Source organism: Pinus tabuliformis, chromosome 4_2 (genome assembly GCF_031772625.1).
Source record: "Pinus tabuliformis cultivar Carrire ecotype Pingquan chromosome 4_2, CPIR1, whole genome shotgun sequence".
NCBI classification, from domain to species: Eukaryota; Viridiplantae; Streptophyta; class Pinopsida; order Pinales; family Pinaceae; genus Pinus; species Pinus tabuliformis.
Window position 1 is genome coordinate 622,228,929 of NC_142304.1, and position 72,089 is coordinate 622,301,017.

Below are 72,089 nucleotides of genomic sequence, written 5' to 3' on the forward strand. Positions count from 1 at the left end.
CATAAAATAAAGTAAGATGAAATTAAAGAAAAGAATTTCACACACACACACACACACACACACACATATATATATATATATAATGTGTAAAAATACCATTAAAAGTTTAATAAGGTTTGAAGTCAATACAATAATACTAATAAGCACAAAACCATTACATCAATGTCTTATAACTCATCATGTCACTAGTGGAGATTTGAACCTAGATGATTTGTTTAGAGCCTTATATATATTTTACAAGTACCTTTTTTTCTAGATTAATTTGCTACATTTCATTGATTCATAGTTTAGTCATATGTAGACGAAAGTCTTAATGGTGTACCATGCTTAAAGGGAAATTAGACCAAAGATTATTATAAGTAATATTTTTTTTAATATTAAAATCAAATACGAAATTACTAAATATAATAATTATGAACATGAATCATTATTTTAATTATATGGTAAATTGATTTTTTTGGGGGGTTAACTATGGAGGAATTTAAACTAACCACTTTTTTTAGTGGTAAATTTATTCACTATCAATTCAAAACCCAACAAATATGATAAAATAAATTTTAACTTTTAACTATTATCTATGTTTTATATATATTTCACATCTTTCTATATAAAAATATTAAATTTCTAACTATGTGTTTTATTAATTAAATTTATTAAAAATTTATATATTCTTTGAAATATCATTGTTATTGTTATGAATACAAATAATTATTATTTTAATTTATTTTCATGTCATAAATATTATAAAGCTTTTTCAAAAAAATATTTATAATTTTATTTATAAAAACAAACTTAAAAATATAAAATTCATTTATTATTTTTAATTGAATTAAAATTATAATTCTTTTTAAATATTTAATTAAAAATTAAATTAAATCTAGTGATTTAATATGAATGAACAAGTTAACAACCTAAGTTTGAGAGACATCTTGCAAGAGTGAATACATGCGGGTTTACTAACCAGTGATTCTAGGTGACTTGGTTTTCCTTGAATATTGGCAAATAGCAACCAATAATAATTATCCCACTATTAATTTAACAACTAAATTATAATATATCTCCCCCAAAAAATATTTACTATTAATTACCTTTTATCTATGTACATAAATATTCTTTATTCAAAATAAATTTCTAAATAAAAAATTTAATAACTAAATTATAATATATTTTCCTAAAATTTTTTTATTCAAAATAACCTTAAATGACACAGTTAATACATAAAATATTCTTTATTCAAAATAACTAGATGGCAAAGTTTTAGATAATATGACTAGAATTTGAATAATCTACGTGACAGGCATACCATAATACCATGCCCAAGCTTTTACGAGAGTCCACTACGAAGATTTTAAAAGCTTATTAATTTATTAAACTTCTGAAAATTTTACAACCAATCTTTAAAATATTTTATTTTAATACTTTTCTTTACCAAATTCAAGTACGCGTGATTGCACTCACTAATAGTAATCGAAATTGTTTAAAAGAAACGAACCAACCATACAAAGACAGATGTTAACAACTCATTCATTTCCAAAAATGTGATTGGCATTCTCAGCCTGGTCTAGTGAAACTTATGCTTTGTATTTTGAAACTGCACACAATCCAAAGCTAAATCCCAACAAACCACCCTATGGTTGTGTTGTTTCTCAGTTGCTTTATTCCGCTGAAGTTTTGTTGGAAAACCAGAGTTGGTGCCACGGCCAGCAACAGAACACGAAGAAATCAAATCGTAATCCATTTTGAACTGATTACAGCCAAGTGTTGATCAATTCCGCCCCCCTTTTGTCCAAAACCAAGGGCAAAGAAACGCAGAACTGCACCGTCAGTGGGTTGGAAATGTCTGTCCTGTAGCCATGCCACCGAGATGAATGAACCAGGCTATTGGGGCAAGCAAATGATAGACTCCACGCTCGGCAACCTCATTAACGAACCAGGGTATGTGGGCATTTGAAAATTTAAAACAGTAACCTATTAAATTTTTGAACCAGATTCTGTCTACATTCCATTACATTACCGAACCGTATACATTACACAAAGACCAACAACAATATAAAGAAAAGAACAATTGAGTTTTTTTGGAATGTGAAAAAGTTTAAAAATGGATTTTTTTTAAGTCTATGTTCATGCCTAGTATCTACACAGTTTTCAAATCTCCTGGTGTCACATGCTTGAATTGATCCAATATTTCTATCCAGTATTTCTATAGTATATGAATTAAACATTAGTGAATGATATTCAATCTTAAATGCACACATTTGTAGGTTAAGATAAGCTACATAATGTATATGAGTATTTACAACAATAGAGAATCTTTGTTCTTTGGGTTTATAATCCCTTGTGTTTTTAGTATTAATCCTTTGAGTTTATTATTCTCTTGAGTTTATAATATTTATCTTAGGGTTTATATACCTTTGGTTTATAATATTAATCCATTGGGTTTAATATTATTCCCTTGAGTTTATAATACGCTTGGGTTTTAGAATTAATCCCTCGGGTTTATAATATGACTCATATTTTAGCATTTATAATATTTATCATAAGCTTTATATCCATTGGTGTATAATATTTATCTTAGGCTTTGTTATAGGATTTTCACAATATGGAAATCAATCATGGTCAACCATGGTAACACGTCGCGTTGTGACAAAGATTGTCTCATGGTCCAATGTCACATTGTGACAATTATGGTCATCCATGGTGAACCATGGTCTAACAGCCCATTGTGAGAAAGATTGTCTCAACATAAAAATCAACCATGGTAAATCATGGTCAACAATTGTAGAAGATTGTATTGTGAGAAAATTTGTCTCAATATGAAAATCAATCATGGTCAACCATAATCCAACTTGGCATTGTGACAAAGATTTTGTCAATATGAAAATCAACCATGGTCAACCATGATCAACCATTGTTATTTTAGGGTTTATAATATTTATCTTGGAGTTTATATACCTTAGATTTGCAATATTAATTTTTTAGGTTTTTTTATTAATTTATTATTATTATTCATTAACTAATAAAGTGATTAATTAAATAATTATTTTTTATTTCATTCATTATTAATCGAATAATTAAATAAGAAAAGCTTGAGGCAGGCTTGATGAGAACTTAAGTAATTTTCCAATAACCTTGTAGTGATGTCGTTTGGAGCAAGTCATCACTGTTTTCTATTGGCATCAAGAAACCCATCTCAGAGATGCATCAAGGAAAAATGTTTCATGCAATTTTATACGCTATATAATAGACCTTTGTGATGATGTTTATGTGTGCGTTGAAGATCATAATCTTCTTGCAGCAACTCCGGCTGATTCTGTGGTCAGCGGCACCACTTCTTTGAGGACACGTCCAAGACGAACGGAGAAACTTAAGATAGGCCGTGTTAGAAATTCCGAAAATGATGTCACGGTTTCGTCTGGTTTCCACCTAAACATAGGAAGGCATATCAGTACTAGGCCAACTGTTATGCCTAAACAGACAATGTTCTTTGCTGAAGGATATCACCGCTGTGCTTTTCTCACTCCCAATTATAGAGGGTCAAGAAAGTATGCAAAACCTCAAAAGAAAAATGGTCAGGTTGCTGCACTTGCGTCTGAGTTACAGACACTGTCCAAAGACTATGATCTTGATTACACTAGGCTCAGCAATGTGGACTTCGTTTCTCTTTTAAAGTATGCTACATTGCCAGAGTCACAGAGCTATACAAAATTGAAAGATTCCTTTCGGGTTCGTCGTGCAGAAGATCAAAAGTTCGATATTCAGTCGGAGTTGAACGAATTAGTGGTGCAAATATTGCAAATGTTTCTCCACGTTGTACCCGAGTAAGAGAGGGGGCGTGTTGCAGCTCAGAAAATTGATCATATTCCAAAAAATCCGTTCCAGCAGCTGGAAAATCAGTTGGCTACCATTTGGAATGGCAAATATCGTGGGAAGAAACTGCTTTTTGTGGGCTCAGATATTAAGTTTCGTCCGACGGATCGTTAAAAGATCTGAAAACTATGCTCACCCGGTTATGTTGGAAGAAGAGGTTATGTTGAGGTGCACAGATAAAATTGGCAAGACAGAAAAGGCAAGGTTTACCAAATCTGGAGTCAATGAGAAACGCCCTGTGGTGTCAGGTGAGCAGCTTATTCTGAAATTTCAAGATGAAAGAACGTTAATAGGGACTCTAGAAGTCTCAAAAGATGCACCCCGTGAAGGGGGAAGTCTCTAGTTTGTCGCGAGGCCGACAGAATTTCTTGTCAGAAATATTTAGTGTTGTTTTCTTTATAATTAAAATGGAGTGGAAATATTTTTTCACTTTATCAATTTATATGATAATTCTATATGTTTTTTCTATTGTGTTTCAATGTTCATTTTCTTTATTATCTCACTTTTACTTTTTAATTTCTGTGATGTTGTGAAACTTTCAATTTTTTTAGTTAATTTCTCTATTCTTTTTATTAACTCTAGTTCAATAAACTCTTTTTATAGTTGAGAAAACCTAACAACAATTGTTGCATCTTTAGCATTCAAATTTATGTTTTCTAGAGGAAAGGTATATGTTGCTATCATAATTAGGAACTGTGTTGTTATAATTTATGTTGCAAATGAAAAACTTCTATTTTGAAGATATTTATCTTCATATGATACCTCAATTATCATGTTTTTTGGTTCCCCAATAGTTTCTACTTCAACTTTCAAACCTTAATGTGTTCATCTACTATTTTCTCCCATAATGGTAAAATTCATGGTACTAGGAAAATGAAAACATTAGCTGCGATAATCATTGTTGTAGTAGTATTTTGCAATGATTTCTCTTAAGAATATAGATCCTTAAAGTTATCATGTCATTTTTTAGGATTTTTTCTTTTTCTTTCTCTTCCTTCAGTTGTTGTATTAAAAATATAGTATTATTAGCCCTATATTTAACCACATTATATTGCATGGAAATGTTGTCACTACTATAATATGTTATTTATCTGCCTTTTTTTACATCCTTAGAGTGCTAAAATTGGGAAAAGTCATAGATAGAGTTATTTTCTATGTCTTAGTTGGGAACTCTTTTTTCCATCCTATTATATGTTCTTATATCAATTTTAAAATACTAATTATAGTCCATTTGCATCTTATTAGCATTGTATTTGTGTCGTGACATTGTCTCGTTAACATCTAATCAACATAATCCCTTTCAATCTCGCACTGCCATTTATCTCACGTCATGTTACTATCGAACTAACATCTCATTATGTTGTTATAGACCCATTAGTGTCAAACTAACGTGTCATATCTTCTCGCTAGCTTCCACTTATAGTGGACCCAAGTAAGTTAGGTCAACATGGTTATGTGGGTTGAACGTATCAGGTAGGTTAGTGGGTTAGATAGGTTATATGGGCTAGATAGTTAGTAGATCATATGGGTCAATGGATTAGAAGATCAGGAAGATTAATGAGGTTCATCAGAAGTTAGGTGGTTTAGGTGGGTTAGTGCATTATATGAGTTTGAATGGTTATTTATGTTTTTGGAGTAGATTAGGTAGGTATGATAGGTCACTAGGGTAGGTCATCTATGCTTTCGGGGTAGGTTATCGATAATTATTATCTCTATATATTCTTTGTATTAGGAGAGTATCATTATTGGTTTGGAGTGATGAATAGACTTTGGTTTCCTATTCTTGTCACTAGTTGAGATCATATCTTTAACTGCATTTATTATTTCATTTAGTCGATATTCCTTAAGCTCTTGTACACTAGTATTGTGAGGTTGTTTTCTTTATCTAAATCTATTTAAACTTTCATTTGGCTTAATGAAACACTAACCTAAGTTTTCAATTAATAATTTTTATAAAAACTCAACTCGTGGGTGGAATTTCCCATTCATTGATGAAAAACATGTGCCTCTATAGTTGGTGGATCTATCTCAACTACAACGATCTCAGCTACAACAATCTCTTTCAACTTGACTCGGAGCTAATGATATTCTCATCCTCGACAAAAATTGTTCATGCAATGTATAAGTAATTAATGGAGCAAATAATTGGTCTTCATCTTAGGATTTATATTCTTTCCACGTAGTATTCGATTTATTTCAAGCTACATAAGTGCAATTCAGTCAATGGTTCAAGCTATGAAATCTCTTTTCATATCGATTTTGAAAGGTTTACCCTCTTCTTTGGCTTGTCTTCAAACCCCTCAACATGGGTATAACATGCTCATCTCAATTATTTGTACCCTCAAATTCTTCATTCAGTTTGGCCCTCTTCTTCATATAATTCATTATTTCCAAAGTAGAGTGTGTATACTTATGGAACTTTGAGTAGTACCTTATCAAACCATACAGTTCATTTTTATGTGGATTCCTCATTATTATGTTTCCTCTATTGTTTGCAACAATACAATGGCTTGATACTTCACATATGTCTTGGAAGGCTCCTACAACTTGCACCACCTTTAGAGACCATGTCAATGGAGCATGCAATGTACTTTCATCTTTTTGGAAGGGTTGTGCTTGTTTTACTATTTTTTTTTTCAAGTCTTTACTTGGACAATTTCATTCTCACAAGTTATTTTTTGATTCTTTGAATAATTCTATTATCAACTTTATTTGAATCAATGCGGAAGTAAAATCAATGCATATTTGGAAGATTACATTTGATATTTAGTTCTCATTGGAATAGAGATGATTTGCATTTAACCCCAATTCATTTTTAACCGTTCAAGACGTCCATATTTGAAATCATTCACCAACATTTTGGGCTTTATAACACTACATTACCTTGAGTAGTTAATTTTCCCAATTCTTATGTATTTTCCTTAAAACCTCGCTTTGGTAGCTGTGACTCCAAGAGTTTATGTGTCTTCTTTTGGTAGTTTCACAACTACTGAAAATCTCCCCACGAGATTTTTCTTGGAGTATATCGCACCAGAGACTTCATATCAAAATCTCGTGGAGTATATCGCACCAGAGACTTCATATTCGAAAATATTGTAGCATTATTTCACTCTGGTTTCAAAAAATCCTATGCAAATAAACAAAAAAATGTGATCACCAAGTAGAACGAATCCAATCTAAATCAAAACAGCAGAACCTCCATCCATTAAATGGTCGTTTCCAACTCTTCTTGGAAGGTCGTCTATGTAGCATGTTCCAGAGGACATTATGGTAGGGAGATTTTGAGTTGAAACCAAAGTATTATATGAATACAGGGTTGCAAGCTAAACTATTAACCGCGTGAAATGGTCAGTTTACCGCGTGATCAACAATTCCCAAAAGAAAATCAATTTATTGTAAGCGAATTCATAAAAAATATTTTTTGTTTGCAGTCCACTGGCATTGCATGTTTCTACTGATTTATGTTTGCAGTCGACTGACATCGCATATGTCCACCAATCGACAAAGTGAAGTTGGTTACTTTCATGGGCTCAATTTCAATATTCATTTCATACGGTGTCCCCACGTTCCCTATATTTAAACCATGTTTAAGTGAATATATATTCTAACTGTAGTTTGTAAATTGAAATATCATATATATTTTTTATATGTTTTGAAATGTGCTTGCTATGTAACCATGTTAGTAATTCTTCTAAACTATGCTTCGGCAGGAGCAAAGATTGCCGGAGGGGAGAAGGAAGCACGGGTAGTAGCAGTTCGAAATCGAGACCCAGTAGTTGTGATTGAAGAAAGACCAGCTTATTGCCCATCAATTCTACCTGTTTCGTTGTAATATACAAGATAAAATACCATAGTCTATGCTTTCTTTGGTGCTATGCTTGCAGAGGCTGAATCTAATGATGGCAACTTAAACCGTATCAACTGCAATAATAGATAAGCATAAAAATGGTGCAGAGGTCGTGTTACTGTATCGCGATACTATATTGAAAGTTGTGAATCTATCTATAAATAATCCAAATTAAGTATCACATGTTTAAATATTTAAGTGTAAAATTAGATATTAATTTACAATTTTTAAAAGTGCGTATAAAAAAGTCAGTTCAAAACCCAGATTAGAGAATAAAGCAGCATGTAAAGCTCCGCTTAGTTATATACCATTGCAAGCAAAAAAAAATGCATATGGGAAAGAAAAAATAGAACAGGCTACGGAGAGAATCACTGAAGTAATATATATATTAATAAGAAAATGTAAAATTAAATGATATGAAAATTCAAATAATTATAAATAATAATAAAAATTAATACTATTTTTTAATTAAAGTATAATTAACAAATACTGTAAAATTAATGCTATATAAATCCATAATATTATATAATTATGGTAAAATAATTATTCATTAAATTAAATAAATATATATTTAGTTATATTATTGGAAAAAAGAATATATGAAATGAAAATGTATGAAGTTTATGTAATTAAAAATATCATGTTTCAAAATATATCATCTTTAAAGTAGTTGTGAATGTGTTGCTTGTTGTAAATTAAAACAGTTGTGTAAAATTTTAAAGTCTATAAAATATATTCATAAAAAAAATTCCAATATTACCAACATAATTACAAAAAATGACAATACAAAATAGTGGAATCATAAATAGTTTTTACTTACTCCTAGCTTAATTTTGAATCCTCACAATTACTATGAACTAAGAACATACTATGTTAGCTATAATTATTTCGCATAAGCTTAGTTTAATCCCTAATATATTTACAATAATATATATATATATATATATATATATATATATATATATATATATATATACCACTCCCTCACTCTCTCCACACTTCCAAGTAACCCCATTGTCACTAATTGTCATCAACTTGTGATTAGGTCTAAGAATGAGCCAAGCACTAGGATTAGAAAGGCTTACTCAATAATTGGGTGAATCCCTGGATGCTATTGTAATAGGAGAGCTAGAAAGAATGTGAAATATTATGAGCCATCATTTATTCTCCCTTATATATTGTTTTGAATTCTAAAAATTTCTAAATAAGCACAACTAATTTTTCTTCTCGCTATTACCATGTTGCATTCAAGTGTATAAAATATTAACAAAAATGATATATTGTATTTTCAATATATTAAAATCATTTTACATCAAAACTAATATAGAAAATTGGCAAACTCTCTCACCCCATATCTATAATATTTATAACGATGTTCAAAACCACCATATATTACTTTCACGATACCATAAACATAACTTAGTGATTCACAAAATAAGACTACCAAGACTACCTTTTAAGGGCCATAGGATTACAAAATGAGATTCAAAATATTATAATATTTCCATCTATTTAAGAAATAATAATTCGTTTTGACCAAGGGGTGAAATGAAATAGACCTATCATGACTTACTAATTAAAGGTGATTCAAAATATTGTCCTAACATTTTATACACAGACCTATTGATCTTACAGGTTCACACTCATTACAATTTCACTGTTTCTTTGCATATAAATATGCATTTTTATGTGAAAAATGTCTATGTTTATCATAGTGCATGAAAAAAGACCAAAATCATTGGCTAAAAACCATGATCTTCAGATTTTATCATAATTGAAAATTAGTTATTTGATATTTTCCCAGAATCTTCAAATCTTGAGAAGTTTATCCAATTTCCACATAAAATTGAAACAAATGCCTAATGTATGTGTATGTGTTGACATTCAAATTCACCTTTTCACCATATGATATATATTTTCCAATTGGAAAAAAGTTATCTTCCCATTGGAACTCTAAATTTCTTCAATCTTCACTAAATCCGCACAACATATTGACCTTACATGTGGAAATTCTTATTATCTCCCTTCATTGTTCACTGAGTGGGATTAAGAAAAAGTATATTCAATGGGGATTAATATAATTCCCCTTTCTTAGTCCTAATTTAATCTTGTGGGAGGATGCAAATGTATAATATTGGATTTGCTCTTTATTAACATTAATGATAATTGTTAATCTTGAGGGAGGATGCAAATGTATAGTATTGAATTTGGTCTTTATTAACAATAATGATAATTATAATGTATACATGAGATGTGACAAAAAATATGTACAATATTATTGTATTTCCATATATATTGGAGATAACTTAGTGGAAAATCTTTCCTAAGTAGAATGTCTAAAAAATTTGACATTTTGAACTTTGAAAGAAAAAGTCATCATCAAGAGTGACAAATTACTTCAAACAATAAATATCTTTCTCTTTGCGAAAAGCATGTATAAGAAACATTTGCTATGATTCTTCTTCAATTTTCATTAAAGGGACAAAGTATAAAGAGAGGTGGCAACATTAAAATTAATTTTAACTTAGATGATTGGTTTTGTGGTGTCCATGAATTTTAACACACACTATATTTAAAGTTATATTTGTGTTATTCATTTTCCATCGTCACTCTTATGTGTACCTTATTATTGTTACGAATAGAAGCAATTATTTTCAATTTCTGAAAATAAATATGTCGTTTTGAGATGTTTGAATTCTCAACTAAATTAGGGTTGTTTATATGATTCTACATAATCATTGTTTTTTGTTTTCATTTATCCTAATACTGGCTAACCTACTTGTCTCCTCAATATTTCTCTTTCTTAAGAACAAGAGATTACATACACATATTATATCGATATATAAACAAGTATATTTACCAACATATTACATACACACACACACACATGGGTGAATGTATGAAAATGGGTTACACTTTTGGGCCAAATGTAGGGATGACATTTCAAAATTTTACTCCTCTATGGAATTGAAGCCCTAAAAATTCATATAAGTATTGTGAAATTTGATTCTAAGTAAAAAGATAATTTGTAGAGAATTATGTTGTTATCCTAATGATATTTTGGGATAAATTTAAAATTAACCAAAAGGTAATTTTGGTGCTGGGAGAAATCGTCCACCTCTACCAACTCCTTCACCTCCATACTCACCTCCTTCTTTAGTTCCTTTAACACCTAGAAATACTCCTCCTAGATCTCTAAAATGACATGCTCATTCTCATTTGCTTAAGATTAATGTCAAGTTTGAATTGCCTATGTACAATGGGGACGTAAATGCTGAATAGTTGGATAACTGGGTTCGTCAAAGTGAAGTTTGTTGCAGGATTAAAAATATTAAGGATGATGTTACAAAGATCCAACTTCCTTCTCTTTGTTTGTAAAGTGCAACCCTTATGTTGTTCTCTCATGATTGAGTAGATGGTTCAGCATTCCATTTGCATCAATTTGTGAGATTGAAATATCCTTTGTAGTACCTTACGCATGCGTTCATTAATTTTGGTTTTCGCAATGGAAGGATCCCATTATATTATGTTTTTCATCAATGGGATAATGGATTTTGTAGGTGTTAGAATTGGGCAATAGTTGATCTAGGGGATAAAAAATATGCTCAAAATCACTCGAAATTGGCACAAAAACATAGATCTCATCATTATAATTCCAACGTCACTCACCTCAATCTGACACGTATGTGAAAGTTATCACTTTCTGATGTTTTTGGGATGCAACTAAAAATTCAACTTGTAGGGTTGTCTAGGGTACTGACTAGGTAGGACGTAAAGTCATGTGTCGCTGACATCAACAAGTTAACTCAACAGGTATGGTGGTTAGACAATTCAATCCCATGCTGACATGTGGCAGGTGTACAGGTTGAATTGACGGATTTTGATTAGTTATTGTGTTTTGGCTTGACCAATTAGGAGGTGCCACATGGCCCAATGGGAAGATTCGACGTTGCCCTCAAGATTTTTGCAAAATATTGTTTGCTCGACCAACCAACCCGACAAGAATCGACTCCACGACCTCACTATTACAAACTAATCGTCATACCATTGGACCACATGTTGTGTTTTGTTATACAACGTGGCAGGCTTTTATTTAAATTTCAAATGTTGGCACATTGATGGGAAGGGGTGGGCCACATGGCCCCAACCCCAAGTCACATGGCCCCAACCCCAAGTCACATGGTGGTGGTGTAACTATAGGAGCGATGGAGGGGATGGGACAAGAATACATGGCCCTAGTCATGTTCAAAATCGTGGAACCATCAACGAAGGGTCCAGAGCAGAGGGTTGACGCGTGGCCCAACCAATGACCACATGGCATACAACATGACTAAGGGTAGAGTTCCAGTGGACCCGTTGCCTCTAGCCGATGCCCATGAAAACATTTTATGCCATATAACCGAAGAAAATGTTGAAAGTTGGGTTGCGAGTGCCCAATGAAGACTCAACAAAATGCACCAATTTAGGTGGAATCTCCACTGTCCCCATGCCAGATTATCGCCTAACAATTTTGCAAAATGATAAATGGAGAAGGAGGCCTAACTTGGCCATTTTCAGCCTTTTTAAGCTGAAGAAGAGCTTACACAGGGGTTTTTGGGTGTTATGGATACAATGGCAGCATTATTTTTATGATTTGAGCATTGTATGTTGATGTAATTGACATTTTGAGAATATAATATAAAGGACCAACATTGAAAGTTGGACCCAGTTACGTAACCTAAAAGGGGTGAACTTCGTCATCAAATTGTTGTTTTGTGATACTGCATGTTGTTTATTTTTATTTGGTTATATCTATGAAACTTAACTAAAATTATTAAGTTTATTTTGTTTTGCAATTTTGACCCATTTCCCGCAAGACATAAACTAGCTTGCCAAACGTTTTCAAGAAACCTTCAAATTTTTAAATTTTAGACCAGTTTGGTATTAGAGCATTGTTATTTTGAAGGTTTGACTATTTTTTCAGTGTTTTTGAATTATTTCAAGGTCTAAGTTGAAGAGAGGCTACGGAGTACCTGAAGAACCAAACCCTTAAATTTGTTTAAGGAGGTCAAAAACTCCAAAAACTCTACCTGTCATGACATATGAAGAAGGATAGGAGCTGATGTATGAGGATGAGATAGATTTTAGAAAGGTTTCTTATGATATGTCTGATATGGTGAAATTCTTGTATAATGAGAGGATAGAAAGGTTGCAAGGAGAAATTTAAAATCAATCAAAAGGTAATGGTGGTAATGGGAGCGAGCCTCCACCTCCACCACCTCCTTCACGTCCATACTTACCTCCTTCTTCAAATCCTTTAATACCTAGAAATACTCCTTCTAGATCCCAAAAAGGACATCCTAAATCTCCTTTGCTTAAGCTTGATGTCAAGTTTGAAATTCCTATGTATAATGGGGAAGTAAATGCTAAAAATTTGCATAATTGGGTTTGTCAAATTGAAATTTGTTGCAGGATTCAAAAGATTAAGGATGATGTTAGAAAGATCCAAGTTCCTTCTCTCCGTTTGGAAAGTGAAACCCTTATCTGGTGGGAGGCCAGAACCTAAGAAGACTTGAAGAAAAGTGGTAAAATTATCTCTTCTTAGAATGATTTTATAGCTTCATTAAGAAGGCCATTTTATCCATTAGCTTATATGTGAAAAACAATTATGAATTGGAAAATTTTAGACAAGCTAAAGGTCTGAGTGTCCAAAGTTACACACAATAATTTAAAAGAAGATCTTTAATCTTGGATGTTGATTTGTCTTCAGAAGATACTCTCCTTAAATGCATAGGTGGATTACATATTTATTTGAGACATACTATACTTATGTTTAATCCCACCAATCTAGATGAATTAAGTGTTTAGGAAACTCATTTAGAATCAAGAGGAAAGATTGTTCCTCAAAGTACTAACAAGAAACCATCCAAGTCTGGAGACAAATGAAAGGAGAAGTTTAAAGGCAAAGGAAAAAAGAATGCTACAGTCAAGAAACAGGGAGAGAAACTTACCTGTAAACATTGTTCAAAAGAAGGCCATGACGGAAACCAACTTTTGGAAATTACATCTAGAAATGAGACCAAAGAAGTTCAATAACAAGGGGAAACAAAATATTGTTGCTACAACTCAACAAGATCTAAGATCTGATTCAGGTGATGAAACAAGAATTAGAGCCATGGGAATTAAAGGTAAATCTTCAATGCAATTACTAGTTCTTCTAGTAAGCCTATTGAGTCTCAAAATGATAAAGAAATAATTAAGCTTTTTCATATCAAGGTCATTACAAAACATGTAAAAGTTGATGGGTTCACTTTGGGTTACACACTTGTATTATTTTTTATCAAGATTCTCGATTTATTGGGATGTTTTGGTAAAGTTTATGTGAACTCATGGACACGAAGTTGAAGAAGAGCACAATATTTCATCAACAAAATGACTCCCAAAAAGAAGTGGTAAAGATAACAATATTGCATCTTCTCTATCGATATTGTGGCAAGCATCCTAAACTTTGGGATCAGCATTTTCCTTACATCCAACATGCCTACAATTGTGTCAAGCATTCATCTACACAAGTATCTCCATTTGAAGCTTGTTTGGGTTATTTGCTAAAGTATCCTTTGGATTTCATCTGGGGTAAAGATATTGTAATAGATGGACATCTTGATGTGGACAAGGCCAAGCACTTCATTGAACAAATTCAACTAGTGCATCCAAGAGTACAAGAATATCTTGAGAAAATCAAAGCAAAGTACAAAGCAAGGCATGAAAATCATCGAGTTGATCATGATTTCCATGTAGGACATCAAGTTTGGTTGTATATCAACAAGGAAATACTTCAAGGTGAAGGTAAAAATATCAAGCCAATAAGCTATGGTCCTTTCAAAATCTTGGAAAATATTGGTAACAATGCTTTCCGACTAGATTTGCTACATTACATGCAAATTTATTCTATTGCGAATGTGGAAAACTTCAGATTGTATGGGCCTCCAACGATTGATGGTCAGGAAGAGAATGTTCAAATTCCATCTATAGAATAGTTTTCTCCTAAATATTTAGATGAGTTGCAGGAAGACTCAATTTCTGATAGGAGAATAAGGACGTCACACAGAGGCAATATGGAGATGTTCCAGTGGGGCTCAAAGGTATGAATCCAGGTAAATAAAGGTGAATTAGGCCTAGGAAAGTGAGGGAGTTGTACCCACCATTAATTGTTGAGTAAAATTAAGATTTCGGTGGTCCAAAAGTTTCTAGTGGGGAGGAATGATCCGGGGGATCAAAAATATTCGCAAAAATCAAAGTTCTCAAATCCTCTAAAAAAATAGTGCCAAATCGTAGATTTCGTCGTTCTAATTGAAACAACGCTTGAATCACATCAATTCGACAACATATGTGAAAGTTATCACGTTTTGAAGTTTTTGGAAAACATCTAAAAAATCAAGTTGTAGGGTTGACTAGGCTACTGACTGGGAAGGCCATATAATGACATGGCACTAACATCAGTTGGCTAACTGGGAAGGTATGATGGTCAGACGACCAATCCTGAGTTGACACATGGTAGGTCGTATAGGTTAAATTAGCAGATTTTGGTTGTTTATTGTGTTTTGGATTGACCAATTAGGAGGCGCCATGTGGCCCTTGAAATTTGTGCAAAATATTGTTGGGACGACCGACTGACCTAGTAGGATTCGACCCCACGACCTCACCAACTAACTGTCATACCATTGGATCATGCGTTGTGTTTTTTTATACAACATGGTGACTTTTTATTTAAATTTCAAAATGCTGGTGCGTTGGCGAGAGGGGGCAAGGCACATGGCCCCAACCCCAAGTCACATGGTGGTGGTGTAACCATAGGCGTGATGAAAGGGGTGGGGCAAGAAGCCCTGGCCTCAATCACGTTCAAAATCTCGGAATCATCGGTAGAGGGCTTGTACCAGGGTGTTGGCATGTGGATCAGTGTACGACCACATGGCATACAACATGGACAAGGGCAGAGTGTTAGTGTGTGTGTGGCTTCTGGCCTACGCCCCTGGCCACATTATCTACCATATGAGTGAAGAAAAGGGTGGAAGTTGGGCTGTGGGTTCTTGACCAAGTACTCGAAAAAATGGACCAATTCTAGCAGAATTTCCATCATCCCCCTGCTAGATTGTTGCCTGATAGTTTTGCTAAAGGAGGAAAAGGTTTTTAGTTTTTCCAGTTTTGTGAATTTGCACGACAAATAGCAGAGAAATGGAGAAGGAGGACTAACTTGGCCATTTTTTAGCCTTTTTGAGTCAAAGAAGAGCGTACGCAGGGGTTTTTGGGTGTTTTGAACACAGTGGAAACATTATTTTTTTGATTTGAGCATTGTACGTTCATGTAATTGGTATTTTGAGCATATAATATAAAAGGACAACATTGGAAGCTGGATCCGAGGACATAGCTTAGGAGGGGTGCACTCCATCATCAAATTGTTGTTTTGTGATGTATCATGTCGTCTATTTTTCCTTGGTTATGTATGCAAAAATTAACTAAAATTATTAAGTTTATGTGCTTTTGAAATTTCGATCCATTGCCCACAAGACATAAACTAGGTTGTAGACTTTTTTAAGAAACCTTCAATTTTTTAAATTTCAGATCAATAGTAAATCGTAGTTACAGTGGGGATAATAACCTTGGTACATGCTTATTAATTTTCTTGTACTTCCCATCAACTTTGTATATGCAAGCTTAGGTCTCAACTACATCTGTAAATATTTGGTTTAAGGACTCAATGATTCTTCACTCTCGATTCCCTCTCATAAACAAATATTTTTTCCTTTTTGGGGTAGACACATCACTTGATTGGTTTGATAAAATTTATGTGAAGGAGTTTATCTGTATTAGACTAGCTTGTTCCGTTCTCTCAGTCACTTATTTCCATTTGTCGGATCTATTGAATTTTCAAACCTCATGGTCTTTTCATCGTTCATTTGTATCTTCTTAAATGTAGAATCATTAGGCAACAATTATGGATGCCCTCGTAGTTTGAGGTTAGCCCAGAGGGGGCAGCCCGCGGAAAGCACACGGAGAATTTAGTTCCTCGTGACTCTGCTGATTGCAAACACTGGTGTATGTATAGAGAGGGAATGGTATTTCATTTCTCCGTACTAAATCGCCTTTCCATTCGGTCAGCTCTGTCCACAGCCTCCATTTTTTGTAATAACATTGCAATATACCGATGCGTTGTCGAATTACTATTTTCATCCCAGCTATCATAGAGTTTCTGAGTTCCCAAATATGGAGATACCTCCCTCGCAGGAACAAAACCACGGCCATGCTCAACCTAACGAAGATAGCGGACAAACATCCCGGAAATTTAAGGGAATCCGACTGCGAGAATGGGGGAAGTGGGTATCAGAAATTCGGATACCAAGATCCAGGGAGAAGATATATCTTGGCTCCTACAAAACCGCCGAGCAGGCCGCCCGAGCCTTCGACGCTGCAATGTATTGCCTGAGAGGGCCCAACGCTAAGTTCAACTTTCCCGATTCTGTGCCCTCCATTCCGTCCGCCTTTTCTCTTTCCCCTCCGCAAATCCAGGTTGCCGCTTCCAAGTATGCCTTGAACGAAATCCCTGGGACTTCGCCTTCTGTGCACAATAATACTAAAGACGACCCCTCACTTCCCTCGCAGCCGTCTTCGGTATCTGACATGGAATTGTCTAATGACGCCCAGCATAAATCGGAGGACTTGGAGTTTTGGGAATCTCTGTTTGCAGAACCAGATGGTCCTCACTATTTGAATTTGGAAAAAATCCCATCCATTGACAAAGAATTGGCGTTGGTGCTCATTCCGACTTCAGAGGAGGAGGAGGTTGACATAGGGCTGTGGAACTTTGAAGACAGCTGAGTTCCTGGGACGTGAAAGAATATAAAAATGGACTTAGTTTTTTTGCAGTCTATGCGCACTGCCTAGTATCCACGTCGTTTTCAAACCTATCAGTGTCACGGCATGCATGAATTGGCGCACTATTACCATTAATCGTTAGTGGACGATATTCGATCGGAATACCTTATCAAAATTGCTTGTCTTCTTCTGCAAACATGTCGCCAGTATAACTTTTACAAGTGCCTAGTGGATACTGTGATTGCATACTAAATCAGAGTGTCTATTGGATGCTAGGATTGCATACTAAATCAGAGTGTCTATTGGATGCTGGGATTGCATACTAAATCAGAATTTGGAATAATTTGGAAATTATATAAATAGGAGTGAAGACAAATATTATTTTATTTTTGAAATATTTTGCAGTTATATCGAAATAGGTGTAAAAGAAGTGTCTATTACCATAAAAGTAGTGTTTCGAGAAAACAAAATTGTCCACATTTACTTGAAAGAAATAGTGTTTAATTATTTTAGTAGTTTTTTTATTTAGAAATATTTTGCAGTTGATATCAAAATACGTGTAAAAGTGTCTATTACTATTAAGAAAAGTGGTGTTTTGAGAAAACAAAATTGTCCACCTTTATTGGAAAGGAATAGTGTTTAATTATTATAGTATTTTTTTTATTTAGAGATAGTGATAGGTAGATACAGTGGAGTTATTTCAGCAAATAGCTATAACAAAGTAAGCTAAATATGAAAAGTAAATTACAAAATTGAAAATGTAATTATTTAATTTTAATGTGAAACAAAGATATATTAAAAATAAGATTTTGACATAATATTTTTAATTAAAATGATTTTTATATTTTTTAATTATTTTTGGAAAGTACTTATTATAATACTATAATGAGATTGAATATATATATATAGATATAGATATAATTTTAAATTTTAAATTTAGCAAATGAGTAAAGTGAAACATTGTTTATGTTTATCTAGTTTTGGAAATATAAAAAACTGTAAAGTGTCTATCACCATTAAAGTGTTAAAAAAAAAAAAATTGTCCATATTTATTTGAAAAGAATAATATTTAAATCATAAGAAATATTTTATTATATTATGAAAGTGATAGATAAATTTTTTACTTTATGAAATAGCTATAATGTAAATTAGTTGAAGTGAATAAAATCTATACTAAAATGTTACAAATGTTACTATGTAGTAATAATATTGAATAATGATAAACAAAAATAAATTAAAAATATAGTTTTTTTTTTTTTATTATTATTATTATCATAATAGAACAATAATATAAAAAGGAAGAACAGTTGAGTTTTTCGGAACATTTTTTTAATTCTATACTTAGTAACCTACCATTGTCACGAGATGCATGAATTGACTCAATATTTCTATAGTATATGGTGTAAACATTAGTGGATGACATTCGATCCTAAATGCACACATTTGTGTGTTAAGATAAGATACATAGTGCATACGAGTATTGACAACAATAGAGAATCCTTATTCTCTTTGGTTTATAATCCCTTGGGTTTAATATTATTACCTCGGCTTTATAATACCTTGGGGTTTTATAGTTAATCCCTCAGGTTTATAATATGAATCATATTTTAGTGTTTATAATATTGATCATAAGGTTAATATCCGTTGGTGTATAATATTTATCTTATGCTTTATCATAGGATTTTCACAATGTGGAAATCAATCATGGTCAACCATGGTCCAATGTCGCATTATGACAAAGATTGTCTCAATATGAAAATCAACCATGGTACAATGTCGCATTGTGACAAAAATTTTCTCCTAGACCAATGTCACATTGTGACAACTATGGTCATCCATGGTGAACCATGGTGTAACATGTCATTGTGACAAAGATTGACTCAATATGGAAATCAATGATGGTCAATCATGGTCAACAATTGTCTAAGTTTGTATTGTGAGAAAGTTTGTCTCAATATGAAAATCAATCATGGTCAAACATAGTCCAACGTCGCATTGTAACAATTATTTTGTCAATATGAAAATCAACCATGGTCAACCATGGTTAAGCATGTTTAATTTATGGTTTATAATATTTATCTTAGGGTTTATATACTTTAGGTTTGTAATATTAATCTCTTCAGTTTATTATTTGTTTATTATTATTATTATTCATTAAAAATTAAAGTGATTAATTAAATAATTAATTTTTTATTTCATTCATTATTAATTCATTCATTCACAACTAATTAAATATAAATTAATAATAACAATCATAATAATCATAATTATACGCTTTCCGCACATATCAACCACATTTACTAATGTGGTTGTGCATGTTATTTGTATATGCCTATGGCGTATATCAACCATATTTACTAATTTGTTTGTGCTAGTATATGATGCAAACATTAGTGAATGATATTTGATCCTAAATGCATGCATTTGTGTGTTAAGAATCCTCCTCCTCTTTTGCAAACATTCATCTTGTACAACGTCTAGATATGTCCATTGGATACTGTGATTACATAGTCCACTAAATCAAGGTTTTCCATTGGATATTGCGATTAAATAGTCTGTTGAATCAGATTTTGTAATGTTTTGGAAATTTGATAAATATGAATGAATTTGTTTATTAAAATTTTGAATTAACTTGTATTCGACATAAAAATTATTGTAAAAGTACTTTGAATAAACAAAATTGTCCACAAGGAACACTGCTTTAATTATAACATAATGTCTTTACCTTTATGTCAAGAGAGTGATAAGTAAATATAGTGGAGGAGCTTTTTCAGGAAACAGTTACAATGACGTAGGCTAGTTGAAATGAATGAAAAGTAGATTACAAAATTGCAGATTTGAAGAAACAAAATTGTCCACAAGAAACACTGCGTTAATTATCACATAATGTCTTTAACTTTATGTCAAGAGAGTGATAAGTACATATAGTGGAGCTATTTCAGCAAACATTTACAACAAGGTAGGCTAGTTGAAATGAATGAAAAGTAAATTACAAAATTGCATATGTCACTATATAATTTTAATATTAAATAAAGATATCTTTAAAATGAGATTTTGATGATAAGAGATATTATATGAAGTTGAAGTTAAACCACTATTAATCAAATATATATATTTCTTCTTTTACTTTTTATTTATCAATATTATAAAGTACTGTCATAATGATCATAAATGAAAATAAAAGTTATAATATTATAATGAATTTTAAATTTAAAAAATTATTATTTATTAGAGAAAGTGTCCAATTTTAAATGCGTCAAGTGAAGTGAAAAATTATTTATATCTATTAATTTTTTGAAATTATTTTCTTTAGACATAGAATTAATTGTAAAAATGTTGATCAACTTAAAGAAACAAATTTGTCCAAAATTTACTAGACAAAAATAATGTTTAAATTATAATAAAGTCTTTCTTATATTATGAGAGTGATAAAAAATATGTTGGAGTTATTTTAATAAAAAATTGTAAAATAAGTTAATGGAGCTAAATGGGAACTAGAGTACAAGATTACAGATGTCATTATTTAGTATTAATATTGGATAAAAGGAAATTGATTACAAAATAAGTTATTATATATATATATATATATATTACCATAAAGTCTAAATAATTGACTATGAACCAAAAAAAAAAAGTTATATATATATATATATATTATTTTTTAGAATTGTTTATTGGCTACAATATGTCTAAATGTCTAATTTATTTTAATTTAGTTTTATATTTTGTATATAATTAGGCTGATAGGCCTTCCTATGCATCAAAAATCATCAACACTTTTACCCTGCTTTGTTTGATCAGGTGAGACACTTTCAACTGTTGATTTGAAGTGTGACTATTTTTTCCAAATATCGGTTGAGTTGCCTTCTTTTCACAAGATATTTTTACTGCTTTTTCCCATTCTTTTATGTCACTATTGGCCTCAGAGTTAATCGATTCTTTGGTCTGCTAGTTGTTGTTGTTGTGCACGTCGGCACCTCTGTCTGGCCTTGCTCCCCAATCCCGTATACACCAAAATCTTCCAATTCAAGAACAAACGCGGAATCGAACTCAGGATTGGCTGCGGCATCACCGGAATGGGTCTAACCCTGCTCGGCCTCAACGTGGTCTTGACCGATATCGCCCCCGTTCCGCTCGCCCTCAAACGCAGCGTGAAGAAAAACACGACGGTGAGCTCCCTCGCCTTGACCAGAAAACAGGGATCCAACATTGGAAGAGTGAAGATTTCTCAGCTCTATTGGAACAATGAGAAGCAGATTCAGGTACTGAAGCCTCCATTTGCTTTCATTGTTGTCACAGATGTTGTTTATTTGGAGAATACTGTGGAGCCTTTGATTTCCACCATGAATGCCCTTTCTGGAGCAAATATTGTAATTCTATTAGGTTATCAAATACGATCTCCAGAAGCCCATCAACTTTTTTGGCAGATTTGTCCTAATTATTTCACTGTGGAGAAAGTACCCCATGAGGATTTGCATCCGGAGTATGTGTATGAAGAAACTGATGTGTATTTTCTCAGGAAAAAAATGACCTAATTGTGGGTAGAACAAGGTTTTCCAGGGTTTAGGGGTGGGGCACAAATTGTATATGGTTTATAAAGTAGAGGGCACATAAAGTACCTGGCCCTATTATGCAAAAACTCTGATCAGATTGCCATTGGGGAAAATCTAAGGTGGATCCTATTTCCGGAACTGGGTTGTCCAATTTTGTTCTGCCGTAGGACAACATTGCAGTTTTTGAAGTCGACATTCTTCGTCATGTGTGCGAGCATGAAGCCTCCCAGGCGAAAGGCGGCCGAGGAAGGCTAGAAAAAAGGGTCACTATCATCTCCCTAACTGGTCATCGTCTTTATTTTCTTGATTTTCCAGATGGCAATGATTAGTTTGCGCAGTCAATACTGTGGAACACTAGCGTTTCTATTTGCTACTTCTTTGCTTTTGAATGGGGATAATGCTCTGGCATTGCAGGGCTTGGTTTTGTTTTTTGTGGTTCTGTTATGGCTCATGAATGGATGTGTTTATGGATTGAAATTTAAGGAATATATGGGTTTACTGTAGCATATGAATGGAATGCATCCAAGCATTGAAATTTCAGAAGTTAGGTTTATTGTGCATATGAAATGGCATGTGTTCATGCTTTTGAAATTTTACTCAAAGAAAAGAAAAGATGGATTTGGTATTGCATATGAATGAGATGTATTCTTCATATATGCTTGGCCATCTATAAAGGTTTCTTGATTTTGGGTAATTAACTTACTCTAAAATGAAATAAGACATTCAATGTGTTCCTGAAAAGTAATTGCACAATGATCCAGTTCAAGAAAACAAGATTTTCCACAAACCAATTAACTCTTCTAGAAAAATTCAACAATTCCAATTTAATAATCCTATCGGCCTCTCTTTATACCTTTTGGGACAATTGCTAGTATATTTTCCTATAAGTTCTTTAGTAAACTAAAGAAATAATCAAGAAAGTTTGAAAAATAACTTTTCACAAAAATTAAAATGAACACAGCATCAACCATCACATGTACATTTTGACGTGTCAAAATGTCGATGACACATAGTCCCCGACGTTTAAAATAGTCAATGACAGCCATTTTTCGTTGAAATTTCAACCACAGTACATATTTTGTAAATGTCAATTATTTTCTGTCTATAATTCAATGAGGTTCACCTTCCTTGCACGAACAGGTCTGCTTGTAGTTTCTGTTGAAAAAAAAAGCTCTACTTGTAGTTCGCCGAGCTTGTCTCGACTGCGGGTTCTATGGGACTGTCGACGTGACCAGCTGGGCCCCTCTCCATCTCCGTTACCGTCTGTTTATGTAAACGGAGAAACCCATCACGCTGCAAAGTCGGAAACTTGTGAAAAAATTGCAACTGCAAACTCTTCGCCGTCAAGTGTCTTTTCAATGTACCTCAGTCTGTATAGTATCCGGATGGACGGATCGTAATCACACATCCAATATTTATGGATTTCTTTTAGACTAAGTTTAAATTTTTAATTTCAAAATTTTAATTTTAGTTTTGAAGTGAATGTAACCATGTTAGTAATTCTTCTAAACTATGCTTCGGCAGGAGCAAAGATTGCTGGAGGGGAGAAGGAAGCACGGGTAGTAGCAGTTCGAAATCGAGACCCAGTAGTTGTGATTGAAGAAAGACCAGCTTATTGCCCATCAGTTCTACCTGTTTCGTTGTAATATACGAGATAAAATACCATAGTCTATGCTTTCTTTGGTGCTATCTTTGTAGAGGCTGAATCTAATGATTGCAACTTAAACCGTATCAACTGCTATAATAGATAAGCATAAAAATGGTGCAGAGGTAGTGTTACTGTATCGCGATACTATATTGAAAGTTGTGAATCTTTCTATAAATAATCCAAATTAAGTATCAGCTATGTTTAAATATTTAAGTGTAAAAGTATATATTATTTTACAATTTTTAAAAGTGTGTATAAAAAAGGCCGTTCAAAAAACAGATTGGAGAATAAAGCAGCATGTAAAGCTCCGCTTAGTTATATACCATTGCAAGTAAAAAAATGCATATGGGAAAGAAAAAATAGAACAGGCTACAGAGAGAATCACTGAAGTAATATATATATATATATATATATTTTAATAAGAAAATGTAAAATTAAAGGATATGAAAATTAAAATAATTATAAATAATAATAATAATTAATAATAATTTTTAATTAAAATATAATTAACCATTAGTGTAAAATTAATGGTATATAAATTGATAATATTATATAATTATGGTAAAATAATTATTCATTAAATTAAAATAATTATATATTTAGTTATATTAGTGGAAAAAAGAATATATGAAATGAAAATGTACTAAGTTTATGTAATTAAAAATATCATGTTTCAATGTAGTTGTGAATGTGTTGTTTGTTATAAATTAAAGCAGTTGTGTAAGATTTTAAAGTTTATAAAATATATTCATAAAAAAAATTCCAATATTACTAACATAATTACACACAAATGACAATACAAAATAGTGGAATCATAAATTGATTTTCACTTACTCGTAGCTTAATTTTGAATCCTCACAATTACTATGAACTAAGAACATATTATGTTAGCTCTAATTATTTCGCATAAGCTTAATTTAATCCCTAATATATTTACAATAATATTATATATATATATATATATATATATATATATATATATATTATTATTATTATATAATATAATATATATACCACTCCCTCACTCTCTCCAAGCTTCGAAGTAACCCCATTGTCACTAATTGTCATCAACTTGTGATTAGGTCTAAGAATGAACCAAGCACTAGGATTAGAAAGGCTTACTCAATAATTGGGTGAATACCTGGATGCTATTGTAATACGAGAGCTAGAAAGAATGTGAAATATTAAGAGCCATCATTTATTCTCCCTTATATATTGTTCTTGATTCTAAAAATTTCTAAATAAGCACAACTAATTTTTCTTCTTGCTATTACCATGTTGCATTCAAGTGTATAAAATATTAACAAAAATGATATATTGTATTTTCAATATATTAAAATCATTTTACATCAAAACTAATATAGAAAATTGGCAAGCTCTCTTACCCCATATCTATAATATTTATAACTATGTTCAAAACCACCATATACTACTTTAGCGATACCATAAACATAAATTAGTGATTCACAAAATAATACAACCTTTTAAGGGCCATAGGATTACAAAATGAGATTCAAAATATTATAATATTTCCATCTATTTAAGAAATCATAATTCGTTTTGACCAAGGGCTGAAATGAAATAGACCTATCATGGCTTACTAATTAATGGTGATTCAAAAGATTGTCCTAACTTTTTATACATACACCTATTGATCTTACAGGTTCACACTCATTACAATTTCACTATTTCTTTGCATATAAATATTCATTTTTATGTGAAAAATGTCTATGTTTATCATAGTGCATGAAAAAAGACCAAAATCATTGGCTAAAAACCATGATCTTGAGCTTTTATCATAATTGAAAATTGGTTATTTGATATTTTCCCCGAATCTTGAAATCTTGAGAAGTTTATCCAATTTCCGCATAAAATTGAAACAAATGCCTAATGTATGTGTATGTGTTGACATTCAAATTCACTTTTTCACCTTATGATATATATTTTCCAATTGGAAAAAAAGTTGTCTTCCCATTGGAACTCTAAATTTCTTCAATCTTCACCAAATCCGCACAACATATTGTTAGGATATTCCGACACATAGGAAATAGTTAAGTACAGCTTGGTCTAGTATAGAGTTAGGTAAAGTGTGTTTCTTTACCTTGTACATTTTGTAACTTACAATCCGACGGTCACGATATGTAGTGATCCGACGGTTCATTCTCTCCTCGGTATTACCGACACTTGATCTGTGGCTTGACACCTGATTGGTCCATGATTTCTATTTAAAGCACATGGAGGGTCATTTGTAGGGTAATCCGTCTATGAGAGAAGCTTATGTAAATTTTCATTCTTTTATTAATAAATTGCCTGAAGTGGCCGCGTTGGCTCAGGCCGTGGACTGTTTCCCTCTTTGAGGGTTTTAACCACGTCAAAAATACTGGTGTATTGATCTGCGATCTGGTTGTGAGCGGTGTCCTTTGGTGTTCTGTCTGAGGAACTTACCCTGTAAATTCCTACATGGTATCAGAGCTATTTGAGGGCCGCGTTCGTTGGTGATCCAAATCTGAAGCCGGTAGAACTGCATCCGAATGTTGTTTCCCAGATCTACTGTTTTTGACTACTTTCGGGCTGAGAGGACTGCTCTATTGTGTTGGGAGCATCTGTTCCAGTGAGGAACCCCTTTCGTTTCACGCGAAAAGGTTTCCGGTAGCCCTAGCTGCGTCATTTTTAAGATCTGGGGGTATACAGTGTTTATTTGCAGTTTACAGTTATTTTCTCTCTGTTTATTTCGGTTTCGGTTTATTTAGCTTTTTTTATTACCGGATCTATACCTTTCATTTCTGCGTATGCTCTTTGCCCTGGGACTCTGTGCGATCTGGGCAAATCAGAAACAGAAAGGAAGGATTTTTCTCATGCGTATGCTCTTTTCCCTACGCCTTACTGTGATCTCGGAAAATCAGAAACATTGAGGAAAATATTTAGTTTCCGGCTAAAGCTAACTTTGAGCCGCAAGGTTCATTTTTGAAAATATTTAGTTTTTCGGCTAAAGCTAACTTCGAGCCGTAAGGTTCGTTTTCTTTGCATGTCCGTGTTGGGTTTTGTGTTTTTTGTTTTGTAGGGAAAACGAGCTTTCTCAAAGCAAGCACGCAACCCAAAGCATCACCCCCCCCCCCCCTCTCTCTCAAATTTTTTGTATAGCTCAATTGGTTCAAAGCTATTTTAAGAGAGTAGAGGTCTTGGGTTCAAATCTCCATTTTTGGGGGGCGGATCTTTTCATTCCCGCACTTCGTTGGCGACTTCATCATTTTTTTTCAAAAAGCCACAACTTCTTCATCCGGAAGCCGTTTTTAGAGCCGTTTTTTTAAACCAGCCTAATTTTTCGAGATCTATCCATTGGAACACTTAGTTTCAGCATCTTTAGCTTCAGTTTCCTTTGAAATGGAAAGTCAATACCAAGTTACCCTTGACAGCACCAACTACTTCCAATGGTTGTCCTACATTGAGGATTTACTTAGAAGTAAAGGTCTCTACAGAATAGCCTCAGGCCAAGAAAAGAAACCGAAGGATGAAGATAAGGCTGCTAAATGGGAAAACAGGCAAGATCAAGCACGTGGATTGATAGGGATGTCTATTTCTCCAGATCTTAGATTCCATATTGCAGAACTTGATACTCCTGATGAAGCAATGAAACAAATCAATAAAGTTTTTGGGATTAAAAATGAACTTAGAGCCCATCAACTTGAAAATGAGTTGCTTACATTGGACCCTAATAATTTTTCTTGCATTGAAGATTTCTTGTCCAAGTTCAAGACCCTTAGATATCTCTTGGAAGGTGTTAAGGTTAAGAAAGAAGATAGTAACCTTATCTATTCCATTCTTACTAAGTTGGGACCAGCCTACTCTGTGTTTGTTTCCACCTTCCATTCTACAAGAGAAGCCTTCATTTCTCAAGGAACAGACTACAAGTCCCCTTCCTTTGACTCTTTTTGTGATTCTTTAATAAGAGAACAAGAAAAACTCTTACACCTTGGTCTTCTTAATCTTGGAAACTCTTCCAAGAAAGCGTTAGTCGCCCAGCAGCAACCAAATTCAAAGAATCCTAAGAAGTCATATCCTAAAAAGAATGGTCCTAAACCAAACAAGGGTCCTAAGCAATCTCAGCCTCAAAATGAAAAATCATTTCAACAAAATGATAAGACAAATAAAAACAAATGGAAGAAAACTGATAGACATTGCAACTTTTGTAATCGAGATGGCCACTTAGAATCCAAATGCTTTAAGAAGATGGAAGCCTTGGAAGCAGCGATGAAGAAACATAACATCCATGTGGAGCATTCTTCAACTTCAACTTCATCTTCAGGAATGGCACTTTCTGCATGTGGTTGTCAATCATCTCGGTTTGGTTATGCATTAAATGTATCTTCTTCTTCTCATTCTCATGAGTGGCTCATTGATTCTGGAGCTTCTTATCACATGGCCAAAAAAAAAGCCATGTTTTCTTCTTTAAATGATTGTAACACCAAAAATATATATGTTGGTGATGATAGATCTCTTAGTGTTGTAGGGACTGGAACTGTTCATCTAGATAATGGTTAGTTTAATGATGTATTATGTGTTCCAACCTTATCCTGCAACCTTCTATCTGTATATCAGATAACTCATTCAGGTGAAGGTAAAATCATTGAATTTTCACCTCATGATGTTGTAATCAAGGACCTAAGAGATCCTAAACAGATTTTAGCTACTGGCATTGTTGATGATTCTACAAGGTTGTATAAGTTTCACAACTTTGGGTCATCAAATCTTCCCTCAGTATTTGTTGCTCATAACGATGAAGTGAGCAAACTTTGGCATGAGAGATTTGGTCACTTAAACTATCGCTCCCTTCAGCATCTATGTAAAGAAAATATGGTGACAGGTCTTCCTATGGTATCTTGCAGAGATGGTGTTTGTTCCGGATGTGTACTCGAAAAACATCATCGGGACAGTTTTGAAAAACGTGCCTCTTGGCATGCCTCAGCCCCTTTACAGCTTGTGCATAGTGATTTATGTGGTCCACTTCCAGTTGTTCCATTCTCTGGATGCAAGTATTTATTAACTTTCATTGATGATTTCTCCAGACGCACTTAGGTATACTTCTTAAAACTCAAGAGTGAAGTATTTAACACATTTTTGGCCTTCAAGGCCTTTGTTGAAAAACAATCTGGACATCAAATTCTTAAGCTAAGATCTGATAATGGCAGAGAATATGTTAAAAACACATTCATCAACTTTTGCACTGAGAATGGAATTCAAATGCAACATACTATTCCATATACTCCACAACAAAATGGTGTAGCTAAAAGGAAGAATTGCACCTTAAAGGAAATGGCTAATTATATGCTACAATCTAAAGGACTTGGTCTTAGTTTTTGGGCAGAAGCAATTAACTGTGCAAATTACATAATAAATCGCACTCCTACTAAGGCTTTAAAGAATATCACTCCAGAAGAAGCATGGAGCTCAATCAAACCAGATGTAAGTCACTTTCGTGTTTTTGGAAGTGAAGCGTGGGCCCATATTCCAGATGAAAAGCATAAAGCTTTAGAACCTAAGAGTGGAAAATGTACTTTTGTTGGATATTCTGAAGATGTCAAAGGATATAGACTTATTCCATTTAAATCCAAAAATGTTATCATTAGAAGAGATGTAAAATTTGATGAAAATATATCGGCCTGCGAGCCTAGTCCAGCGGATGTGCCACCTCTCCCTATCTCTTCTACTTTTGAAAACATTTCTTCTTCAGATGATGAAAGTGAGGATGACAATCCTCCCCCACCATCTCAGGATCCCCCTTCAGCTCCTCAGCTTCCAAAATGGGTTCGTGCTACTCGAGATGCAGCAGGTGATCTTGCCGGTGATCCTACAGATCAGCGACGCACACGTTCCCAGTTTGACAGGGCCTCTTCTTTACTGGCTCAAGCTCCAGTAAATTATGATCCTGACACCTTTGCAGAAGCTTCGGGCCATCCAGATTGGGAAGCAACTATGAATGAAGAATATCATTCATTATTGGCAAATGATACATGGGATCTTGTTCCTCTACCAAAGGGATGAAAACTTGTTAGATGCAAATGGGTTTACAGAACCAAGTATGGACCAGATGGGAAAGTTGATAAACATAAAGCTCGTCTTATTGCTAAAGGTTTTTCACAGGTTGAAGGCATTGACTACACTAAAACCTTCTCCCCTGTTGCCAAAATGAACTCTATCCGCCTTGTTCTTTCCCTTGATGCCTCGTTCAAATGGGAAGTCCATCAGATGGATGTTAAATCTGCCTTCTTGCATGGGGACTTGCATGAAGAAATCTACATGGAACAACCCATTGGCTTCATAAAAATAGACTCCAGCCTTGTATGTCGGCTTAAGAAATCCCTTTATGGTCTCAAGCAAGCTCCTCAAGCTTGGTATGCCAAAATGGATAGCTTTCTTTTAGAATCTGGCTTTTCTAGGTGTCATTCTGACAATACTGTCTACAGCAAGAAAGTGGGCAAGTCTCTTATCATTCTTGTTCTTTATGTTGATGATCTTATCCTTACCGGTAGTGATCCCAACCTTATAAACCATGTGAAGTCCAGCCTTAAAAATAAATTTAAAATGACAGACTTAGGACACTTACATTATTTTCTCGGTCTTCAAGTCTTGCAATCCAAGAAGGGTATTTCCCTTTCCCAGTCCAAGTATGCCTGTGATATTCTACGCCATTTTCACATGGAAGACTGTAAGCCAGCCCCTTCTCCCTTCCAGTCTGGAGTGAAATTTTCAGTCACTTGTACTTCTCCTGAAGTTGATGCTACCTTATACCGTCAACTTGTAGGAAAACTTTTGTATCTAACCCACACTCGTCCTGACCTTTCCTTTGTTTTTGGCCTTGTTTCTCGGTTTATGCAAAACCCACGTGAAAGTCATTGGAAAGCAGCTAAAAGAATACTTCGTTATGTTCGAGGTACAATTCAGTTTGGGATTCATTACAGTGCCGAAACAGCTCCTCTATTGGTTGGTTTCACTGATTCTGATTGGGCTGGTGACCCTGATGATCGGAAGTCTACTGCCGGTTATGTGTTCACTCTTGGTTCAAGACCTATTACATGGGCTTGCAAGAAACAAGGTGCCATTTCTCTTTCTTCAGCAGAAGCAGAGTATCGTGGTGCCGTAGAAGCTAGTAAGGAAGCCTTGTGGCTTCGTCAGATCCTGTCAGAGTTTGGCTTTCAGCAGCAGCATCTGACTACACTTTGGTGTGATAATCAAAGTGCCATTCAGCTATGCAAAGATCCAGTCCAACATCAGCGCAACAAACACATTGAATTGCACATGCACTTCATCAGAAAGCTCATCCATGACCATGTTCTTGAAGTGCAATATTGTTCAACAGATGATCAAGTTGCAGACATCTTTACAAAGGCTCTCACAGAGGCGAAGTTCACTAAACTTCGATTTATGGTTGGAGTTCAGGAAGTTGTCACTAAGGGGGGATAGGCTCTAGTGCCTCCTTTCTTCTCCTATTGTGTCATATTTGTAAATCCTTCAATCCTATCCCAAGTTGTTCTTAAGGGGGGATGTTAGGATATTCCGACACATAGGAAATAGTTAAGTACAACTTGGTCTAGTATAGAGTTAGGTATAGAGTTAGGTAAAGTGTGTTTCTTTACCTTGTACATTTTGTAACTTACAATCTGACGGTCACGATATGTAGTGATCCGACGGTTCATTCTCTCCTCGGTATTACTGACACTTGATCCGTGGCTTGACACCCGATTGGTCCATGATTTCTATTTAAAGTGCATGGAGGGTCATTTGTAGGGTAATCCGTCTATGAGAGAAGCTTATGTAAATTTTCATTCTTTTATTAATAAATTGCCTGAAGTGGCCGTGTTGGCTCAGGCCGTGGACTGTTTCCCTCTTTGAGGGTTTTAACCACGTCAAAAATACTGGTGTATTGATCTGCGATCTGGTTGTGAGCGGTGTCCTTTGGTGTTCTGTCTGAGGAACTTACCCTGTAAATTCCTACACATATTAACCTTACATGTGGAAATTCTTATTATGTCCCTTCATTATTCACTGAGTGGGATTAAGAAAAAGTATATTCAATGGGGATTAATATAATTCCCCTTTCGTAGTCCTAATTTAATCTTGACGGAGGATGCAAATGTATAATATTGGATTTGCTCTTTATTAACATTAATGATAATTGTTAATCTTGAGGGAGGATGCAAATGTATAATATTGAATTTGGTCTTTATTAACAATAATGATAATTATAATCTATACATGAGATGTGACAAAAAATACATACGATATTATGGTATCTCCATATATATTGGAGATAACTTAGTGGAAAATCTTTCCTAAGTAGAATGTCTAAAAATTTTGACATTTTGAACTTTGAAAGAAAAGGTCATCATCAAGAGAGACAAAATCTTTCAAACAATAAATATGTTTCTCATTGCGAAAAGCATGTACAAGAAACATTGGCTATGATTCTTCTTCAATTTCATTAAAGGGACAAAGTATAAAGAGAGATGGCAACATTAAAATTAATTTTAACTTAGATGATTGGTTTTGAGGTTTCCATGAATTTTAGCACACACTATATTTAAAGTTATATTTGTGTTATTCATTTTCCATCGTCACTCTTATGTGTACCTTATTATTGTTACAAATAGAAGCAATTATTTTCAATTTCTGAAAATAAATATGGTGTTTTGAGATGTTTGAGTTCTCAACTAAATTAGGGTTGTTTATATGATTCTACATAATCATTGTTTTTTGTTTTCATTTATCCTAATACTGACTCACCTACTTGTCTCCCCAATATATTCTCTTTCATAAGAACAAGAGATTACATACACATATTATATCGATATATAAACAAGTATATTTACCAACATATTACATACACACACACACACATGGGTGAATGTATGAAAATGGGTTACACTTTTGGGCCAAATGTGGGGATGAAATTTCAAAATTTTACTTTTATATGGAATTGAACCCCTAAAAATTCATATAAGCATTGTGAAATTTTATTCTAAGTAAAAAGATAATTTGTAGAGAATTATGTTGTTATTCTAATGATATTTTGGGATAAATTTAAAATAAACCAAAAGGTAATGGTGGTGATGGGAGAAATCCTCCACCTCTACCAACTCCTTCACCTCCAAGTTCACCTCCATACTCACCTCCTTCTTTAGTTCCTTTAACATCTAGACATACTCCTCCTAGATCTCTAAAATGACATGCTCATTCTCCTTTGCTTAAGATTAATGTCAAGTTTGAATTGCCTATGTACAATGGGGACGTAAATGCTGAAAAGTTGGATAACTGGGTTCGTCAAATTGAAGTTTGTTGCAGAATTCAAAATATTAAGGATGATGTTACAAAGATCCAACTTCCTTCTCTTTGTTTGGAAAGTGCAACCCTTATGTTGTTCTCTCTTGACTGAGTAGATGGTTCATCATTCCATTTGCATCAATTTGGGAGATTGAAATATCCTTTGTAGTACCTTACGCATGTGTTCATTAATTTTGGTTTTCGCAATGGAAGGATCCCATTATATTATATTTTTCATCAATGGGATAATGGATTTTGTAGGTGTTAGAATAGGGCAATAGTTGATCTAGGGGATAAAAAATATGCTCAAAATCACTCGAGATTGGTGCAAAATCTTAGATCTCATCATTATAATTCCAACGTCACTTGAATCACCTCAATCTGACACCGTATGTGAAAGTTATCACTTTCTGAAGTTTTTGGCAAGCAACTAAAATGTCAACTTGTAGGGTTTTCTAGGGTACTGACTGGGTAGGATGTACAATCATGTGGAGTTGACATCAACAAGTTTACTCAGTAGGTATGGTGGTCGGACAATTCAATCCTGTGCTGACATGTGTCAGGTCATACAGGTTGAATTGCCAAATTTTGATTAGTTATTTTGTTTTGGCTCGACCAATTAGGAGGTACCACATGGCCCAATGGGAAGATTCCACGTGGCCCTCAGGATTTTTGCAAAATATTGTTTGCTCAACCAACTGACCTGACGAGAATCGACTCAACGACCTCACTGTTACAAACTAATCGTCATAATGTTGGACCACACATTGTGTTTGTTATACAACGTGGTAGGTTTTTATTTAGCTTTCAAATGTTGGCACATTGGTGGGGAGGGGTGGGCCACATGTCCCCAACACCAAGTCACATGGTGGTGGTGTAACTATAGGAGCGATGGAGGGGATGGGACAAGAATACATGGCCCTAGTCATGTTCAAAATCGTGGAACCATCAATGGAGGGTCCAGAGCAGAGGGCTGACACGTGGCCCAGCCTGTGACCACATGGCATACAACATGACTAAGGGCAGAGTGCTAGTGGGCGCATGGCCTCTAGCCAATGCCGATGAACACATTTTATGCCATATAACCAAAGAAAATGTTGGAAGTTGGGTTGCGAGTGCCCAACGAAGTACTCGACAAAATGCACCAATTTCGATGGAATCTCCACTATCCCCGTGCCAGTTTATCACCTAACAATTCTGCAAAAGGAGGAAAATGTCTCCAGTTTTGCCAATTTTTTGAATGTGAAAGTTACATAGTAGAGAAATGGAGAAGGAGGCCTAACTTGGCCATTTTCAGCCATTTTAAGCCCAAGAAGAGCCTACACAGGGGTTTTTGGGTGTTATGGATACAATGGCAACATTATTTTATGATTTGAGCATTGTACATTGATGTAATTGACATTTTGAGAATATAATATAAAGGGCCAACATTGAAAGCTAGACCCAGATACGTAACCCAAAAGGGGTGAACTTCGTCATCAAATTGTTGTTTTGTGATACTGCATGTTGTTTATTTTTATGTGTTTACATCTGTGAAACTTAACTAAAATTAATAAGTTTATTTTGTTTTGCAATTTTGACCCATTTTCCACAAGACATAAACTAGCTTGCAAACGTTTTCAAGAAACCTTCATATTTTTAAATTTTAGACCAGTTTGGTATTAGAGCATTGTTATTTTGAAGACTTGAATTATTTCAAGGTCTAATTTGAATAGAGGATAAGGAGTACTTGAAGAACCAAACCCTCAAATTTGTTTAAGGAGGTGAAAAACTCCAAAAACTCTACTAGTCATGACACATGAAGAAGGATAGGAGCTGATATATGAGGATGAGATAGATTTTAGAAAGGCTTCCTATGATATGTCTGATATGGTGAAATTCTTGTATAATGAGAGGATAGAAAGGTTGCAAGGAGAAATTTGAAATCAATCAAAAGGTAATGGTGGTAATGGGAGAAAGCCTCCACCTCCACCACCTCCTTCACCTCCATACTCACCTCCTTCTTCAAATCCTTTAATACCTAGAAATACTCCTCCTAGATCCCTGAAAGGACATCCTAAGTCTCCTTTGCTTAAGCTTGATGTCAAGTTTGAATTTCCTATGTACAATGGGGAAGTAAATGCTAAAAAGTTGGATAATTGGGTTCATCAAATTGAAGTATGTTTCAGGATTCAAAAGATTAAGTATGATGCTAGAAAGATCCAAGTTCCTTCTCTTCGTTTGGAAAGTGAAACCCTTATCTGGTGGGAGGATAGAACCCAAGAAGACTTGAAGAAAAGTAGTAAAATTATCTCTTCTTAGAATGATTTTATAGCTTCATTAAGAAGGCCATTTTATCCATTAGCTTATATGTGAAAAACAATTATGAATTGGAAAATGTTAGACAAGCTAAAGGTCAGAGTGTCCAAAGTTACACACAATAATTTAGAAGAAGCGCTTTAATCTTTGATGTTGATTTGTCTTCACAAGACACTCTCCTTAAATACATAGGTGGATTACATATTTATTTGAGACATACTATACTTATGTTTAATACCACAAATCTAGATGAATTATGTGTTTAGGAAACTCATTTAGAATCAAGAGGAAAGATTGTTCCTCAAAATACTAATAAGAAACCATCCAAATCTGGAGACAAAGGAAAGGGGAAGTTTAAAGGCAAAGGAAAAAAGAATGCTACAATCAAGAAACAGGGAGAGAAACTTACCTGTAAACATTGTTCAAAAGAAGGCCATGATGGAGACCAACTTTTGGAAATTACATCCAGAAATGAGACCAAAGAAGTTCAATAACAAGGGGAAACAAAATATTGCTGCTACAACTCAACAAGATCTAATATCTGATTCAGGTGATGAAACAAGAATCAGAGCCATGGGAATTAAAGGTAAAGCTTCATATGCAATTACTAGTTCTTCTAGTAAGCCTATTGAGTCTCAAGATGATAAAGAAAGAATTGAGCTTTTTCATATCAGGGTCGTTACAAAACATGTAAAAGTTGATGGGTTCACTTTGGGTTACACACTTGTATTATTTTTTATCAAGATTCTCGATTTATTGGGATGTTTTGGTAAAGTTTTTGTGAACTCATGGACACGAAGTTGAAGAAGAGCACAATATTTCATCCACAAAATGACTCCCAAAAAGAAGTGGTAAAGATAACAATATTGTATCTTCTTTGTGGATATTGTGGCAAGCATCCTAAACTTTGGGATAAGCATTTTCCTTACATCCAACATGACTACAATTGTGTCAAGCATTCATCTACACAGGTATTTCCATTTGAAGCTTGTTTGGGTTATTTGCTAAAGTATCCTTTGGATTTCATCTGGGGTAAAGATATTGTAATAGATGGACATCTTGATGTGGACAAGGCCAAGCACTTCATTGAACAAATTCAACTAGTGCATCCAAGAGTAGAAGAATAGCTTGAGAAAAGCAAAGCAAAGTACAAAGCAAGGCATGAAAATCATCGAGTTGATCATGATTTCCATGTAGGACATCAAGTTTGGTTGTATATCAACAAGGAAATACTTCAAGGTGAAGGTAAAAATATCAAGCCAATAAGATATGGTCCTTTCAAAATCTTGGAAAAGATTGGTAACAATGCTTTCTAACTAGATTTGCTACATTACGTGGAAATTTATTCTATTGCGAATGTGGAAAACTTTAGATTGTATGGGCCTCCAACAATTGATGTTCAGGAAGAGAATGATCAAATTCCATCTATAGAATAGTTTTCTCCTAAATATTTAGATGAGTTGCAGGAAGACTCAATTTTTGATAGGAGAATAAGGACGTCACACAAAGGCAATATGGAGATGTTCGAGTGGGGCTCAAAGGTACTAATCCAGGTAAAGAAAGGTGAATTAGGCCTAGGAAAGTGAGGGAGTTGTACCCACCGTTAATTGTTGAGTAAAATTAAGATTTCGGTGGTCCAAAAGTTTCTAGTGGGGAGGAATGATCCGGGGGATCGAAAATATTCTCAAAAATCAAAGTGCTCAAATCCTCTAAAAAAAAATAGTACCAAATCGTAGATTTCGTCGTTCTGATTGAAACAACGCTTGAATCACATCAATTCGACAACATATGTGAAAGTTATCACGTTTTGAAGTTTTTGAAAACATCTAAAAAATCAAGTTGTAGGGTTGACTAGGCTACTGACTGGGAAGGCCGTATAGTGACATGGCACTAACATCAGTTGGCTAACTAGGAAGGTATGATGGTCAGACAACCAATCCTGAGTTGACACATGGTAGGTCGTATAGGTTAAATTAGCAGATTTTGATTGTTTATTGTGTTTTGGATTGACCAATTAGGAGGTGCCATGTGGCCCTTGAAATTTGTGCAAAATATTGTTGGGACGACCGACTGACCTAGTAGGATTCGACCCCACGACCTCACCAACTAACTGTCATACCATTGGATCATGCGTTGTGTTTTTTTATACAACATGGTGACTTTTTATTTAAATTTCAAAATGTTGGTGCGTTGGCGAGAGGGGGCAAGGCACATGGTGGTGGTGTAACCATAGGCGTGATGAAAGGGGTGGGGCAAGAAGCCCTGGCCTCGGTCACGTTCAAAATCTCGGAATCATCGACGGAGGGCTTGTAGCAGGGTGTTGGCATGTTGATCAGTGTACGGCCACATGGCATACAACATGGACAAGGGCAGAGTGTCAGTGTGTGTGTGGCTTCTGGCCTACGCCCCTGGCCACATTATCTACCATATGAGTGAAGAAAAGGGTGGAAGTTGGGCTGCGGGTTCCTGACCAAGTACTCGAAAAAATGGACCAATTCTAGCAGAATTTCCGTCATCCCCCTGCTAGATTGTTGTCTGATAGTTTTGCTAAAGGAGGAAAACGTTTTTAGTTTTTCCAGTTTTGTGAATTTGCAGGACAAATAGCAAAGAAATGGAGAAGGAGGACTAACTTGGCCATTTTTCAGCCTTTTTGAGTCAAAGAAGAGCGTACGCAGGTGTTTTTGGGTGTTTTGAACACAGTGGAAACATTATTTTTGTGATTTGAGCATTTTACGTTCATGTAATTGGTATTTTGAGCATATAATATAAAGGGACAACATTGGAAGCTGGATTCGGGGACATAGCTTAGGAGGGGTGCACTCCATCATCAAATTGTTGTTTTGTGATGTTTCATGTTGTCTATTTTTCCTTGGTTATGTATGAAAAAATTAACTAAAATTATTAAGTTTATGTGCTTTTGAAATTTCGATCCATTGCCCACAAGACATAAACTAGGTTGTAGACTTTTTCAAGAAACCTTCAATTTTTTAAATTTCAGATCAATAGTAAATCCTAGTTACAGTGGGGATAATAACCTTGGTATGCTTATTAATTTTCTTGTACCTCCCATCAACTTTGTATATGCAAGCTTAGGTCTCAACTACATCTGTAAATATTTGGTTTAAGGACTCGATGATTCTTCACTCTCGATTCCCTCTCATAAACAAATATTTTTTCCTCTTTGGGGTAGACACATCACTTGATTGGTTTGATAAAATTTATGTGAAGGAGAGTATCTGTATTAGACTAGTTTGTTCCGTTCTCTCAGTCACTTATTTCCATTTGTCGGATCTATTGAATTTTCAACCCTCATGGTCTTTTCATCCTTCATTTGTATCTTCTTAAATGTAGAATCATTAGGCAACAATTAGGGAAGGCTACTTCAAAAAGCTTGTTGACAAATACACATAGTAAGAGAGATTTATCTTGAGGCATCACTAGTTTATCATAACTCTTACTATTTCTTGTATTCAAATAGTTGTAACTATTTTTAGTTCGGTTTTATTTGGAATTCATCCTTAGATTCAGGAACTACTAAAACTTTTAATGAAAATTCATGGAAGCATATAAGTTTTTTGTTAACCCTATTCAAGATCTTTCCTATTGTACATGGCCAAAAAGAGGCTTCTATTTAGAAGCAAGAACCGGAAAACAATTTCTTCATTAGGGATTGAGGTCATCTCTATTGGACAAAAAATCATCCCAACATGGACAAAAGCAATATCAATGAATTCAAAAGAATTTTGAGAAGTTACAAAGACTAATTCATTTTAATAGGAAGAACTTTTGTGATCCTACTCTAAGTTCAATGAATTGGAGCACCATTGTATCATGTAGCATGATGACATTATGAGTTTGTTGATTCAATAGAATCAAAGGATCGATTTATTGGAAGTTCATAACTTGGTTGGAAAGTTGGCATTGAATATTCAAAAGGACAATGTCATTAGTCTCAAATAATTATGTAAAATATATTAGGCACACACTCAATGGAGGAGAGGCTTTCTTCTTTGAGGAGGACAAGATACGGTGTATTTTTTTTGTATCTAGAGGAATGAGCAACTGGGTGAGCCTTGTACTTGCATGACACGAGGTCGATTCCAACTACTACCATTGTAACCCGTAGGTGGAACCATGCCACCCCCAGCATGCAGCCCATAGGTAAACTTGGGGGATTTGAACCTAGAACCTCTTAGAACAAAAAAGTTCACTTTCACGACCATCACTAGTTGATCTACCCCGAGGAGAATGATAGCGTGTATACTTTTAATATTCAGATTATATGTTATTAAATTAAGTTTGATTTAATATGTCCTTCTTATATATTCTCTAAAGATAATTTGTCCCCAAACTTCACATCTATATAAGATAAAAAGAGTGATGCAAGTATTAAATGAGTTTTTTTTTTATTATCCCATAATTGAAGGTCTACTAATTACGCTTGTTTGGAATGTCGTGGTTGATTTGCTTTTAATAAAAGATCAGTTACATCAACTTGAGTAGGTATAGTAAGAAAGTTGGTTCTTTGATTGGCATGGATAAGGAGGACCCGAGGAGGTGATATTGGAGGAAACTATGAAGATTTAAATACTTGGTAGGACTCCAAGGCCACAAGAGAAATAGGGTTGAGAGTTGCAACAATATCAGATAGTATTGGAGATGACTAATTGGGGAAACAAACGGCTTATGTGTAGCTTGCATTGGTGTTCTAAGTTTAACCCATGGGCATTTCATTGGCTACCAACTTGTCTAGAAGTGGTAACAACTACTACTATTGTTTTGAGTGGGTTTTATCATCCTTGGGTTATGATTATAATGGTTTTGTTCTATAATGATTTGGTTAGTTTTTTCACTTGCTATGTGTAGTGTTCCATAACCCATAGATCTCAAATGTAAATTAGGTCGACAAGTATTATAAATGTAATAAATTAATTTTAAGAGATGAGTAAGATTATATATGTGAAATATACCCCTATTATGATAATCAGGGAGGTGTTGGGAACATAGTTTTGATCCATTTTGAGAAACCTCTTTGGATTTAGCTTTGGTTATTCATAGCGCATATTGCTTGAGTTTAAGGGAGACATTGGGCTTTCATTTTTAGGCCTTTTAATCTGAGAATTGTGATTTTTTCCCTTTCTACTCCCTCTTATGGTCTATTTCCATTCCCTTTAGTCACAATTACTTACAATATGGTCATCACATGCATTATAGTTGACAGTGCTTTTATATTTAGAATATAGTTTTCTTTTATTTTAAGAGGGCGTTTGTAAACTATATACGCATCTTGCTCATATTGAGCTCTAGAATGTGTCTATGCAATTATATATATATATATATATATATATATATATATATATATATATATATATATATATACCTACCTTTAGTTACTTTGTATTTTTTGAAGTTGATATAAAATAATGCCATTTCACATGAACATTGAAATATTCTATTCATGGTTCATAGTCAGAATAAAATATTTTTATGACATTCCCTGAGTTGTGATATCAACAAAAAATTAAATGAGCACAATGAGAGTGAGATTATTGATATTTATAATGTTTTTAATTAAAATTAATCAAACAAATATATCTATTTTTTCTTTTAATTATACCTGTACATTTTGTTTGCATTTAAAAATATTTTATTTTTATTTTAAAAAGAACACTTGTTAACCCTAAGTTGAGCACTCAAGAAATTACACCTCCCTCATGGTAAAGTGAAGAATGTGTCTCATCCAACAACAACTTTAAAAAACATTAACAAAAAAATTTCAAATTTATGAAAAATTAATATTCAAAATAATATTTCCTTTTAAAATTAATAATATTATAAATTTTAAAGTATAGAAATTATTTAAATAAATTTTATAAAATAATTATTAACCAAATTAACAATCGAATTTACAAATAATTCTAATATTTACACCATTAATTTTAAATATTTTTCAATCACAATAATAATCGCTCCTTGAATAAAAAAATTCTAATAATTAAAAATAAATAAAAAATCTTAATTGACTTAACGTGAGTGCCGTGACCGAGATTGTGAAAGTCATCATTGATGAGTGAAAACATTTACATTAAAATAAAGCAAGGATCAACGTTCGGTGTGGCCATAGGTTTTAAGAAACACATATCCCTTGGTTTCCATAAGTAATCTTATAATTTATATGAAGTAATATTATAATTTATTATAGTTTATTCGAATCTTTATGGCTGAACGATTGCGCTGTGTATTTATGGCTCGCACAGGGTGGGACCTTGGGCCCCCGGGGGCGCGAGGGCAATGAAAGTTTTCTGGCTATAAAAGTTTTCCGACGAAAAACAATTCCGGTAATGAATGTCAACGTACTTCTAGATAAACGAACGGAAACGGAGAAGTGGGCCCAAACGTCCCCGTAAGTAGGAGACAAAAATTTGCAATGGGGATGAGGGATGGGGATGAGGGATGGCGATTCCTAAATCCACCTCTGTTGCATATGCGGGGGAGACAAAAATCTGCAATCGGGATGAGGGATGCCCTCGTAGTTTGAGGGGGCAGCCCGCGGAAAGCGCACGGAGAATTTAGTTCCTCGTTGACTCTGCTGATTGCAAACACTGGTGTATATATAGAGAGGGAATGGTATTTCATTTCTCCGTACTAAATCGCCTTTCCATTCGGTCAGCTCTGTCCACAGCCTCCATTTTTTGTAATAACATTGCAATATACCGATGCGTTGTTGAATTACTATTTTCATCCCAGCTATCATAGAGTTTCTGAGTTCCCAAATATGGACATACCTCCCTCGCAGGAACAAAACCACGGCCATGCTCAACCTAACGAAGATAGCGGACAAACATCCCGGAAATTTAAGGGAATCCGACTGCGAGAATGGGGGAAGTGGGTATCAGAAATTCGGATACCAAGATCCAGGGAGAAGATCTATCTTGGCTCCTACAAAACCGCCGAGCAGGTCGCCCGAGCCTTCGACGCTGCAATGTATTGCCTGAGAGGGCCCAACGCTAAGTTCAACTTTCCCGATTCTGTGCCCTCCATTCCGTCCGCCTTTTCTCTTTCCCCTCCGCAAATCCAGGTTGCCGCTTCCAAGTATGCCTTGAACGAAATCCCTGGGACTTCGCCTTCTCTGCACAATAATACTAAAGACGACCCTTCACTTCCCTCGCAGCCGTCTTCGGTATCTGACATGGAATTGTCTAATGACGCCCAGCATAAATCGGAGGACTTGGAGTTTTGGAAATCTCTGTTTGCAGAACCAGATGGTCCTCAGTATTTGAATTTGGAAAAAATCCCATCCATTGACGAAGAATTGGCGTTGGAGCTCATTCCGACTTCGGAGGACGAGGAGGTAGTTGACATAAGGCTGTGGAACTTTGAAGACAGCTGAGTTCCTGGGACGTGAAAGAATATAAAAATGGACTTAATTTTTTTGCAGTCTATGCGCACTGCCTAGTATCTACGTCGTTTTCAAACCTATCAGTGTCACGGCATGCATGAATTGTCGCACTATTACCATTAATCGTTAGCGGGCGATATTCGATCGGAAACTCCTTGTCTTCTTCTTCTGCAAACATGTCGCCAGTAGAACTTTTACAAGTGCCTAGTGGATACTGTGATTGCATACTAAATCAGAGTGTCTATTGGATGCTGGGATTGCATGCCAAATCAGAATTTGGAATAATTTGGAAAATATATAAATAGGAGTGAAGACAAATATTATTTTATTTTTGAAATATTTTGCATTGATATCAAAATATGTGTAAAAGTGTCTATTACCATAAAAGTGGTGTTTCGCGAAAACAAAATTGTCCACATTTCTGCGGGATGCTTCAGAGTTAGGTAAGCAGAAAACACGGTTTTGTAACTAAATCTTTGCATCTGTTCATGTTGTCAAAGGAATCTTTCCTTTAAGGAATGCCTTGTTGAAAATCTCTCTTCTGAAATCCTCCCAAGGGTAGGAAAGAGAGCTTTTATTAATATACCTTTGTAGTCTGAGCATTTGAACCCTGTATTTTAGTTTCCTTTGATTAAGTTTCGAGTTATGTCAAATGAATTGTCCATTTACCAAATGAGTAATACAATCTTTCAAGTTTCAATATCTTATATGTTTTAACAGTAAGCTCGAAACAAGGAAGAAAGGAACATAGAAAAGAGTTGCTGGCCACCATAAGCAAGTAACCAGAAGGGTAATGCATCACACAAGCACAACCAACCTCATATGCCTTCAGAAAAATAGTGAGCAGAGGTTACATCCTGTCCATACTCTATAACGTTCAATGCTTACATAAATACAAGTTTGTAGTTTTATAAAGTACACAAATAAAAAATATGTCCATACCAAGCAACACATTTGTCTCCTTTACATAAGAAATCATGGTGCTGTCCATGCTTTTGATGCCTTCCTCATTCATTTGTGCTGTAGATGATCCCTCCTCTTGTCAATTAATGAGCTAAACCACTAACTTGACACTGCTTCATTGTGCACTATGAAATTTTTATCTAACTTATTCGGAAAATGAGGAACTGATGTGATTCATCTTAATGCAAAAACTTATGAGATTCGACAAACCCCTGTTCAGCATTGAAATTGATGATAGCATTACAGCGATATCAAAGTCCTTCAATATTCCGAGAGTGGTCAAATTACAGTCCACTCAGTAAGCTTATTTAGCACTTACATAAGCATTAATCCAGTATATCTACAGAGATTTGATGATTATACAAGTTGGCATACTTGCTTAAGGGTGATGTACCCTAAATGAAGTAAGACTCCTAAATGATGTACCCTAAATTGCACAACGTATATAATTTCAAGGTAAAACTCCAGCAATAACAAACATTTATCCATGCACAAATCTGTCTCTTACAAGCTGTTCCAGAAAGGTTGGTGTAACAGATTTATACATCAATATGTAGTCTGGCATATTTGATCTCAAATGAGGCATGCAACCAAACCTTGAGGACAGATTTGAATAAAAATATTCTCAAGTAAAATTCTAGATATTTAGGACAAGTAAAGGTGAGTTTAAAGAGACTTTTTATGAGGCCATAAGGTGCTACCAATGCCTCATCCTTCACTTGGGCACCTGGGATCTAAACAAATCCGTGAAAGAAGCTCTAATAAAAAGTTCTTTAACGAAGATATTCCACACGAAGTTCTTCTCATATAACTTCAGCAATAATATATCATTTATTCATGCACAAGTCTGTCTCTAACATGCTGTTCCAGAATGGTTTATCTAACATATTTATACATCAATACATAGTCTGTTTTATTTGATGTTAAATGAGACATACAAGCAGGCCTTGAGAAGATCTGAATAAACATCTCCTTCAGTAAAATTTCAGATCTGTCAGGCAAGCAAAGGTGAGTTCAAAGAGATTTTTATGTGGCTGTAAGGCGCTACCAATGCCTTATTCCTCACTTGAGCCCCATGGGGTCTAAACAAATCCCTGAGGGACGCCACTCTAATAAAAAGGCAAGGGTTCTTTTGGCTGTAGGTTGCAAGTTGAAATTACCCCTCTTAATCCTTTGAAATACCCAGAAATTTCTTACAACAAATACTACAGTAGAAAAGATCATGGATTATGATGGTTTGAATCCATCATGAAACGAGAAAATATTTCTTTCATAATACATAAAGAGAAATACATCAATAATACCACTTCAAATTGTTAATCTTCTTACGAACCTAGCATCACGCAATCCATTGGCCTGGCAGATTACAGGTATACTGAATGAATGCACAGCTAGGTTCTTAACATTAATTAGCACAAGAAAAAACATAACCAACGGAGTCTGCCCAATCAAATCAGTGCTTCATTAAAAAAAAATAGAATCTACTAGGGCTCCCATCCTGGGATAATGGCCCAACTGTGGAAATTACATGTACAACCGGATCTGATCCAACTGATCAAGCCCTCCCTGGCTGATCTGGATCTTGTCGCTGCCATGTTCCTCAGACCCAACACAGTAGAGTATCACACTCCTCACTGAGATGCATCTCAATCTTGTGTTACTTATGTTACTATATGATGCATCCTCTACAACACCTTGCCAAAGCATCTAGCTTGAAAGAAAATTACAATGCAAAATGATACCCAAGAGCTCAAGTGTTCATTCCTCCAACAACCATTTCAATTGGGAAGGGTTTCTTTAAATAAGAGAAGAGCCAATCTCTGATGAAATAAAATAACAATATTTTTTCTAACTAAAGATAAATTAATAAAATGTTGATGGCGGTGGCTCAGAGATAACAACTAATTTCTAAAAGCTAGATGAGTGGATTGAATGGCTCAAGAGATGCCTAAGAGATTTGATGATTATACAAGTTGGCATACTTGCTTAAGGGTGATGTACCCTAAATGAAGTAAGACTCCTAAATGATGTACCCTAAATTGCACAACGTATATAATTTCAAGGTAAAACTCCAGCAATAACAAACATTTATCCATGCACAAATCTGTCTCTTACAAGCTGTTCCAGAAAGGTTGGTGTAACAGATTTATACATCAATATGTAGTCTGGCATATTTGATCTCAAATGAGGCATGTCCGACTGTAAAATTTGTGTGAATTCTGCAAGTGATTGGCAAGGTGGTTGGAGATGACTGAGAAGCAGTGCCCATGATTTACCATGCCAATTTGTTTCTTTTCCTATTAACCTTGTAACCCAAACTGCTCATGAGTTTATCCAAACACTTGATTTTTAGCATGCATATTGTATTGAAGAACATGTTATATATGATGGTCACTTCATACTAGTTCTGTCTCAGCCATTGCAGGGAATATTGGCCCTACCTGCTGTCGAGGAACAACCCACAATCCAATCATTGGATCAACTCCCAAAGATGATTACATTACCAGTAGAGGATGGAAATGTATTGCAGCCATTGCAAGGAATATTGGCCCTACCTGCTGTCCAGGGACAACCCAGTATCAAATCATTGGATGAACTCCCAGAGATGATTACATTACCAGTAGAGGATGGAACTGTATTACAGATTAACAAAGCTATGTATGCAGAAATTTATCACAAGAAATCTATGCCTTGTGAAGTGCTGTAGCTAGGAAATTGATATTTTTGACATATTTGTTTATATACCCATGGTAGCCTACATGTTTTATAGTAGAGATTGCTATCCAATGGTACTTTTACATATTCACTGCAATGGTCATCATTTGACATTTAAAACTCCATATGTATATGTGTATATATATAATGGATGCTTGGTTTTTTCAATTATGTTTACAGTTTCAAGTGATGTAAAGAGGCCAATAATCACTGAATCAAATAATATTATTTAAAATATAAACCTGAGGGAAAAGTGCACACTTGTGAGTCGAGACCTTAGTCAGCCCAGGGACCCCAAATTTGGCCTTATGTGTTCTCAAGTATTTGCTTTAAAAATATTAAAATTAAAATATTCTACAAATTAAGTCTTGAAACTAGACCAGAACATAGAAAAGAGTTGCTGGCCACCATAAGCAAGTAACCAGAAGGGTAATGCATCACACAAGCACAACAAACCTCTAAGCAATCAACTAGATACTCATTACAGTGAAAAATAAATCAGTATGTTGATGTAAGGTTTAGTTTCATTAAGTTATTGATTCAAATCTTATGAAAAGAAGTAGAGCCTTAAGTATGTAAATTGTTTATTTGTGGATATGTTAATTGGGGTATCTCTAGTATGTTGATGTAAGGTTTAGTATATGCGTATATAGCTGTATCCAAACTTAGCAATAAACCAGTGATTGAGCATTCATCGCGAGATCACACCAATGAGATAAAGGATTGCTCAATTGTACAGTGTATTTCTGGCACAATATCTAATACAAATTTGAGTAGTGATTATTAATGCTGTAGGGAGCAATATGGCTTGAGTCATTTGAAGGAAACAATTGTGCAGCTAGATCCCACAAGACAACAATCTGATCTCTCGATGATGCTGAAGATGATCTACAAGTACAAATATACATATTTATACAAGCATGAATCATCAAATATCAATGGAGGTGGTCCTGAATGGTTACCTTTGTGCAAATTGGATGATCATTGTCTCATCTCTGGAAATCAGGACACTTGAGAGTGTGTTCACTCTGGCAGAACTAATTAGTTGCATTTCCCTCATTGGTGTCATTAACTTTGATTGCCCAATTGGTTGGCTGTGCAACCATATGGTTAAACGAGTTCTCATCCTATAGACTCCTCTCTTGTGGTGGTTTTCTCAAAACTCCTTGTGATTTCTCTTATGTGATTGGTAGATGCACTGAACGCACAGGTCTAACTTGCCAAAGGCTGCAAATCTTGAGACTATACTGAGCAGAGTTACTTTCTTGAAATTAATTTTTGTATATGAATTTGATTGGCTTCCATGGAATTTGGAAGGGCTGCGATAATTTTCTACCTAAGTTAAGATCATGTCCCTGTTCCATGTTAGAAGCTGAAGTGAGCTATGCTCAGGTAAGACCTTTCGGTTGGGACCAACCCTTACAGGGTGGGAAGACCTTTCAGGACCTTAACCAATTTGTTCAACTAAAACAATACTCCTGCTTTGGTGCCATATTGTTTATGCTGAAATGTGAGCAAGTTTTGTTTGCTGTTAAAGTTTTCATTGTGTGTAGGTCTGGGTCATATGAAAAATGTTGGTGCATGAGTGTCCATTGTGGCACAATTGATTTTTAATGGGGAATATTTCTCAAATTTGAACAGAAATTATACATAGTTTATAACAGGGATTGCCAACTTTTCCCTTGAAGATCTTCATCTTTCATTGTAAGACTAGTACATTATAAATTCTTATTTATGTAATGGTGCAGATTGAAAATTCATGATAGAGCTGTTGCTTGTGTCAAGCCAAATCATAGTCATATATATTAAGGACGATAAAGTCCATTTTTATTATAAAATTGAATGAATGTAATGGATGCTTCTAAGAATTCTTTTTCCAAAGAAAACCTCACAGGATATTATAAAATTGAATGAATGTAATGGATGCTTCTAAGAATTCTTTTTCCAAAGAAAACCTCACAGGATCCCCTCTCTTGCTTGGAATATCCCTTCAGAGGTGTATAGATTTTTGCTGGTACGGAGGAGCAAGTTCCAATTGCAGGGCAGAATTGTTTGCCCTTTGGGGGTGCTGCAGTGTGCCTTTTGGTTGGCAATTGACAAGATTCTTGTTGTTGGAGATGCATTGACAATCATCTAATGGATTCAGGGGTCCAATGCTCTTGAGGTCTCCTTCTTGGTTAATTAAATGGAGACAATTTGGTCACTTCTCCCCTCTTTTGGTTAACTGGATGGAGACAACTAGGTCACTTCTCCCCTCTTTTGCTGACATCTCTTTCCAGCACGTGTTTAGAAAGCAAAATCAGAATGCTGATGCTCTATCCAAGTGTGGCATCTCCATCTTTCCTGGGCTATTTTTTTTTATGAATAACTGCTCCACAATTTTGTTCATGGCGAAGGTTTTTTCAAGGTATAAGCATGCAGGTCGGCAATGCTCTGTTTTAGCAACAATGCGATGGAGGCTCTGTTTTGTTTTTCTGTTCTCTTTATATCTATTTTTAAAGTCACAACCTAAACTGTCACCAAATTGATATGGAGGGTTGTGATCAGCTGGTCAGAAAAGAAAAGAAAAACAAACACCAAAAAAACAACCTAGAATAATGGCAGAAGTAAACATTAACAAATTGAAAGATGGGTGGTTTTCGTGGGGCCTGTCAAGGAAAGCTTGGAGTATGTGGGAGCAGGAGGCATACTATTTATTCAGGAAAACCATATAGATTGATTTGAAGACTGCACTGGGTGAAGGTACCATTAACTGTGGAGAGATGAACTATCTATGGTTCTTGTTAAGGGTTGCTATTGAAAGAGGGGTAACAAAATTGCAGATTTCTTAAGAGCTGCAAAACATCACATTTTTGTACCAGGTAAAAGAAGACAGATAAGGTTCACATTGTCAATGGCCCTAATGCTAGCAAGAGACCACAATATCTAAAAATTCCAAATTTCAATGGCATTCTTTTTATTTGTGGGTTTATTATTTAGTTTTCTTCTGCTGTGTATTTAGCTTTTATCATCACTGCCATAAGCAGTTTTCAGAACTTGGATTTTCTTTGCTACTTTGTCTCATGATGCTGCCTTCCTTGTGTGATTTAATTTATAAATTTTTTCCATGCATTTTTCCACAATTTGTTCTTCTTGAATTAGGAGTGTAAGATTTTGTCCCACTACAATTTTCCCCTGTTGATGAGCAGCATAATTATAATTGCTCAATCTGGCCGACTCTGAACAAAGAGCAGCATTATCTTTTTTCATTCTTGTCGGCAAATATCACAAGGCTTTTCAATGCCTTAGTTACATGACTTGGACTTTGGAATGACTTGACAAAGGCAAAGAGTAAGAGGCTCTAGAAAATTTCAGGGAAGATACCACAGATGACTCCAGTTATAAAAAGACAAAATAATACTAGTCTTATCTATCAAAATGATAAACGTGGTCATATGTCAAATTTTCTCAGTGTTGGCAAGTTTGATCAGGTTTGATCATGAGACAAAGGGAGGCTGATGCGCCATAATAATTTTGTATATTTCCATATAGTTATCACTGCCAGGTAAAGGGAGGCTGATGCTCCTTGTGCTGCTAATAATAATAACAATAATGGGTATGCTAATGCTGCAAGTGTTGGTAGAGGAAGGAAGAATGGGTTGCCTGCTAAGAATCTTATGGCAGAGAGGAGGCGGAGGAAGAAGGTCAATGATCGCCTGTTAAAGCTTCGTTCTGTGGTGCCCAACGTCTCCAAGGTGATCTCATTTCCTTTTCATTGTCCCCCCTGCTTCTTTCCCTCTTCTGGTTTTCTCTGTTGAATCGGTTACAACACTTCAGTTAGAAAACTTAAGATGACTGAAGTTAGAATCACAGTATAAAAATATTGAGCCTGGCCAAAGATTCTGTTGAAATTCAAGGACTAATTTTGCTGGCATTTGGTTGAGATTTAGGGACCAAAACTCCATGCCTTCAGAAAGGCTCGGTGGTTATATTCAGATATTCGTTTTCAGATAAAAATAATATCCTTTCTTCCTTGTTTCGAGCTTACTGTTAAAACATATAAGATATTGAAACTTGAAAGATTGTATTACTCATTTGGTAAATGGACAATTCATTTGACATAACTCGAAACTTAATCAAAGGAAACTAAAATACAGGGTTCAAATGCTCAGACTACAAAGGTATATTAATAAAAGCTCTCTTTCCTACCCTTGGGAGGATTTCAGAAGAGAGATTTTCAACAAGGCATTCCTTAAAGGAAAGATTCCTTTGACAACATGAACAGATGCAAAGATTTAGTTACAAAACCGTGTTTTCTGCTTACCTAACTCTGAAGCATCCCGCAGAAATTATTAAGTATTATAAAGAGAAGACACATGAAATGCAATGAAACAGTATAAATGAAATGCAGACGATGCCAGGAGAAAACCATGAAGAGATTCAAGCTTCTGGTACGAACAATGCTGATTCAAATTCTACACGAGAATTTGGAAAGAAAGGAATGGTTTTACCTTTTCAACCTCTGGCGATGGCTTTTGACAATGTCAATTACTTTGTAGACATGCCCTCAGTACGTTAAGCTTCCCATCCCTTTGAATTAATTACTATTAATACGAAAATATTGGAAAACCTTTCTATTTTCCCTTGTAATGGCTGTTAATAATTTGATTTTAAAGCTTGTCAGTAACTTTTACTGCTGTACATATTACAGGAAATGAGGCAACAAGGAATTGAAGAACATAGACTCCAGTTATTGCGTGCAGTGAGTGGAACATTCAGGCCTGGTGTCCTCACTTGTTTAATGGGCGTGAGTGGAGCTGGAAAAACAACCCTAATGGATGTTCTTGCTGGAAGGAAAACTGGTGGATACATCGAAGGGTCCATCACCATCTCTGGTTATCCCAAAAAACAAGAAACCTTTGCTCGTATCTCGGGTTACTGCGAACAAACTGATATCCATTCTCCTTTCGTTACTGTTTATGAGTCACTGGTATACTCTGCCTGGCTTCGTCTCCCATCTGAGGTCGATACTGCATTAAGAAAGGTAATCCCTTTTCTCTAATATCGTCAAATCTCTAATTTAACAGCATTATCAAGTGTATTTATGTCGAAATGGAGTTCAATTGAACTGATGAGTATTGTATTCGAACATAAACAGACATTTGTGGATGAAGTTATGGATCTTGTGGAACGGAATAACCTGAGACAAGCTCTGGTCGGGCTTCCTGGAGTGAACGGCCTGTCCACGGAACAGCGGAAGAGATTGACAATAGCAGTTGAATTGGTTGCAAATCCTTCAATAATCTTCATGGACGAGCCAACATCAGGACTGGATGCAGAGCGTGATCGCGCCGGTTCGAAATGGTCACCCGCGCGCCATGAATTCCAGCTCATCGCTGATGGGTCAGGGATGTCAGGCGGTTCTGATTTTTTTGTCAGCGAATGTCAGGGCTGTCAGGGGAGGGTGGCGGAGAAAGAGGGTGGCGGAGCGGGGAGATGGTGGTGGAGGATGGGAGTAGTCCCGATCGCCGGAGCCGGACGATTTTCCGGCCGGTGCCGGAAAAGGGGCCATTCTACAGCCTCCGTAGACTACTCCATCTTTATGGCTGAACGATTGCGCTGTGTATTTATGGCTCGCACAGGGTGGGACCTGCGGCCCGTGGGGACGCTGTACCCAGATAATGCTTGAATTGAATTAGACGGCGCGTGGGCAATGATACATTTCAGAGGTAACACAAAAGTTTTCTGGCAATAAAAGTTTTCCGACGAAAAACAATGCCGTTAATGAATGTCAACGTACGTCTAGATAAACGAACGGAACGGAGAAGTGGGCCCTCGTAGTTTGAGCTTAGCCCAGAGGGGGCAGCCCGCGGAAAGCACACAGAGAATTTAGTTCCTTGTTGACTCTGCTGATTGCAAACACTGGTGTATATATAGAGAGGGAATGGTCAGCTCTGTCCACAGCCGATTGGTGTATTTCATTTCTGCGTACTAAATCGCCTTTCCATTCGGTCAGCTCTGTCCACAGCCTCCATTTTTTGTAATAACATTGCAATATACCAATGCGTTGTTGAATTACCATTTTCATCCCAGCTATCATAGAGTTTCTGAGTTCCCAAATATGGAGAGACCTCCCTCGCAGGAACAAAACCACGGCCATGCTCAACCTAACGAAGATAGCGGACAAACATCCCGGAAATTTAAGGGAATCCGACTGCGAGAATGGGGGAAGTGGGTATCAGAAATTCGGATACCAAGATCCCGGGAGAAGATCTATCTTGGCTCCTACAAAACCGCCGAGCAGGCCGCCCGAGCCTTCGACGCTGCAATGTATTGCCTGAGAGGGCCCAACGCTAAGTTCAACTTTCCCGATTCTGTGCCCTCCATTCCGTCCGCCTTTTCTCTTTCCCCTCCGCAAATCCAGGTTGCCGCTTCCAAGTATGCCTTGAACGAAATCCCTGGGACTTCGCCTTCTGTGCACAATAATACTAAAGACGACCCCTCACTTCCCTCGCAGCCGTCTTCGGTATCTGACATGGAATTGTCTAATGACGCCCAGCATAAATCGGAGGACTTGGAGTTTTGGAAATCTCTGTTTGCAGAACCAGATGGTCCTCAGTATTTGAATTTGGAAAAAATCCCATCCATTGACGAAGAATTGGCGTTGGAGCTCATTCCGACTTCGGAGGACGAGGAGGTGGTTGACATAAGACTGTGGAACTTTGAAGACCGCTGAGTTCCTGGGACGTGAAAGAATATAAAAATGGACTTAATTTTTTTGCAGTCTATGAGCACTGCCTAGTATCTACGTCGTTTTCAAACCTATCAGTGTCACGGCATGCATGAATTGTCGCACTATTACCATTAATCGTTAGCGGGCGATATTCGATCGGAATACCTTATCAAAACTCCTTGTCTTCTTCTGCAAACATGTCGCCAGTAGAACTTTTACAAGTGCCTAGTGGATACTGTGATTGCATACTAAATCAGAGTGTCTATTGGATGCTGGGATTGCATACCAAATCAGAATTTGGAATAATTTGGAAAATATATAAATAGGAGTGAAGACAAATTTTTTTTTTTTTTTTTGAAATATTTTGCATGGATATCAAAATATGTGTGAAAGTGTCTATTACCATAAAAGTGGTGTTTCGGGAAAACAAAATTGTCCACATTTACTTAAAAGAAATAGTGTTTAATTATTATAATAGTTTTTTATTTAGAAATATTCTGCAGTTGATATCAAAATAGGTATAAAACTGTCTATTACGATAAAAGTGGTGTTTTGAGAAAATAAAACTGTTCACTTTTATTTGAAAGGAATAGTGTTTAATTATTAATGTAGTTTTTTTTAATTTAGAAAGAGTGATAGGTAGATGTAGTAGAGTCATTTCAGCAAATAGCTACAAAGTAAGCTAAATATGAAAAGTAAATTACAAAATTGAAAATGTAACTATTTAATTCTAATATGGAATAAAGATATATTAAAAATAAAAAACTGTAAAGTGTGTAACTGTAAATGTGTTTTAAAAAAAATAAATTGTCCATATTTATTTGAAAAGAATAATGTTTAAATTATAATAAAGTATTTCTTATACCATGAAAGTGATAGATAAGTTGTTTTTATTTTATGAAATAGTAAATTATTTGAAGTGAATAAAATCTATATAAAAATATTACAAATGTCACTATTTAGTTATAATATTGAATAATGATATCTTGAAACAAAAATGAGTTAGAAATATAGTTTTTATTATTATTATTATTATTATTATTATTATTATAGAACAATAATATAGAAAGGGAGAACAATTGAGTTTTTTCGGAATGTTTTTTTAATTCTATGCTTAGTGCCTGATATCTATATCAGTTTCAAATCTACGAGTGTAACGACATGCCTGAATTGACTCAATATTTCCATAGCATATGATGTAAACATTAGTGGATGACATTCGATCCTAAATGCACACATTTGTGTGTTAAGATAAGATACATAGTATATATGAGTATTCACAACAATAGAGAATCCTTATTCCCTTGGGTTTATTATTTCATTGGGTTTATAATACCTTGGGGTTTGATAATTAATCCCTCAGGTTTATAATATGAATTATATTTTAGCGTTTATAATATTTATCATAAGGTTTATACCTGTCGGTGTATAATATTTATCTTAGGCTTTATCATTGGATTTTCACAATGTGGAAATCAATCATGGTCAACCATGGTCCAATGTCGCATTATGACAAAGATTGTCTCAATATGAAAATCAACCATGGTCAACCATGGTACAACGTCGCATTGTGAAAAAGATTTTCTCCTTGAGCAACATCACATTGTGACAATGATTGACTCAATATGAAAATCGACCATGGTCAATCATGGTCAACAATTGTCTAAGACTATATTGTGAGAAAGTTTGTCTCAATACGAAAATCAATCATGGTCAAACATAGTCCAATCCCACATTACGACAAATATTTTGTCAATATGAAAATCAACCGTGGTCAACCATGGTTAACCATGTTTATTTTATGGTTTATAATATTTATCTTAGGGTTTATATACTTTGGTTTTGTAATATTAATCTCTTCGGTTTATTATTGTTTATTATTATTATTATTCATTAAATAATAAAGTGATTAATTAAATAATTCATTTTTTTATTTCATTCATTCACAATTAATTAAATATAAATTAATAATAATAATCATAATAGTCATAATTATACGCTTTCCACACAGATCAACCACATTTACTAATGTGGTTGTGCATGTTATTCGTACATCAACCATATTTACTAATGTGTTTGTGCTAGTATATGATGTAAACATTAGTGAATGATATTTGATCCTAAATGCATGCATTTGTGTGTTAAGACTCCTCCTCTTCTTTTGCAAACATTGAGCTTCTACAATGTCTAGATCTGTCCATTGGATACTGTGATTAAATAGTCTACTAAATCAAAGTTTTCCATTGGATATTACGATTAAATAGTCTACTGAATAAGATTTTGGAATGTTTTAGATATTTGATAAATATGAATAAAGTTGTTTATTAAAATTTTGAATTATTTTGTATTCGACATAAAAATTACTTTAAAAGTGTTTTGAATAAACAAAATTGTCCATAAGGAACACTGCTTTAATTATAACATAATGTCTTTACCTTTATGTAAGAGATTGATAAGTAAATATAGTGGACCCATTTCAGCAAACAAATAGTTACAAAAAGGTAGGCTAGTTGAAATGAATGAAAAGTAGATTACAAAATTGCAGATTTGAAGAAACAAAAGTTTCCACAAGGAACACTGCTTTAATTATAATATAATGTGTTTACCTTTATGTGAAGAGAGTGATTAGTACATATAGTGGAGCTATTTCAGCTAACAGTTACAACAACATAGGCTAGCTGAAAGGAATGAAAAGTAGATTACAAAATTGCATATTTCACCATATAATTTTAATATTAAATAAAGATAAAAATTATATAAAGATATTTTTAAAATGAGATTTTGATAATAATAAATATTACATGAAGTTAAAGTTAAACCACTATTAATTAAATGTATGTTTTTTCTTTTTGTTTTACTTTTTATTATCAATGTTATAAGATATTGTTATAATGATCGTAAATGAAAATAAAAATTATAATATTATAATGAATTTTAAATTTTAAATATTCATTATTCATTAGAGAAGGTGTCACAGTTTAAATGTATCAAGTAAAAATAATTGTAAAAAAGTTGATCACCTTAAAGTGTTTTAAGGAAACAAATTTGTCCAAAGTTTACTAGAAAAAAATAATGTTTAAATTATAATGAAGTGTTTCTTATATTATGAGAGTGATAAAAGAATATGTTGGAGTTATTTTAAGAAATATTTGTAAAATAAGTTAAAAGAGCTAAATAGAAACTAGAGTACGGAGTTATTTTAAGAAATATTTGTAAAATAAGTTAAAAGAGCTAAATAGAAACTAGAGTACAAAATTACAGATGTTGTTATTTAATATTAATATTAAATTAAAAAAATTGAAAAAAAATAAGTATATATATATATATAAACTATTTTACCATAAAGCCGAAACAATTGACTATGAGCCGAGAAGAAGGAATCCGGTTGATTGATATGGGCTGATAAACAAAAGTCGTTGTCTCGAAAACCGAGACATAATGAGATTGACTAGTAACAAAGTTTTTTTAACTATTTTATAAAATATTGATATAATTATTATAAATTAAAATTAAATTATAATATTATAATGAGTTGTTTTTAATGTGATTTTTTGGAAGTTTTTCGGTCTAATTTCTTTAAAATTTGGTAGGGATTTATTAAAATTAAAATTTTATGGGTAACCTCTGCACAATTGTGTAGGGGTTTTTCAGAGTGCTAAATCCATATATAGTCAAAAAAACTAATTTAAATAACACTAATTAAGATTTCATCTCAATATTTTCAGTGGATTCGGGCATAAGAAAGTCCAAAAATCACACTAAAAGCAACTCCATATTATAATAAGATTGGAAATAAAAACAATTTTAAAAATATTCCCAAAAATTAAATTTAAAAAAGAAATTAAAAAATTAAAATTAGATGTTTTGTTTATTAATTTTTATAAAATATTATAAAATTTAAACCATTTTTTATAAATTTTATATAAAATTAAAATGAAAGTAAAATTTAAAAATTAATATTAAATCCATGAATCGGAGGATTCTATATAAAATTAAATTAAAATGAAAGTAAAATTTAAAAAATAATATTAAATCTCTTTTCGCGGAACCCGATGGTCTTCAGTACTTGCATGTGGAGAAAATCCCATCCGTTGACGAAGGATTGGCGTCGGAGGTCATTTTGACTCAGCATGAGGAGATTGATATCTCGGTGGAACCCATAGCATTTATAACATTTATCATAAGGTTTATATTCATAAGGTTTATATTCAGTTTCTGGGACGGAAGAATATAAAAACTGGACTTATTTTTTGGCGGTCCGTGCCCAATGTGCGTCAAAACTCCTCGTCTTCTTCTGCAGACGTACTTACAAGTCTCCATGGAACATGTACGGAAGAATAAATGGAGCATGCCCAATTTGTCAAAACTCCTCGTCTTCTTCTGCAGACTTACTTATCCCTAACGGAACGTTTACAAGTGTCCATGGGACAATCTGATTAAACAGTCCTACTAAATCAGAGTTTGGAATATTTTGGATACACGTGTATATTGGACTCTGATTAAACAGTCTTACTAAATCAGAGTTTGGAATATTCTGGATACACGTGTATACTCGATATTGATTAAACAGTCTTATTAAATCAGCTTTTGGAATATTTTGGAAATTTGATAAATAGGAGTGAAGTCAAAAGTTATTTATTTTTATTAAAAAATTGAAATATTTTGTTGTTAATATAAAATTAGATTATTTTTAGAAGTGTCTGAAAAAACAAAATCATATGGAATGAACACTGCTTTTTTTATTTCAAGAAAGGGATTAAAAAATTGAAATACTTTGTTGTTAATATAAAATTAGATTATTTTTAGAAGTTTCTGAAAAAACAAAATCATATGGAATCAACACTGCTTTTTTTATTTCAAGAAAGGGCTAGGTAGATATAGTGGACGTATTCCAAGGAAACAACTACAGTAAAATAGGCTAGTGGAAATGAATGAAAAGAAGACTATAAGCGTGCAGTGAATAAAGATATTTTAAAAATATATGCTAATTGAAATGAATGAAATGTAAATTACAAAATTATAAATCTTACTATTTGATTTTAATATTGAATAAAGATAATTTAAAAATGGCATTTTGACGATGATAAATATCATATGAGATATTATTTAAACTTATTCTTGAATGAAAATTTTATATATATATCAAAATTATATATATATATATATATATATAAGTATTTTTATAATTATGATAAATAAAAATAAAAATTATAATATCACACTCAGATTGAAACTAAAACATAAATTCATTGGTTAAAATTTTTATCAAATAAGATGAGTGAAGTGAAACGTTATTAATTTTTATTAGATTTCCTTTTTTTCCTTGTCCATGATCATAAAAGTGTTTTAAAGTGAAACGTTATTAATTTTTATTAGATTTCCTTTTTTTCCTTGTCCATGATCATAAAAGTGTTTTAAAGAAACTCAATTGTTTATATGTATTTGAAAGAAACAATGTTTGAATTATAACAAAGGGTTTTAATATCATAATATAAATATTGTTCTAATTATTTTAAATTAAAATTAAAATTATGATATTATAATGAAATTGAAATTAAAAATAAATTTATTTTTTAGAAAATGATAAGAAAATTTAAATTTGAAAATTTGAAATTATATGTTTTTATTATTAATTTTAACAAAATATTATAAAATTTAAATAATTTTTTATAAAATTTATATGGTTGAAATATTAGTAAAATTTAAAAGAATAATTATATATATATATATATATATATATATATATATATGTCACACACTCCCATACTAAGTAAATTTTTTTTAATATTACATGGCAATCTTTTACCTTAATAATAAAACATGGTAATTACATTACTTGATATTGAACAATAAACTTATTAACACAAGCAGCGGCATAAATTAAAGTTGATACCATACATATGTGACATGTAAATAGTTGGCACGCAACACTGTTATCCAGGGTGATTGACTAAGGTTATATGATTATACATATATGCATAGCGTTTAATTACATAACCCTTTAGAAATCTCCGCCACTACGGAGCCTTCGGCTTACATACAATGCACAGAATTCAATTATCATTAAATAGCAACAGCTACCGTTCGGATTTTTCCATATCCCGAACTTACCTGCATTCAATACATTCGTCCGGCCTCTGCATTTGGTACCAACTGTTCAAACCTGCGTCGTCCATTTGGCAAGGTGGACGGTGCGATGGCACTTGGCCATGTGCTCCCGGGGCTCGAGGTGTTACAGTCTGGCTTCTCGGAGAATATTGATTTCGCGCCCATTTCCACCGGCTATCGAACGGTAAACAATGCTTATGGCAGATCAACGGAGGGAAAACATGCCACGAATCGGTCATAGGTATGGAAAGTTTATAAACCTATTCCCTTTCTTTCGGATTCTATTGTTCATTTGGTCAAGCGACGAGTTTACTGTAGCTCTGAAACCCTGTGTAGTTCTCATGCAATTTACAGCTACTGTTAAGGCTATGAAACGATTCAGGTATGCGTTCCTTTATAATTTGCAATGCTTCAATGTTTACTAGCGGTAATATGCTAAGTTTCCTTATAACTCTAATTTGTTACAGTCCCTTTGTCTGTCACGATTTCCAGCTATTACTCAACAGTGTTAGTTTTTATTATACCACTGTTCCATACTGCATTTTATTCTCAGGTTTAATTAAGTATTGATTGCTGGTTCAGGTAAGAAGCTGTCGTCGAGCATTGAGGGCAAGGGTAGCTTCCTACGTGCTGTCGGCCGCCCTTAACCAGGTATGCAAATTACTGTTGTTTATTTTGCATTCTCATCACTCGAATCGAAGTCTGAATCCGGCTTCCCTTGAGCAGGGATGTCAGACATTGACTATTTCGATTCGGCTTCCGCATAAACCAGGGTTCTCTGGCAATGAAACGACCTCTAGCCTTGCTCGGGCGGGACCCCATTGTCGAGAAGCACAGCACTCTGAGCTTCGAATTGATTAGTCCAGGGATTATTTTAGCATGTTTATTTTAAGTTTAAGCCATTCGGCTCATTTTGTCCACGGACAATTATTTGCGAATGAGCTTATAGTTTGACTCTGTCATAGACCGTTTTATTACTTTCTTGTATAAATGAGGTTAACCCTTTTAAGTTCGGTTTGTTCACATACTCTTGTTTACAGTCCTCTCGGCGGATTTTATCTTCTGTCTCCTAGTTTACTATTCTGAGTTTTTCCACACAGAATGATTAATATACAGCTATCCATTTTCATTATGATATTGCGTTAATGTCACAAGACTCACTACAAATATGTTGTTGTATTACAGTTATAATACTTCTGTTATATGATGTATTCTGGTTGATTATGATACCCTGCGGCTTGTTTTCATTTCCGTTCAACTTTGGGGTTTACTTGTAAGTTGGACTGAGAATGCATATACCACAGTTATCGTGCTATTCTGGTCGCACATATTGTTTATTTGTTGGATAGTCAAAATACGTTTGTTTTGAATATGTATTCTGTGCATGCAAAGTGCAGAGTTCGATTTCATAATTTATGAGGTTCTTATCGTTCTCCGGCTACGGCTATCCGGGTCCGGGGTTTGGTCTGCATTTAAGTTTTCTTTATTTTATGTGGACAACGATGTAACATATATATATGCACTCATCCTTGTTGCGGGACTTACCAGTCCGCCTTATGATTCAGTGCCATGCTGTGAATGCGTATTAGGGGTTTCTACCAAGAATGCATATTCCATTTCTCTCGAATTTTGCTGTACAGAATATATATTTCGTTTGCTTGACTTGTAACTTAAACAGAGGGTCTACGGTATACCCCTTCCATATTTCTAAATGTCATTCAGATAATAAAGACTTGTTTATTCAGATTTATGTCGTATGGTTATTTCTAGATAAAATGCAAGGGTTTGATGTCTGTTTCTTCTTCCAATACAAATGCGTTTCGGTCTCTGTTTATACAAATACTGTTTGATTCTCTTTTTATTTTCAGATAAGAATAATAGACAACTAACCCCTACTGTTTCCATTTCTTCTCACAGAACAGTATATTAGTTTAGCACAGTACAGTATAAAAGATAACTTCAGTAAATAAATAGTCTCACAGTAGGCCATACCTGCTATTCTGCAAACCTACTTGAGTGCTTGTCAAACCACCCGACCGTAGGAAGAGTTCCTTCTCTGACCTTCCACCCCCAAGCACTTGCAGGTCCTACTCGACCGCAATTACACTGGTCTTGCCAGTAAACGCTATCTGATCCTAACCAAACGTAGCGTACACAGGAAATTCTTTCCTCTTATGCCATCTGATCCTAACCAGACATAGCATGAATGTTTTTTTCTCTTTTTTGCCATCTGATCCTAACCAGACATGGCATTTCCCCTTTTTCCTCTGGGGTCTCAACTACCTCCAGGTAGTTAGGGTTCCACTGTAACTGATTCCTCAGTTACTAACCATGATTAATCATAACTCAATTCAAAAAGTACCAACACAACTGTTTTTCATTCACATAAAATTAATAACAGGAACATATATATTTCTCAAATAAAGTTCTTGTTCAATAATTACTTTCACTATTTACTAGTATTAACTTTTCACAAGGGATGTTACATCTCCCCCTCCTGAAAGTCGACATCGTCCCGATGTTGCTGTTCAGCCAAAAACAGTCTGGGATAAGTGTCCCTCATCATTTGTTCATCTTCCCAGGTGGCCTCTTCAGGCCCAAAGTGCTGCCACCGCACTTTAACCTGGCTGATGACCTTTTTCCGCAGCTCGACCCTTCTCCGATCTAATATGCTCACTGGTTCTACCAGGAACTCTCCTTCCGGTTCCACCTGAAATACATAACAATCAGGTCAGCTGCTTATTAGTATTCTAATTCAATTTACATTATTTAACAGTCTTCCCTTACCTGAATATCTTGCCAACTTATTATATGCCTAGGGTCATAAACATATCTTTTTAAAACTGATACATGGAAGACATTATGGACCCGAATATGGCTAGGTAGGGCGAGCTGATAAGCTACCGGCCCTACTCGTGCCAGAATTTGGAATGGTCCACAAAAACGCGGTGCCAATTTGGCACAAGCATTCCATTGGAGGGTGCTTTTCCTAGCTCGAATTCTGATGTACACATGTTCACCCACTTGATATTCTTTAAATGTTCTCTTCCGATCTGCAAAATTCTTCTGCCTGTCTTGTGCCATCTTTAGATTAGCTCGAACTTTTTTCACCATGACCTCCATCTCTTCCAACATCTCAGGACCCAACAAAAATTTATCCTCCGGTCCACCCCAACTGGAGGGTGTGCGGCATTTCCGGCCATAGAGTACTTCGAATGGGCTCATCTTCAAGGATGAATGATAGCCATTGTTATAAGCGAATTCCACTAGATGTAGATACTCCTCCCATCGCGTAGGTTGCTGCATCACATAAGACCGCAGCATGTCCTCCAATACTTGATTCACTCGCTCAGTCTGTCCGTCAGTTTGCGGATGATAAGCGGTGCTGAAGCTCAATTGTGTTCCTAGGCCTTCAAACAAGGTCCTCCAAAAAGCTGAGGTAAATTTAACATCACGATCAGATATTATTACTTTCGGCAGTCCATGAAGTTTAAATATATTTTGCATAAAAATGTTTGCGATTTGGGCTGCACGATAAGTGGATTGAACCGGTATAAAGTGAGCTGACTTGCTGAGTTTATCCACTACTACCATTATAGAATCATTATTCTTTTTGGATTTCGGCAAACCGGTAATAAAGTCCATGGTTATGGTCTCCCATTTCCATTCTGGTATGGGTATTGGCTGTAGCAGTCCTGCAGGATGCTGATGTTCAGCTTTCACCTGCTGACACTCCAAACAGCGCGCCAAGTATTCTACAACATCCTTCTTCATGCCTGGCCAGTAATACTCCTTCCTTAATGAGGTGATTAATTTCTGGTAACCAGGATGCCCTGCATAAGGACTTCTATGATTTTCATCCAGAATCTTTTCTTTAATATTGCTCTGATTGGGTATGTAAATCTTCTTCTGAAAACACAACATGCCGGCTGTATTCAAGGTATAACCTTGTTGTATGGAACGGGCATCTGAATTTTGCACCAAATGCTTCTTTTGCAAATAAATCTGATCTTGCGCCGCAGCCTCCTCAATCTCTTGGTCAAGAGTGGACCATCCTTGACTGATACCAATCTCATAAATGCAATGCACTTTTCGACTTAGTGCATCAGCTACTCTGTTCTCCTTTCCCTTTAGGTGTTTAATTTCGAAATCGAAATTTCCCAAAAAGTCCACCCATCTTGCTTGTCTTGCGTTTAAAGTGGGTTGACTAAAGTAACTAGTCAAGCTGTGGTGATCCGTCATTAGCAGAAATTTCCTCCCTACTAAATAATGGCGCCACATCTTCAAGGCATGGATCACAGCGGTTAATTCCAGATCATAGGCAGAATATTTCTGTTCATGTTCTTTCAACTTTCTGGATTCATAGGCAATCACTTTGCCTTCCTGCATCAGCACTCCACCCACGCCCTCCTTACTGGCATCTGTACAAACTACATACTCCTTTTCGGGGTCTGCCACACACAATACAGGTGCTGTAGTAAGTAAATGCTTGAGCTGTTCGAAGCTCCGCTGACAATCTGCTGTCCACTTAAACACTTTTCCCTTCTTCTGCAAGGAGGTAATGGGGTAAGCAACTCTAGAAAAACCTTCCACAAACCGCCGGTAATATCCAGCCAGCCCCATGAAAGATCGAATATCTGCTACATCCTTGGGTGTAGGCCATTCTATTATAGTTTTGATCTTTTCTGGGTCTACTGCTATACCTTCCTTTGTGATAATGTGACCCAAATACTGGATCTGTTCTTTATAAAAATCACATTTGCTGAATTTTCCATACAGCTGATGCTCTCGTAAAGTCTGTAACACTATCCTCAAATGCTCCTCATGCTCTTTCCTATTCCGGGAGTAAATGAGTATATCATCAATGAAGATCAATACAAATTTGTCTAAGTATTTATGAAATACACTATTCATCAAACACATGAATGTTGCAGGCGCATTAGTTAACCCAAAAGGCAGTACCACAAACTCGTAATGTCCATAACGAGTACGAAAAGCGGTCTTGGCTATGTCTTCATATTTTATTCTAATTTGGTGGTATCCTGATCTCAAATCGATCTTTGAGAAAATGGTCGCCCCCTTCACCTGATCAAACAGCTCGTCAATGCGGGGTAGTGGATATTTGTTTTTAACTGTCAGTTTATTCAGCTGTCTATAATCTATGCACATTCTCAGAGTCCCATCCTTTTTCCTTACAAATAGCACAGGAGCTCCCCAAGGAGAGACACTGGGGCGGATGTACTTCTTTTCCAGCAGCTCTTGCAGTTGCATTTTTAACTCCGTTAACTCCGGCACACTCATCCGATAGGGTGCTCGGGACACTGGGGCTGCCCCGGGTATCAACTCAATGGTGAAGTCCAAATCCCTTTTAGGTGGCAGCCCTGGAATTTCTTCAGGGAATACATCTGCGAATTCTTGCACTACTGGTATTTCTTTAACAGTTGCAACCTTATCCACAGAATCTGCAAACCCCACTTGTACTGCATAAATCTGGCACTTATTTCGGATACACTTAACCAGCTGAGAGGCTGTGATCGGCCGAATTTGCACTGGTTTCTGGATGCCTTGAATCTCTTTTCCCATTCCCAGCTCATCTCTGTAAGAGACTGTTTTTGTTTTACAATTAATTACAGACCACCGTCGTTCCAACCAGTCCATTCCTATCAGCACGTCATAGGAACCAAGAGGGAGTACATTTAACTCAGTTGTTATTGTTTGGCCAGCTAACCTTAATGGACAACTGTTGACTTTGGTTAGTACTTGTCTTTTGGTCCCAGTGGCCAGCTGTACTAACCATGGGCTTTTAAATTTAGTGGTTTGCAAACCACAGCTTTCTACCACTTTAGGACTTATATAGCTTAAAGTAGCTCCTGGGTCTACTAAAACAGAAACAGCTCGATCAAAGATCTTACCTTCGAACTCTATCATTGTTGGCTGGTAATCAGCTTGCCGATCCTCCAGTGCTGCATTTATTCTGGGCATGGATCGAGCCACATCTCCTACTGTTGAAGCTTCGTAGATCTGGGACAACTGATCGCTGTCCTTCCGATGAGGGCAGTTTCTGATATAATGGGGTCCGCCACAACCCCAACACTGAACAGGTGGCCGAGCTGAGCCTTCATTGTCCAATCTAACTTGCTGTTCACTGTATTTGGATTCTGCAGGAGGCTTGAATCTGCTCTGAGTTTTTGCTGGATTTTTAGTGCTGGCTCCTTTCGAAAATCCTTTCTGAAAACTGCTGCGTGTTCCTTTACTACCCATAGGCATTTTACTGCCCCGCTTATCTGTCCAACGCTTTCCAGAATTTTCTCCTTTTGATTTGTTCTGCTGATAACACAGTCTTGCTTTTCGAATTGCTTCATCCATGGTTTTCGGATTATCGAACTCTATCCTTTCTCGCATTGTCAGAGGTAAGATGCTCACAAATCTTTGCACCTTAGCCTTCTCTTCACGAATATAGGGCACGTAGCGAAGCAGGGACGTGAATTTAGTTACAAATTCATCAATGGTCTGCTGTCCAAGCCGCAGATCATGGAATTCTCGCGCTTTTTCATCATAAAAGCGTTCTGTCAGGTACTTCTCTTTAAAATATCCTTGAAACTTTTCCCATGTCACATCCTGTTCACTTATTCCCCGCACCATCTTGACCTCTTCCCACCATAGCGTGGCTTTGGCTTGCAACTGGAATATAGCCAGCCTTGCCTTAAGATGATGATCATATTCATACACCTGAAAATACTTATTCATATTAATCAGCCACGCCTCTGCAGCTTCTTCAGATTCTCCGTCGAAATGAGGTGGTTTAATCTTCCTGAATTCTCCTTGTAATTCCATCCGGGGTCTTTTCGAAGTTTGATATTCAGAAGCGTTAACAGACTTCTCTCCTCGCGTCTCTGCCCTGTCTTCTTCTGGTTCAGTATGATAGCTCTGTTCATCTGTTACTCTTGGCTGTTCAGGTCTTGGATGTGACTGCTGTTGATGTTGCTTATCAGATAGACTTTTCAGAATCCTCTCATGTTCAACATTTAATCTTTCGTTATCCGCACGCAACCGGGCCATTTCGTCCTTTAGCTCCTGCACTGTCCTCAATAGTGTCGAGTCAGCATTGTGACCTGCTGCCCCCAATTGTACCCAAAACTCAGAATTTCCCTGAGGTTGTTCCATGTTATCCGGTGGTTCCGGATTTCCATAAGGAGCACTATTTGCTCTCCTCATTCTGCTACTACCTGCTACAGAATAACTCATTAAACAAGTTTAATTCATCTTAGCATACTCTGAACTTTTATCATGATACCATTTATATTCATGTTACAGTAATTTAAATTCTTCCCAAAGGTCACAGAGTTGTAAACCTTGGGCTCTGATACCAATTTGTCACACACTCCCATACTAAGTAAATTTTTTTTAATATTACATGGCAATCTTTTACCTTAATAATAAAACATGGTAATTACATTACTTGATATTGAACAATAAACTTATTAACACAAGCAGCGGCATAAATTAAAGTTGATACCATACATATGTGACATGTAAATAGTTGGCACGCAACACTGTTATCCAGGGTGATTGACTAAGGTTATATGATTATACATATATGCATAGCGTTTAATTACATAACCCTTTAGAAATCTCCGCCACTACGGAGCCTTCGGCTTACATACAATGCACAGAATTCAATTAACATTAAATAGCAACAGCTACCGTTCGGATTTTTCCATATCCTGAACTTACCTGCATTCAATACATTCGTCCGGCCTCTACATTTGGTACCAACTGTTCAAACCTGCGTCGTCCATTTGGCAAGGTGGACGGTGCGATGGCACTTGGCCATGTGCTCCCGGGGCTCGAGGTGTTACAGTCTGGCTTCTCGGAGAATATTGATTTCGCGCCCATTTCCACCGGCTATCGAACGGTAAACAATGCTTATGGCAGATCAACGGAGGGAAAACATGCCACGAATCGGTCATAGGTATGGAAGGTTTATAAACCTATTCCCTTTCTTTCGGATTCTATTGTTCATTTGGTCAAGCGACGAGTTTACTGTAGCTCTGAAACCCTGTGTAGTTCTCATGCAATTTACAGCTACTGTTAAGGCTATGAAACGATTCAGGTATGCGTTCCTTTATAATTTGCAATGCTTCAATGTTTACTAGCGGTAATATGCTAAGTTTCCTTATAACTCTAATTTGTTACAGTCCCTTTGTCTGTCACGATTTCCAGCTATTACTCAACAGTGTTAGTTTTTATTATACCACTGTTCCATACTGCATTTTATTCTCAGGTTTAATTAAGTATTGATTGCTGGTTCAGGTAAGAAGCTGTCGTCGAGCATTGAGGGCAAGGGTAGCTTCCTACGTGCTGTCGGCCGCCCTTAACCAAGTATGCAAATTACTGTTGTTTATTTTGCATTCTCATCACTCGAACCGAAGTCTGAATCCGGCTTCCCTTGAGCAGGGATGTCAGACATTGACTATTTCGATTCGGCTTCCGCATAAACCAGGGTTCTCTGGCAATGAAACGGCCTCTAGCCTTGCTCGGGCGGGACCCCATTGTCGAGAAGCACAGCACTCTGAGCTTCGAATTGATTAGTCCAGGGATTATTTTAGCATGTTTATTTTAAGTTTAAGCCATTCGGCTCATTTTGTCTACGGACAATTATTTGCGAACGAGCTTATAGTTTGACTCTGTCATAGACCGTTTTATTACTTTCCTGTATAAATGAGGTTAACCCTTTTAAGTTCGGTTTGTTCACATACTCTTGTTTACAGTCCTCTCGGCGGATTTTATCTTCTGTCTCCTAGTTTACTATTCTGAGTTTTTCCACACAGAATGATTAATATACAGCTATCCATTTTCATTATGATATTGCGTTAATGTCACAAGACTCACTACAAATATGTTGTTGTATTACAGTTATAATACTTCTGTTATATGATGTATTCTGGTTGATTATGATACCCTGCGGCTTGTTTTCATTTCCGTTCAACTTTGGGGTTTACTTGTAAGTTGGACTGAGAATGCATATACCACAGTTATCGTGCTATTCTGGTCGCACATATTGTTTATTTGTTGGATAATCAAAATACGTTTATTTTGAATATGTATTCTGTGCATGCAAAGTGCAGAGTTCGATTTCATAATTTATGGGGTTCTTATCGTTCTCCGGCTACGGCTATCCGGGTCCGGGGTTTGGTCTGCATTTAAGTTTTCTTTATTTTATGTGGACAACGATGTAACATATATATATGCACTCATCCTTGTTGCGGGACTTACCAGTTCGCCTTATGATTCAGTCCCATGCTGTGAATGCGTATTAGGGGTTTCTACCAAGAATGCATATTCCATTTCTCTCGAATTTTGCTGTACAGAATATATATTTCATTTGCTTGACTTGTAACTTAAACAGAGGGTCTACGGGATACCCCTTCCATATTTCTAAACGTCATTCAGATAATAAAGACTTGTTTATTCAGATTTATGTCGTATGGTTATTTCTAGATAAGATGCAAGGGTTTGATGTCTGTTTCTTCTTCCAATACAAATGCGTTTCGGTCTCTGTTTATACAAATACTGTTTGATTCTCTTTTTATTTTCAGATAAGAATAATAGTCAACTAACCCCTACTGTTTCCATTTCTTCTCACAGAACAGTATATTAGTTTAGCACAGTACAGTATAAAAGATAACTTCAGTAAATAAATAGTCTCACAGTAGGCCATACCTGCTATTCTGCAAACCTACTTGAGTGCTTGTCAAACCACCCGACCGTAGGAAGAGTTCCTTCTCTGACCTTCCACCCCCAAGCACTTGCAGGTCCTACTCGACCGCAATTACACTGGTCTTGCCAGTAAACGCTATCTGATCCTAACCAGACGTAGCGTACACAGGAAATTCTTTCCTCTTATGCCATCTGATCCTAACCAGACATAGCATGAATGTTTTTTTCTCTTTTCTGCCATCTGATCCTAACCAGACATGGCATTTCCCCTTTTTCCTCTGGGGTCTCAACTACCTCCAGGTAGTTAGGGTTCCACTGTAACTGATTCCTCAGTTACTAACCATGATTAATCATAACTCAATTCAAAAAGTACCAACACAACTGTTTTTCATTCACATAAAATTAATAACAGGAACATATATATTTCTCAAATAAAGTTCTTGTTCAATAATTACTTTCACTATTTACTAGTATTAACTTTTCACAAGGGATGTTACAATATATATATATATATATATATATATATATATATATATATATATATATATACATGGAAATTGCTAGATAAAAAAATTTAAAACATTAATGTTGTAAAAATAAAAATGTTGATATATAGATAAAATGAAAAAAATTTAAATTCACAAACTTTGTAAAGTTTAAAATTCTAATTAAACAAAAAAATTAAGATAAAAAAATATGTCTTTAAAAATAACTAAAATTAAATCAATCACTTTAATTTAAAATAGTAACTAATATAATTAAATAATTTTTTAACGGATAAAAAATAAATTTTAATTAACTAATAAAATTAAATTGTTTGTTAAGTGACAAAAGAAATAAATTTCTATACAATAGAAATTTCATTACTTAAAAACATGATTATAAAAATTCATATTTCTTATAAATTATTACAAATGGTTGGTATGTATTTGAGGGAAAAAAATATGAACTATACAAGTACTTTCAAATTAATATAAATTTTAAAATTTTAAATATTGATATAATATTTTTTTAAATATAAATATAATTTTTATTCTGAAATATATGATGAAAAATTATTTTATAATATATAATATTTTGATAACTTAGTTTTATGTAAATTTATAAAATTGAATTGTGAATGACCTAAAAAAATGTATTTTGGAAGAAGTTTTTGTGAACAATGTCCCATTTATGATGACCTTCTATTATGTTTTTGTCTTGAAGAGTGTTAAAAAGAAAATGATCATTGCAAACATAACAACTAATTCTGATGATCTTAGAAGTGAAACTAGATGTTTGTCCATTTCCAAATCACTTTGGGGTAAACGAGTATATCCTCTTTCTAATACTAAGAGGGTTCAAGATCACAAACATGTTCGATGGTGAAGGGACCTATACACTATACTCCTCCTCCTTGGTATACTTCACACATTAAACTTAGCTTGTGTCTACCTACATTGGTGGTCACAACATAAATTTGATGGGATATTTTAATTGCAAGGGGTGGATTACAATCATTCAAGTTGACTTTCTACATTAATAATCACATAACCCACCCACAGGTGGCACCTATGGTCCCCAATGCTACGAGGGAATCATCAACGGACACGCAACCTTGGTTCACATGAACTTCATATGAGCTGTCACATATTCCAACGTGGATGGTGGAAATTCATTCGGTTGATCTAACGGTGGATACCACCCTCAAGAAACCCTAACTCTATCTATTCACTAGGTATCCAACCCATTTTCTCCCTTTTCTTAGTGTGAGGGATAATTTGTCCGACAGTCATGGCGATCGTTAACAGGGGTAGAAAGTTGGAAAGGAATTTTCCCAGACGATGGCAATGCCTACTCCTCCTCTACTACTAGGTAAGGAAATCTTACCTTCTAGTGCGAAATTATATATGGTTCGTACATTCTCTGGTAATGCATTTACTATTATGTTTCGACTCTTACTAATTTTTCTGATGCTTCACTCAATTATCAAGTTTGTCTCCCTTCATACCAATTTTGGAATTTGCTAATGAGTTTATTTTCTATATTTCCCTAGGTTCCAGGGTTTCTATTTTTTTTCCTATCTTGGTGCGTCATGGTTGAGTAGAAGGTTCAGAGCGTATACCTTTCCAGTCACCTGGAAGAGAAACATTGCTACAACAATTGACCCCTTTTTTTCACCGAAAGGTAACTTCTTTTGTTCTGTTTAGGTGTCACAGGTACCCTGAGGGACCTCTTCACTTATGGTTACCTCATCAATTCACAGTCTCATGGCCATATTGTCACGAACCTACCCCTGACATACATATATAAAACAAAAATAAATAAATATCTGAATATTTTAACCTTGCATACTTAACTTACCATGTTCACGAATTTGCACGTACCTGCTATGACAAACAATCCACTCGGACTATTAATCTTATTAAAGAATGTTCAGAACTATTTACCAACGTCAAGTACGCATTGGTTATGAAACCTTGGCAACTTTTGAACGTTTTTGGTATGTATGCATCGCATTTGACACATAGGCACCGGATATTAACGCTGGCATTATATGTTGCGACCGGAATATTAATCCGGCGATGAACTGTTGAGCGGTATTAAATTTATGGACAGGTGTTTTAATGTTTTACAGTGCAGCTGGCCTGCCCTTCCTGCTTGACCATGTGAAGTGGCAGAGCCCCGTACCCTCATTCCCCGCGCCTCAGGTTCCCGCCTCATTTCGACGAAGGAGATCATCCGGTCGAAATCTGAGGGTGGAGGTTTATCAGAGGGTTTTTAGGGTTCGTATTAGTCGGCTTGAGTCTTCATTCAGTTCATTTGGACCTGGTGCCACTCCCAGGTTTGGCTTGTCTCCTTCGCATACAGGGGATGTCTTCCATGAACTCCTCTGCCAGAATTTATCCGCTACACAGGACTTCGGCTTTCCGGAAATCCTAACCTTGCAGGTGATGGCATTTGTTACAGTAGGTTTTTCCGATTCTCCTGTTATGTCAGTCTTTTAATTCAAGCATCTCCTTCGAATTAGTATGTGTATTAACAGTTCAACTGTTTCTCTGTGCTTGAAGGTGGTTGTTGTGGCAATGAACTCCTCCTATGTGCCGGACGTTGGA

At 35.1% G+C, this 72,089-nt stretch overlaps 4 protein-coding genes and 1 pseudogene across 4 annotated transcripts; all 5 read left to right on the top strand.

The window, feature by feature from the left end:
• The first annotated feature begins 16,954 nt into the window (after nucleotides 1-16,954).
• On the top strand, nucleotides 16,955-17,566 carry LOC149170857 (ethylene-responsive transcription factor ERF012-like). Its single transcript, XM_089425748.1, has one exon. It carries the CDS (start codon nucleotides 16,955-16,957, stop codon nucleotides 17,564-17,566), a length of 612 nt encoding a protein of 203 aa, XP_089281874.1.
• A 2,783-nt stretch (nucleotides 17,567-20,349) lies between these two features.
• Nucleotides 20,350-22,098, top strand: LOC149170858 (uncharacterized; annotated as a pseudogene).
• A 20,054-nt stretch (nucleotides 22,099-42,152) lies between these two features.
• LOC149170859 (ethylene-responsive transcription factor ERF015-like) lies at nucleotides 42,153-42,767 on the top strand. Its single transcript, XM_089425750.1, has one exon. The coding sequence runs from the start codon at nucleotides 42,153-42,155 to the stop codon at nucleotides 42,765-42,767; it is 615 nt and encodes a 204-aa protein (XP_089281876.1).
• An 8,060-nt stretch (nucleotides 42,768-50,827) lies between these two features.
• Nucleotides 50,828-52,122, top strand: LOC149170860 (ABC transporter G family member 37-like). The gene is made up of 3 exons (XM_089425751.1): nucleotides 50,828-51,003; nucleotides 51,145-51,477; nucleotides 51,592-52,122. Exons 1-3 carry the CDS (start codon nucleotides 50,839-50,841, stop codon nucleotides 52,120-52,122), a joined length of 1,029 nt encoding a protein of 342 aa, XP_089281877.1. The 5' UTR covers nucleotides 50,828-50,838.
• Nucleotides 52,123-52,554: 432 nt separating this feature from the next.
• On the top strand, nucleotides 52,555-53,169 carry LOC149170861 (ethylene-responsive transcription factor ERF014-like). Its single transcript, XM_089425752.1, has one exon. It carries the CDS (start codon nucleotides 52,555-52,557, stop codon nucleotides 53,167-53,169), a length of 615 nt encoding a protein of 204 aa, XP_089281878.1.
• The last annotated feature ends 18,920 nt before the right edge of the window (nucleotides 53,170-72,089 follow it).

Coding starts and splice junctions, on each gene's coding strand:
- LOC149170857 (XM_089425748.1), top strand. CDS start 16,955: ATGGAGATACCTCCCTCGCAGGAACAAAACCACGGCCATGCTCAACCT.
- LOC149170859 (XM_089425750.1), top strand. CDS start 42,153: ATGGACATACCTCCCTCGCAGGAACAAAACCACGGCCATGCTCAACCT.
- LOC149170860 (XM_089425751.1), top strand. CDS start 50,839: ATGCAGACGATGCCAGGAGAAAACCATGAAGAGATTCAAGCTTCTGGT. Junction 51,004..51,144: donor ACTTTGTAGACATGCCCTCA/GTACGTTAAGCT, acceptor TACATATTACAG/GAAATGAGGCAACAAGGAAT. Junction 51,478..51,591: donor TCGATACTGCATTAAGAAAG/GTAATCCCTTTT, acceptor GAACATAAACAG/ACATTTGTGGATGAAGTTAT.
- LOC149170861 (XM_089425752.1), top strand. CDS start 52,555: ATGGAGAGACCTCCCTCGCAGGAACAAAACCACGGCCATGCTCAACCT.